This window comes from Triturus cristatus, chromosome 8, assembly GCF_964204655.1.
Source record: "Triturus cristatus chromosome 8, aTriCri1.1, whole genome shotgun sequence".
NCBI classification, from domain to species: Eukaryota; Metazoa; Chordata; class Amphibia; order Caudata; family Salamandridae; genus Triturus; species Triturus cristatus.
The window spans coordinates 303,570,529-303,642,617 of NC_140591.1; positions in this window are offsets into that span (position 1 = coordinate 303,570,529).

Genomic DNA, 72,089 nt, shown 5'->3' on the forward strand with positions numbered 1-72,089 from the left:
GCTGAGCCTCTGCTAAATGACTGTCTCAGGAGTCGGCAGGCGCGGCTTGTGGATCAACGCCCCAGCGCCCTAATGGACACACCGCCACTGCCTTAAAGGAGGTGGTATGCTATTGAGGTCCCCCTGAGTCCCCTTCCCTTTGTAAATGTTGAAAAAATATTTTGTATGTGTAGGGATCACTGCCTGCTCTTGAAAAATGTTAGTTTAACTTTTCATTCTTTTTTAAAACACATCCCGATTTCAATGAAGGAAAATGAGTTGCATTTGAAAAAAAATTCTGCTTTATTTAAAAGCAAACACAGATATTGTGGACTGTTGCCCTCAGCAGGCCACCATCCCTGTGATGGCTGCGATTTATAGTGGGTCGCAATTTGTGAACTACCGCGTTTATATTCATAAGGTAGGTTCAATTACGACCCACTAGGAGTTTTTTTGTGAATCAACCTATTAAGACATAGGTAGGTTCGCAAAATAAAACACTGGTCGCAATATATTGACCGCAAATTGCGACCACTATTTTCCAATCAGTTATACATACACCTGGCCCTATGTTACAAACACGGCTTAGCGCACTGAATACCAAGAATGTGTAGTCTTGAATTGACCTCAGGCCTTTTTAATTCACTACCAGACACTACTCTACCTTCATCTCACTCGTCCCTGTTTTCTTCCTTTGTGCCAGTTTTACCATCTTTCTCTATGTCCGTCTTTTCAGTTTGTGTATTTCCCATTTCTTGCTCACGGTCAAAATCTGAAAAGGAAAAATAAGTGTTAGTGGGCCACACCGTCTCAATTTAAGCGCTGTCTATAGGTACCCTTGCCTTTCTACTAATCTACTTCTGGCTCCTTCCTTCATTTCAGAATTTTCCATTTGATCATTAACCAGACCTTCCTCTTCACTCACAGTTTTCTCCCCATCTCTTCTACCAGCTTAACTACCACAAATCTATTAAGATTCTCTATTTTCGGGTATTCAGTCTTTATTGAATTGGAGAATATCTTAATTACATTAAACTGTTTTGAGAATTTGTTGCTCTTCTCTCATGATACCATTTCTTCCTTTCCATCACTTTCAAATGCTCTTTACTCCTGCTCTCCATATTTTCACTGACTTCCAAACCCTTATCATTCACCCAAAGAGGACACACAATAGAATTCGGTTTCCTCCATCTGAACAATTGGAACAGTACTGTGTTAGACCTGGCACCTTGGCGTGGGTCTCCCTTCCATTTTTTGCTGTTGCCTCATGTGTTTTTGCTGGCGTTAGATGCTCAGGGCACTGTGCCACTGCTGTCCAGTGCCACAGTGCAAGTGCTCCCTATTGTAAATTGATGTATGAATTTGTGATTCCATGATTGGTTGGTTTGGTTTACCTGTCAGACCCTAGTACAGTGCACCAGGAGTGCCCAGGGCTTGTAAATCCAAATGCTGCTGGTGGGCTTGCAGCACTGGTTGTGCCACCCACGGAAGCAGCCTGTAAAAGTGGGTCTAAGGTCTGCCATTGCAGAGCCTGCGTGCAGTCTGGTACTGTCATGCTGACTGGGCAAGTGCACCTACTTGCCAGTCCCTAAACCTTCCCTTTTCTTCATATCAGACACCCCTATGGAAGGCCAAAGGGCGGGGTGCATTGTAAGTATAAGTTAGGACATGCCCTGGTGTGTGTGGCATGTTCTAATGGTGAATTACAGCCATTTTCGTTTTTCACTATTGCAAGGCTAGCTGTTCTCCATAGGCCAGAATGGGCAGTTTGGTTATTACATCTTATAATCTTAACTGACTCAGGGAACATGGTAGAAATTCGAATTTAGTATGCCTGAACTCAGAATGATAAAATACATCTTTTAGTGAAGTTGGTTTTAACATTCTGTGTTTCAAAATACCACTTTTAGAAAGTAGGTATTTTCTTGTCTAACCATTCAAACCTGCCTCTGCTAGGCTGTGTATTGCAAATGTAAATCCAGTATTTGTAAAGCGCACAGCTACCCGTAGGTATTCCTTGTCTGGAATTTGAGAGACAGGGCTGGGGAATTCCAGGAGACAGGGTGAGGTAGCCCAGTGGTGAATAGAGAGATCTGCATCTAGATGGGAGGGAGGAGTTGCACCTGGGACCTGAATAGGGCTGTGCCTTTCCTCCGCAATGCTGGCTCCACCTCCTGTGCTGTGTCTGATGTCTCTGCCCTGCACTCGGAAAGGAAAGAAGGAGTCAGGTAAACAAAGGGCTCCAGGACTGACCAGAACCGGTTTGAACAAGGCAAAGGCCCCTCTGCCCTCAGGGGACAAAGGATTTTGGGGTATAAGTATTGGGACCCTGATCCCAAGAATTTAGATCACTTTGGTAAAACATGAAGAAACCTCTGCTGAGAAGAGGAACCAAGAAGAAGCTGAGGAGAGACTATCCCTGAAACTGGGGGATTGGCCTGCAGTGGTTGCCTTACTGCCAAAGGGAGGAAAAAGGAACTGTGTGTGTACTTTTGCTCAACTTGTGAAGGATCTCCAAGGGCTTGGAAAAGAGCTTGCCTCCTGCTGAAGTCTCAGAAACAGACTTCAACCACCAGCTCCCCAGAGTTCTTTAGAAGTGCCTGCTGCTGTTTTGGGACCTTGTGAGGGACTGCGTGTCGCAAGGAGCAGGAAGCGCGACAAAAGAAGGAGAAGTGTGCCACCGTCGAAGCTGTTGTCGTCGCATTGCTTAAAGTGGTGCCGCCGCTGCAGTCGTCGCATAGAGCGGAAGCGTCTCGCATCATCGAAGAAGTGTCTCGCAACGCCGAAGAAGCGTGTCGCCATCCAGCCATCGTAGCTGGCACATTGCACTGCATCAAGAGAAGAGTCTTGCATCGAGGAAGAAGCGTGTCACCATCGCAGCCGCTGCCGTCGCATCTGGGATGACGCCGCTGTAGCTGTCGCATTGCACTGCATCAAGAAAAGAACCTCCCATCCGTGGAGAAGCGTGCTGCCGTCGGAGCTGTTGTTGTTGCATCGCGTAAAGGGTGTCGCCGCTGCAGTTGTCGCATCGAGCGGAAGCGTCTCACAACGTCGGAGAAGAGTGTCGCCGCCAAAGCCGCTGTCATCGCATCGCGTAAAGTGGTGTCGCCGCTTCTGCTGACGCATCGAATTGAGTCTTCTCGCAACATCGGAGAAGCATGGCGCATCTGGAAGATCTTCACGTCTTTATTTCTTTGCACCAAAAATTTTCAACGCATCAACATCGTTGCAACACTTTCGTTGCCCTGCGTTTCGCATCTTAAAGGTACATTGACTTAAAGTGTTGCATTTAAGAACTAAAGAGAACTAAGCTAAATTCTACCATCTTAAAGTAACAGTATTGTGGATTTTTGTCATTTATGGTCTTGTGGTAAATCTATATAAAGAATACTTATTTTTGATATAAAACCTGTGTGGTGTCCATCTATAGTGTTATCACTTGATTACTGTATGTGTTCACAAATGCTTTACACACTGCCTCTGAGATAAGCCTGTCTGCTCGTGCCAAGCTACCAAGGGGGTGAGCAGGGGTTATTTTAGGAGTGTACCCCCTTACCCTGACTAGAAGCGAGGGTCCCTATTTGACACAAGTGCATGCCTGTGCCAACTTGAGACCCCCAAGTCTAACATTGGTGGTCAGCGGTGAGGATTCTGGACTTGCATTTGTGACTCATGTACAGTGATTGGTGAACACTACTAGTGAGTGCAGACCAAGACGCGACCACATACTTGTTAGTAGATTTCTTTTTTGGGACTTTCTATTTTTGAGAACTGCCAAGTTTAATCATGATGGAGAGAGCAGAATCTGTAGTCTCTGTTGATAATGAGTGAGAGTGTGAAGAAGAGAAACTGGAAAGCTACAAAGTACAACAGCTGAAGTTCTTCTGCAAAAAATGTAATGTTTCCACTACTGGATGTAGAAATAAGGCAGAATTCTACAAGGCGCTGAGGGCCTGGGTAGAAGCAAGGAATGCCACTGATGATGATAATGCAGAGGAGCAGCTGGAAGGGCCAGTGGGCCCAAGAGGAAGGAGAACCCCTTCCACTCCCGGTAGCAGTGTTTCTGTTAAGAGTCTATCTCCAGAGGAGTTGGCAGATAGAAAAGAGTGTAGGATGCACGAAATGGAGCTGACCAAGATCAAGTTAAGTGGGCAGTTAGACTTTGAAATGCAAACTAGAAAGTTACCCCTAGAAGAGAAAAAAATGCAGTTTGAACATGAAAAGGTTTTGAGGGAGTTGGAGTTGAAAGCCAAGAGCTTAGAGAATACTCCCTCTGGTGGCAGCACACCGTCAATGCCTGTGGAATCTAGAGTATATATCCCTAAAGATGTGGTGAAGGAATTTTTTTTTAAATGATGATATTGGGCAGTGGTTCAAGGCCTTTGAGCTAGCCATGTCTTCCCACCGGGTCCCTGAGAAGGATTGGGGAGCGTGGTTGTGGGGGCGGTTCCTTAGTGAGGGGCGGGACACACTGCTAGATTTGCCTTCTGATGTCCTCACATGAAAGATGCATTAATGTCTAGATATGGTTTAACTCCTGAAATGTACAGACAGAGGTTCAGGTGTTGCACAAAGATAGCGAACAGTACCTATGTTGAATATGTCACTTTTTTCTGTAGAGCATTGGATGGTTGGGTGAAGGGTAGCAAAGTTAATGATTTTCAGGGACTTCTTGATTTAATTGCATGGGAGCACTTGTCAAGTAACTGTTTTCCTGAGCTACGCCAGCACCTGATTGATAGTAGGCTGACTAATCCTAAGAAGCTTGCTGAGGAGGCGGACCGCTGGGTCAGTACCAGGGTCCACAAGGGTCACATGGGTGACTCAGCCAAGAGTGGGCAGGGTCCCCAGCAGAAGAGTGGGGGGGACAAGGGTAAACAGAGGGAGTTCCAAAGGAGGCCCCAAAGTAGTCCCCAAGGGAACCAAGGGAAAGGTTCTCAGCCTCCCCCCCAGAAACCGTCAGGGGCCCCGACAGGTCCACCTGTTCAAAGAGGGCAAAAAACAAATGCTTTACACACTGCCTCTGAGATAAGCCTGTCTGCTCATGCCAAGCTACTAAGGGGGTGAGCAGGGGTTATTTTAGGAGTGTACCCCCATACCCTGTCTAGAGGCGAGGGTCCCTATTTGACACAAGTTCATGCCTGTGCCAACTAGAGACCCCCAAGTCTAAAACTGGTGGTCAGCGGTGAGGATTCTGGACTTGCATTTGTGACCGCAGCTGACACGGCGGTTGCAGCGGAGGGTAGAAATTGTGGTTATCCCTGCCCGGGGGGTCTTGATCGGCTGCGACGCCCGAAATGCTACTAATGTGGAGACCTGGGTCATTTTGCCAATGATCCCAAGTGTCGCCTGTTTGGAAAACCAGCATCCCCTGATGCAGCCCCCCGGCAGATGGCTAGTGTAGCCCTGGGTGAGGAGATGGGTGCCCAAGGTGGGAGGGGTCCCGCAGAGATGTCCCTTGTCTCATTAGGAGATTGTGAGGTGGTCCCCAAGACCCAGCTGCCTGATAACACTAAAAAATACAGGCAGTGGAGGCTCATAGAGACACAGGAGCCAGTGTGACAGCTGTCAAGTGTCACCTGGTGTCTCAAGAGCAGGTTGTCCCTAATGCATTCTATCCAGTGGTTGCCGCTGACAACACAGAGAGTCACTGCAAAGTGGCCCAGGTTCCCTTTGAGTGGGGGGGGGGTCCTCTGGTACTCTTCATGTAGCTGTGAGGCCCGCCATGCCTGTTGACTGTTTGTTAGGGAATGACTTGGAGAGCTTACCTTGGGCTAAGGTGGAGCGAAGTGCTCATCTAGAGATGTTGGGTATGCCTGACTGGGCATGTGTGACCACCCGGTCAATGGCAGTGAGTAGAGGTGCTCAAGAGGTCCTGGAGCCTGAGAGGGAGACCCAAGAACCGGCCTTAGAGAGAAGAGGCAGGGGGCGCGGGAAACCGGCCCCCAAAGTTCCCATGGTCCAGGAGGAGGCAGACCTTGAGGGGGATGCCCTGGAGCTTACAGGGGAGCAAGTAACTGAACTGGGGGACCTGCCTGAGCTGACCCATTGCTGAAAATTCGAATTTAGTATGCCTGAACTCAGAATGATGAAATACATCTTTTAGTGAAGTTGGTTTTAACATTCTGTGTTTGAAAATACCACTTTTAGAAAGTAGGTATTGTCTTGTCTAACCATTCAAACCTGCCTCTGCTAGGCTGTGTATTCCTTGTCTGGAGTTTGAGTGACAGGGCTGGGGAATTCCAGGAGGCAGGGTGAGATAGCCCAGTGGTGAATAGAGAGATCTGCATCTAGATGGGAGGGAGGAGTCGCACCTGGGACCTGAATAGGGCTGTGCTGGCTCCACCTCCTGTGGTGCGTCTGATGTCTCTGCCCTGCACTCGGAAAGGAAAGAAGGAGTCAGGTAAACAAAGTGCTCCAGGACTGACCAGAACCAGGAATAAGGCAAAGGACCCTCTGCCCTCAGAGGACAAAGGATTTTGGGGTATAAGTATTGGGACCCTGATCCCAAGAATTTAGATCACTTTGGGAAAACAAGAAGAAACCTCTGCTGAGGAGAGGAACCACGAAGAAGCTGAGGAGAGACTATCCCTGAAACTGGGGGATTGGCCTGCAGTGGTTGCCTTACTGCCAAAGGGAGGAAAAAGGAACTGTGTGTGTACTTTTGAAGGATCTCCAAGGGCTTGGAAAAGAGATTGCCTCCTGCTGAAGTCTCAGGAACAACAGACTTCAACCACCAGCTCCCCAGAGTCCTTTAGAAGTGCCTGCTGCTGTTTTGGGGCCTTCTGAGGGACTGAGTGTCGCAAGGAGCTGGAAGCGTGAGTCAAGAAGGAGAAACGTGCCGCCGTTGGAGCTGTTGTCGTCGCATTGCGTAAGGTGGTGCCGCTGCTGCAGTCGTCGCCGAGCGGAAGCGTCTCGCATCATCGAAGAAGTGTCTCGCAACGCCGAAGAAGCGTGTCGCCATTGCAGCCATCGTAGCTGATGCATTGCACCGCATCAAGAGAAGAGTCTCGCATCGGGGAAGAAGCGTGTCACCGTCGCAGCCGCTGCCGTCGCATCTGGGATGACGCCACTGTAGCTGTCGCATTGCACCGCATCAAGAAAAGAACCTCGCATCCACAGAGAAGCGTGCCGCCGTCGGAGCTGTTGTCGTCGCATCACGTAAAGGGTGTCGCCGCTGCAGTTATCGCATCGAGCGGAAGCGTCTCGCAACGTCGGAGAAGAGTGTCGCCACCAAAGCCGCTGTTGTCGCATCGTGTAAAGTGGTGTCACCGCTGCAGATGACGCATCGAATCGAGTCTTCTCGCAACATCGGAGATGCGTGCCGCATCTGGAAGATCTTCACGTCTGTATTTCTTTGCACCAAAAATCTTCAACGCATCAACATCGTTGCAACACTTTTGTTGCCCTGCGTGTCGCATCTAAAAGGTACATTGACTTAAAGTGTCGCATTTAAAAACTAAAGAGAACTAAGCTAAATTCTACCATCTTAAAGTAACAGTATTGTGGATTTTTGTTGTTTATTGTCTTGTGGTAAATCTATATAAAGAATACTTATTTTTGATATAAAACCTGTGTGGTGTCCATCTGTAGTGTTGTCACTTGATTACTGTATGTTTTCACAAATGCTTTACACACTGCCTCTGAGATAAGCCTGTCTGCTCGTGCCAAGCTACCAAGGGGGTGAGCAGGGGTTATTTTAGGAGTGTACCCCCTTACCCTGACTAGAGGCGGCGGTCCCTATTTGTCACAAGTGCATGCCTGTGCCAACTAGAGACCCCCAAGTCTAACATACTGTCTCTGTCGTTGTGCGAGGTGTCATGCTGTACATTTCTACTTTATGAACTCCTTCCCTCAACCGTTGCCATTCACCCGTACACTCTATATGGAGACATTTAGAACTATTAAATCTCTTTACAATTCGTTAGCCTCAGGATGAAAAAGAGAACACTCTTTTTGCCTGATTTCCCTCATCCTCAAAACCCCCCAATCTCTTTAGACACAGATTGCACTCTAATATCCACTATGATTGTTTTGTGAAAGCCCACTGTGCCAAAAAATCCTTCAAAATAGTTAATGAAACTCTCTGTCTCAATGATAATTACAAACAGGGCCACTAGAATTATGCAATTGTTTAGCTGCAGCATTTTTTGCATAGTTATAGATTTGCTGTATTTTCCCCATAATCCATCATCTGTTGTGTAATCATCAGATTTTAACAAAAAACTCTCTCTCTTTACTGTATCTCTCTCTGTCCCTCTTTGCCTATTACTGCCTCTCCTTCTGTGTCTCTTTTGCTCTTTTTTGCGCTTCTATTCACTTTTGCTTCATTTCCCCCTTATGTGCCCTGATAACGTTTTCCCGCCCTTTCTACCACCTTTGTGCTTCTCCCGAGCACTTCTAGCATTGCCTACTGCCCTTTCCTCCCTTCTCCCCATCCTCAAGGTCTTCTTAATGACAACCGCAGCCCAGATGCATGCTGGGGTGCCTAAGGAACACCGTCTGCTCTGGTTCATGCCTCAACCACGCCTATTGCTAAGACCTTTGGCCTACCAGACACCCACCACAGCCTTAGGCACTTATCTGCTGAAACCCTCCATGCCCTCAACCCAGAATACTCATCCCACACTGCTTCAGGGCCTCTCCCATTTAGATTGAAGATGCCTTCTCTTTACCCACCTACTGCTTTTCTTACCCAGCTCCCAACGCCATCTCACATAATATGAGGAGCTCTACTCTCCCATCCCCCGGTCCTAGATCCAACTTCAGCTCCATATCCACACTCACAGGCTTCATCACCTGTCTGGCACTTGCATCCAATGCCTTTGTCCTGCTTAATGACCTCAACTTCCACCTAGAGGACCAGTCCGACCCCATCACCACCACCCTCCTGGAAGGCCTCAATATCTTGGGGCTCACCCAGTGGGGGAACAACCCCACCCACATGGCCAGACACCTTCTAGAACTTATCTTTACCAACTTCTTCAACATCACAGTAGACAAACTCACCTTCTCGACTGGATGGACCACTCCCTCACCTGCTTCAAAATGCACCTGCCCAACCAGCACAGAACCATCAACATACACACACCACCTGACCCTCCTGGAACATATTCTCCAAGGGCATTTGTGTCTTTGAGCCCCGATATCAATACCCACCACCGTGCCGAACTAACGGACGCCATTGTGAAACTCAACACATGGATCACTTCCTGCATGGACTCCCTAGCTCCTCTGAGAATATCCTCATCACCTTACTCTAAGCCACAGGCCGGCTGGTACGCAGTGGCCCTTTGATTCACAAAGTGTCACTGCAAGCAGCTAGAGCGACAGTGGCCCTACTCCCACGATAACACAGACAAAGAATCCTAGAAATCAGCCCTCTAGACCTACCAACATCGCCTTTAAAAGACCAAGGGCCTAGCCCTCACCGAGCAGATTCAAACTCCACGAAAGCCATCTCATGCAAAAATTCCAGTCCCCCCTCACCAGCTACATTATTACTCAGGAACCCTGCACTCAACTCTCCAACTACTTATAAAATAAAAATATCAACAACATCTTTGCCCTCATCTGAACCTCTTCCCCTTTGACGTCGTCCTCCCTCAACACAGCAACACCCCAGAAACCATCATAAATTGCTGGCTAGCCATCATCATCACCACCACGGAAACCATTAACACCATGTGCTTCATCCAGTCAAGTGCCCTCTCAGACCCGTGCCAGCACTGCATCTTCTCCAAAGGTCTCAACCATATGTGCACAAATCTCACACTGAAATATAGCCTATCTTCACCGCAACCTAACCAGACTCCTGGAAACCAGTGCATAATTTGAGCTGGTGGTTTCCGGTGTTTAGCACTGGCCCTTAATCGGTTTCCAGTGCTCGACACCGGCACCTAATTGTCAACACTGCACTTACAACAGTCTGCCACTTGGTGGTGATACTCATCTTATTTAGAGATGAGCAGATAACCTTTGTTTAGGAATACAATATACATTAAAAATTACTAATACCTGCCTCCCCAGCTATTCCTTTAGCTTTGGGGGCCTGGGATAATCTGAACTGTTACATTTGCAGGTGAGAGAGATGGTTAGTAGTTGTTTTGGCAGCGATGACAGGGGTGTTGGGTGGTGTAAGCTGCAGTGGCCTCCTAATCAGGGCCCGGCAATTATTATTTTACAAGCTAAGCACTGCTGGATACGCGCCACTGTCCTACCAGTCCTCTAAAAACCTTCAGCAGACTCCCTGACAATTGACAACTACAGACCCAGCTCCCTCTTCCCTTACCCAGCCAAAGTATTGGAGAAGCTAATCAACAGCTACCTACCAACCACCTTAACACAAACCACCGTCTAGATCTGGCTTCAAAGCCATTCACATTACCTAGACCCTCATCTCAGCCTCCAATGACATTAGCCTCATCATAAAAAAAGGTGACACAGCAGCACTCAACCTACTAGACCTCTCGGCAACATATGACAATATCTCCTACCCAACCCTACTGTCCAATGCTACTAATCTCTTCTGCGGTGTCCCCCAAGGCTCATCCCTGAGCCCAAATCTGTTCAACATCTACATGGCCCCTTCTCCATCACCATTCACTCCCATGGATTCAGCATCATCTCCTACATTGATGACACACAGCTCATCCTCTCCCTATCAGAAAAACTCTCATCACCCTAGCAAACTTCATCAGTTGCATGTGCTGGATAGTAGACTGGATGAGCAGAAGCTGCCTCAATTGCGACAGGGTCAGAAATGAAATACTACTATTTGGCAAAGACACATCTCTCTGGTCCCTGGCCTGGTGGCCCTCCAAGGTAGGACTAATTCCCTGCCCCTCTAATGCCACCAAGAACTTTGGCATAATGATCAACACCCAAATCTTTATGTCCAACCATGTAAACTTGGTTGCATCTATCTACTTCCACACCCTCAGACTGCTCAGAAAAGTCTTCAAACGGTTCCCTTTAGACACCAGCAGATCTGTCACTCAATTCCTTGTCACCAGCAGGCTCGACTATGACAGCACCTTCTACCTAAGCATCACAGCCCAACTCCCCAAAAGACTCCAGGTAGTACAGAACACAGCCACCAGGCTCAGTCAACCTACCCCACCACACTCATATTTCCAAACACCTCAAAGACCTTGACTGGTTTCCAATCAACAAGCACTCTCCATTCAAACTCCTCACACGCACCTGCAAAACTGTTCACAACCAAGGTCAGGCCTGCCTTAACAACTGCATCCTGTTTCATGCCCCATCCTTACACCTCCTCTCAACTAGCCAACTCCTCGCCCATGTCCCCTTCATACAGTGATCCAAAGCCGGAGGTCACTTAAGTAGGCCCTAAACCTTGGAACAAGCTCCCCTACCACATCAAATCCTTCACCCTAGAATTCCTAAAAACCTATCTCTTCCAATAAGCCTTGGCAGACAGGTCCAGATCTTCCTCCTTCTTAGGCGGCAGGATAGCCTCTACTGTGATATGCACACCATACAAATGTGCATACCATAACATAACAGAACATAACATAACATAACATAACATAACATAACATGACAACTAGCCTAGTTCCTCAGAAAGTTCATCCCTACCATCCAAAACCTGAATTCTTTACTACATTTCATTTGCCTTTCCATTATTTTCTTAAATTCCTTCCAACTTCCTGAAAAACCTCATCCTGCTCTGCTTTCACCTACCATTCAACTTCCCCTATTATAGTTTCAATACCTTCACACATCTTGAACTTTCAGTAACTTCACATACTTTGAACTCTTCAAAACCGCCCTACCTTCTCCTTCATTCTCGATAAACAGTATGCAACATATTTCTTTGCTCAAGGCACATACTTAATTAATACTTCATAATTGTATTCTTCTAATACGACTACCCATTTACATATAAAACTACATATAATACTGGCAGTGACTTTAATTCCTATCTTGGTAAACACCTCTCTTAGAGACTTATGATCGTCTTTCTCACAAATTCACTACCCTAAACAAATCTGCATTTGTACCTTTTTGACTGGCATCTATTAGAATCACAACCTTGTCTGGGGTAAAGGTTTGTAAATCTGATTGTTCTAACAAACTCTTCTTGTTGTCCATAAATTAATCTGTACAAGCTTTATTCCACTTATACTCTACTCCTTTTTGTTTAAAAAAAGCCCTCACCTCGAATGTCCTATCCGCAAAATGTATTCTAAAACTAAGCCATCCACAAAAATGTATTAACTCTTCTTTATTCTCCAGAATGGGTAAGTTCCAAATTGCTATTGCAAACCCTTCTTTTGGTATTATGCCTTCTCCAGCCAACTATACCATGGAAAATCAATTTCACTTCTACTGAACTTGCACATTTCTAACTTGAGTGTGAACCTAATCTCCTGCAAACTAGCAAGCACCACATGCAACATTTTATAATGCTCTTCTTCACTTGCTCCCTAATCAACACCGTATCTTGATAAATGTTTATATGCTCAGTACCTTCCAACACAGTTTCCATGGATCTCTGAAATACAAATGCAACCAAAATCTATCCAACTTGCATCCTAAAATACCTGAAAGTGCCAAAAAGAAGTAACAAAGGCTGTTCGATTTGCCATGCAACATTATCTGATGATATGAGAGGCTAATACAAGAGTTGTAAATCGTTCAGCCCCTTTAAGCAATGCCTTCATCTCTGAGATATTAGGTATAGCATATTTGTCCACAATAGCACTCTTCTTGAATTCTCTTAGGTTAATGCATAATTTGACCTCACCACTTGCTTTATGTCCCATGACTGCAAGTGACAGCCACTCAGTTGGTTTCACCTTTTTAATTATCCCTGCGCTTTTCAAATTATCAAGCTCATCAACCAAGGCTTGTCTTACCAAAATGGGAAATCCCCTGACCATACTCATTCATTTTTAAACATTCTTCTTCAACTTGATTCTGTGCAAGCACCCTAAATGATCAAGAAAAACATTAGAAAACTCATTCAGCCACTTAGAGCCTTATTATGAGTCTGGAGGTCCACGGACCGCCAGACTCACGGTGGTGGTCTCCCAACTGCCCTATTATGACTAGGGCGGTCAGGCCGTTTTGGGACCGCCGCAACCGCCGGTCCCTGGTGGTTGCGCAGTGGTCCTGAGGCCACAATATGTTTGGCAGGACTGCCCCGGTCCTGGCAAGCATATTACGAGTTTCCTCTCCAAAGCTGTTTTCATGGCGGTGAGCCCGCCATGAAAACCGCGGTGGAGTGGAAACAAAGGGGGCCCTACAGGGTCCCCTGCTGCCTCACGTAATGTGGATGCACACAGGGGGGCACAACAGGTGCCCCCCTGTGTGCATGTACCCCAGTACCTGCATGGCATGGATTGCAGGAGTCCATGCTGTGCAGGTACTGCCCACTCACACACACACACAACCACTCACATCCCCATTCACAGACCCATACCAGTACTCACACACCCACTCACTCTTCCATAGAGGCACTCACACACCCACTCACTCGTACACCCACTCACACAACCATTCACTCCTCCTTACATCCACTCATACAACTAGTCACTCACCCATACAGCCAGTCCCATAGCCATACTCTCACCCATACAACTACTCACACACCAACTCACTGACCCATACAGCCTCTCAACACAGTCACTCACTCACCCATACAAGCATTCACCCACTCACTCACACACCCACACAACCATTTAAATACCCATTCACACATCCATACAAGCACTCACACATCCGTTCACTCACCCATACAGCCATTCATACAGACACTCACTCTCCAATAAAGCCACTCACACACCAACTCACATAACCAAACACCCACTCAGACAGCCACTGACACCCATACAGCTACTTACACACCCAGTCACTCACTCATGCAGCCATTCAGACAACCACTCACTCACCCGTGTAGTCACTACACACCCACTTACCCACCCATAGAGTCACTCACACTGCCACTCACTCACCCATATAGCCACTGTCACACCCAATCACTCATCAATACAGCCACTCACACAGCACTCACACTCCTACTTATACACCCATTCAGCCACTCACACATCCATACACACAAGGATACATACAGTCACACAGCCACTCACATAATATATATATGTCAAAAGCAGTATCACTCAGTAGTAGTGCACCTAGTATAGTAATATAAGTTTTGTAGTAGGTTAGTATATATGTTTACATTCATAAACTCTTAGAAAATACGTACACTCACTGGATGATTTCATCAGTGATGTAATTTGACCATGTCATGAGTGAAGTAATATGTGAGGTCATAAGCAGTACATTAAGGGGTCATAAGTAATAGTTAGCTCTGGTAAATATAACTGCTGAATGTCACTGGTTTTGAACAAGTGAAATGTGAGCCTAACTATAACATCCTTGTAACCTTTGCTTTTTCAGTATATATATATATCTATATATATATATATATTCACTGAAAAAACCATAGGTTTCACACATGTTATAGTTAGCGGAAATTTTACTGATAAAAAACCAATGAAATTCCCCCGTTATAGTTAGTGCAGGCAACTATAACTCACGCGACCGCAATCCTCTGCTGATGCTAATACTGTATTTAGACACTTATTTGCCCATGTCTTCTTCCATTAAATTTTAGCTATACATATATTACAAATATTTTTTTTTCATAAAGACACATATGTCATCAGCAGAGGATTGCGGTCGCGTGAGTTATAGTTGCCTGCACTAACTATAACGGGGGAATTTCATTGGTTTTTTATCAGTAAAATTTCCGCTAACTATAACATGTGTGAAACCTATGGTTTTTTCAGTGAATTTGCAAGGTTTTTTAAATGCTAATTCCTAACTATAACGTGTGTGAAACCTATGGTTTTTTCAGTGAATTTGTACGGTTTTTTAAATGCTAAGTTACTTTACGCCATTCGTGGCGTGCGCGCCCACTTAACGCAGTTCGTTCCGTGCGCGCACGGTGTGCTTCGCGCACCGTGCACGCACAGTGAGCACGCGGTGTGCTTCGCGCACCGCGCGCCCACTTTACGCAGTTAGTGCCGTGCACGCACGGTGGGCACGCGGTGCGCTACGTGCACCGCGTGCCCATGTTACGCTAGATGGGCCATGTACGCACGATGCGCTTCGCGCACCGTGCGCACATGGAGGACATATGATGCACTTCGTTTTGAAAGGTAATATTTTAATTTTTCGTATATTTTATAAGCCATGCACAAATGGTGCCCTTCGGGCACCATTTGCACACGGGGTGGAGAGAGTGTGGATAATTTTAAAAAAATTTTTTTTTTTGTTAAATATTTTAGTTTATCTTATCTGTAATAAGCCATGCACAATTGGTGCCCTTCGGGCACCAATTGCACACGGAGTGGAGATAGTGTGGATAATTTTTTTTTTTTTATAATTTTTTACCGTACGCGTACGGTAAGCGTAATCGGCGAAATTACCGAAAAAATAAAAATTCCGTTTTTGGCCTTGGGGGATCTTTGGGGACTCCCTCAACATGGCTATGTGTGTGGGAGTTGTCTAAACAGCCCCTTTACATGTTTTTGGGCTTTATATTTTAAAAATCACTCTCAGTGCGAGAGAGAAAATGGCGGCCGCCGCTTCCTGGTTTCGGCCGATTCGAATGTTTACTAAGATCTAAGAGCCAATCAGAATCGCGCACGCGCACGCCACCGTACGCGTACGGTAAGCGTACCGTAAGCGCACCGTAAGCTGGCTCAGATATATATGTTGATTTAAAGGCTATTTTCTCAGAATCTACTGAACAGATTTACACCAAACCTACAAAAGGCACTTCCTTGACCTGAGGACTACCTCTCTGCCAAATTTCTAGTAATTCTGTTCAGCCGTTCGGGCTGTAGCCCTGTCTATAGGTCCTATGGAAAAATGCATGGGAAAAACGTGTTTTGGGACCCCCCTTTTATCTCAGCCCCCGCTTGACGAATCCCCCCGAGACTTTCAGGGTAGGAGCGGAGCGTAGCGCCCCACCTATTTTGAAAAATTCGCGAGGATTCGTCGACCGGCGCCAAAGTTATTCAAAATAGAATGTTGCGGATTTCCTATGGAAACATGGTCCTAACTATAACTACCTACTGGCGACCGCCAGTAGGTAATATATATATATATATATATATTACCTACTGGCGGTCGCCAGTAGGTAGTTATAGTTAGGACCACGTTTCCATAGGAAAACCTCAACATTCTATTTTGAATAACTTTGGCGCCGGTCGACGAATCCTCGCGAATTTCTCAAAATAGGTGGGGCGCTACGCTCCGCTCCTACCCTGAAAGTCTCGGGGGGATCCGTCAAGCGGGGGCTGAGATAAAAGGGGGGTCCCAAAACGCGTTTTTCCCATGCATTTTTCCATAGGACCTTTAGAACGAGCTACAGCCCGAACGGCTGAACAGAATTACTCAAAATTTGGCAGAGAGGTAGTCCCTAGGTCAAGGAAGTGCCTTTTGTAGGTTTGGTGTAAATCTGTTCAGTAGATTCTGAGAAAATAGCCTTTAAATCAATATATATATCTGAGCCCGCTTACGGTACGCTTACCGTACGCTTACGGTAAGCGTACGGTGGCGTGCGCGAGCGCGATTCTGATTGGCTCTTAGATCTTAGTAAACATTCGAATCGGCCGAAACCAGGAAGCGGCGGCCGCCATTTTCTGTGTTTCACTCTGAAAAAAAAAGAGTGAAAACAAGAAAAGGGGGCAATGAGGAGAGTTACAGACCCCCTTACATTTGTGAGGGGGTCAAAGAAGGACTGTAAAGTACAAAACAAACATTTATTGATTTTTAAAAAAAATCACGGGGTACGCGTACGGTAAGCTTACGGTAAGCGTACGGAAGAAACATGGCGTGCGCGAAGGAGATTCTGATTGGCCCATAGATCTTAGTAAACATTCGAATCGGCCGAAACCAGGAAGCGGCGGCCGCCATTTTGTGTGTTTCACTCAGAAAAAAAACAGAGAAAACAAGGAAAGGGGGCAATGAGGAGAGTTACAGACCCCCTAACATTTGTAAGGGGGTCAAAGAAGGACAGAAAAGTACAAAAAAAACATTTATTGATTTTAAAAAAAATCACGGGGTACGCGTACCGTAAGCTTACGGTAAGCGTACGGTAAAAAAAATAAAAAAAAATAAATGAAAAGCAGATTTAAGAGTTTGCTCATCATATGTCCTCCATGTGCGCACGGTGCGCGAAGCGCATCGTGCGTTCATGGCCCATCTAGCGTAATGTGGGCACGCGGTGCGCGAAGCGCACCGCGTGCTCACTGTGCGCGCACGGTGCGCGAAGCGCACCGTGCGCGCATGGAACGAACTGCGTTAAGTGGGCGCGCACGCCACAAATGGCGTAAAGTAACTTAGCATTTAAAAAACCGTACAAATTCACTGAAAAAACCATAGGTTTCACACATGTTATAGTTAGCTGGACATTTTACTGATAAAAAAACCAATGAAATTCCCCCGTTATAGTTACTGTAGGCAACTATAACTCACGCGACCGTAATCCTCTGCTGATGACATATGTGTCTTTATGAAAAAAAAATATTTGTAATATATGTATAGCTAAAATTTAATGGAAGAAGACATGGGCAAATAAGTGTCTAAATACAGTATTAGCATCAGCAGAGGATTGCGGTCGCGTGAGTTATAGTTGCCTACAGTAACTATAACGGGGGAATTTCATTGGTTTTTTATCAGTAAAATGTCCAGCTAACTATAACATGTGTGAAACCTATGGTTTTTTCAGTGAATATATATATATATATATAAAAAACATAGGTTTCACACATGTTATAGTTAGCTGGACATTTCACTCGTAAAAAACCAATGAAATTCCCCCGTTATAGTTAGTTCAGATAACTATAACTCGCGCGCCCGCAATCCACTGCTCATGACGTCACATATTACATCACTCATGACATGGTCAGTGGCATCACTCATGACATCACTGATGACATCATCCTTGTGATAGAGTGGCGGTCGCGCGAGTTATAGTTATCTGAACTAACTATAACGGGGGATTTTCATTGGTTTTTTACGAGTGAAATGTCCAGCTAACTATAACATGTGTGAAACCTATGGTTTTTTAAGTGAATTTGCAAGGTTTTTTAAATGCTAATTCCTAACTATAACGTGTGTGAAACCTATGGTTTTTTAAGTGAATTTGTAAGGTTTTTTAAATGCTAAGTTATGTATGTATTATTATATTTTTTATATATTTAGTTTACAATAAACTACCTATGTATATAGTTATAGATTGACTGTATCCTGTAATATGGAATGGCTCGTTTAAAATTTTTAAATATTTTTTTAAAGGTTTTTCACCGTGCGCGCACCCCGCGAATTTTTGAAAAAAAAACCAAAATGTTTTTTTCACCCTTCGGGCCCTTCAGGGACCCCCTGACAAAGGCTAGGGGGTCAGGAACTCTCTACCCTGCCCCCTTTTCACGTTCTCCGCCTTTCTTTTTCACTGTCACACACCAAACACACAAAATGGCGGCCAACACTTCCTGATTTCGACCGATTCGAATGTTGACTGACATGTAACCACCAATCAGAATTGCGCTCGCGCGCGTTAGGGTGCGCGCATGGTGCGTGCACGGTGCGCGCACGGTGCACGCTTATAGATATTTATGTACTTATAAATGCAATTTTCTCAGGAACTACTGAACAGATTGACACCATATATGCAAAAGGCACATGCCTGACCTGAGGACTACCTCTTTGCTGAATTTCAAATAATTCTGTTCAGCCGTTCGGGCTGTACCTTCGACTAAAGGTCCTATGGGAAAATGCATGGGGAAAACGCGTTTTGGGACCCCCCTTTTTTCTCAGCCCCCGCTTGACGAATTACCCCGAGACTTTCAGGGTAGGAGCTGAGCGGAGCGCCCCATTAGTTTTGAAAATTTCGCGAGGATTCGTCAACCGGCGCCAAAGTTATTCAAAGTAGAATTTTCAGATTTCCTATGGAAACACGGTCCTAACTATAACTATCTACTGGCAACCGCCAGTAGATAATATATTTATATATATATATACATATATATTTGGGAGGAGCTGGTCCTCAGGATGGAACACAAGGATGTAATGGACTCCAATGTTATAGCATGGTATCGATATATAGATGACCTGTTTGTGGTATGGAGCGGTACTAGGGAAGCTGCTATTGATTTTGTGGGCTTGATTAATACAAATGATTACAATCTCAATTTTACAGTCAACTTAAGTCAGACTAATGTCACGTTTTTGGTCACTGAAGTTTATATCCTCAATGAAGTTTATATCCTCAATGGGGCTATTGAAACCAAACTGTATAGAAAGGAAACAGCAGGCAATACTATCCTGCACGCTGCTAGTGCACACCCCCAACACCTCATCACAAGCATACCCTATGGTGAGATGCTTCGGATTCGAAGGGTCTGCAGTAACCAAATTGAATTGGAAGCGGCCCAAGAATCCAGTAAACTCAGATTCCTTGAACGTGGCTACTCCATTAAAACTATTGAGGGGGCCATAAGCAGATCCTTAAACAAATCTAGACAGGAGCTACTCAATAAATATGACACCACGATTGACAATCAGTCTACTAGTCAATCCAAATCTGAACCTCAAAATGCTTTTAGGATTATAACAGGGTACAGCAAACAACACTCTGACCTATATCGTATATTCAATCGAAATTGGCCCATTCTTTTAAGTGACCCTATTTTAGGTCCTACTTTACCCCGCAGAGCAACTGTAACTTTTAGTCGGGCATCCTCTTTAAAAGACCATATTGTCGACACTAATCCTGAGGTGATGGAAAAAACTAGCTGGCTCCAATCTAATGGGGGTTTTTTTAGATGTAAAACGTGCAAAGCTTGCACACATGGGGTCAACACTAAATTTTTCAATGATGGGTTCAGTGACAGAAAATATACAATTGAGAAGGTTTTAACATGTAAAACAGAATACGCTATATAATGTACGTGTGCACTTAGATATGTGGGGATCACAAAGCTGGAGGTACATAAACGTATCCTACAGCACCTGAGGGCCATTACGAACCAGGACAACACCTACCCTGTGGCGCGACATTTTAAAGATGTACACCGTAGCAATAACAAAGACTTAACTTTTTTTGTTATTGACTCAGTGCCACCGAGTAGACGTGGGGGGAATCGAGAATCCAAATTAAGACAGATGGAAACGAGATACATACTCCTGCTGAACTCCAAATCCCCAATTGGTCTTAACGTCACAGAAGATTTGCACACAATTTTACATTAAAACCTTTTTAGATGTTATATTTATATATTTATGTATTTATTTTTATATATTTACGTATTTATATATCTATATGAGCTGACAGAGGGCAACATACAGTAATAATGCAATTTTAGTCCGGCTATATGATTGGTATCTAATTGACCCATTAGTGGTCATTACTAAGAGGGTTATTTTTTAATGTGGGAAATTATTTTTTACCTTTTTTGTAACCTATTTATTGTTTTAATGTAATAAATAGTAACCAATCTTGACAATCGGGTAGAGTTAACTATACTGAATAACTATTTCCAACACACTCTACTCTCTTGTTAAATTACTGAAGCCCTAGCATATGAGTTTCATAAAGCACCCATAGCATTTGAGGATCTATTACCTTTAGTATTGGATGACCACCGAGTTGGATGTACCGGTTTTTTGAATAAACTCCCGGAGGATAGACTATTCCATCACTTCTTGTAACATCAGATACTGTTTAATTATATCTTACTCTACACCAAATAATGGAAAGTTGGGTCAAAGGTTCGAAAAAAGATACCCATAACTGGGATCAGCTATGGATATCCTTCCCCTCTTGCTTTATCATTGCACTGAGTTTTTAACCATATTGTCAATGTTTATAAATGTATTTTTATATATTTTTAGGTTGTCATGTATAACAATTTTTAATGCATTTTTTGATTGAGTGTTAAATTATTGAATACAATGTTAATTTATTGGCATTTGTTTGCACTCAATTTTCTACCTCAAACTTGCGCACAATTGCAGGGATCTGCAATTAGATGGGTATTAGGATTACGATACATGGAGGCTTTTTGGAGTACAATTGTGGATTTGTCCCGTTATTTCATTATACAATACTCCATTGAAGAAAGGCATTCTTGTGGGTATTTTACCAATCAGTTTATGCTAGTATATATAGCAAGATTGCAAAATAGACAACGTAAATGTTTGTTTAATGTACATTTGCACACTTAACACAAGTCTGTCTTCCCTTTCCATGTTTTAACCACATCACGTGTCCAGCAAGGATCTTCCTATTTAAGGAAATGATGAATTTTCACTTGTTGTCATGTGATCAAGGCTCAGGGAGAGCCGAAACGTTATGACGACATCGTTGCTGTTGAGTGAATAAAACTCTTTGCACTACAGAAGGTGGTCCGTGTTTGTGTTGTTGAGCGGAGGCTACGAGGAGGCAGCCAGGGATACAACTGAACTGATATATATATGTATGTATATATATATATATATATATATATATATCTATATATATATATATATATATCTATATATATATATATATATATATATATATATATATATATAATGCTGCTTTTCACCAAACAACTTTCCGTCTGATTTTCTGTTCCGGCAAGCAGACACGGACCCGGACACGGATTTAGGTCCTTTAAGATAACTGTTTAATGGCGGCAAGCAGACACGGACCCGGATTTAGGTGCTTTAAGATAGCTGTTTAATGTTGGCCATGATATGATATATATATACATAATTTAAAAAAATCAAATAATCAAAATTACACCTGGAGGGTTCAGATTCACTGCTCCCACTCCAACCTGGCCAACAGTAGTGTAAGTGTTGGGCTTTGGAGGGGTCGGTTTTTACTATTCGGTTTTACTATTCCCATACCAGCATAAATAGCAGCAGGGAAGGTGTTGGACTTTAGAGTGGTCAGATTTATTATCCCCAATCCAATTTAAGTACAGTAGGGAAAGTGTTGAACTTTTTAGCAATCAGATCTACTATTGCCACTCTTAACGTAAGCAACAGTAGAAAAAGTGTTGAACTTTGGATATGTCATATTTATTATTTCCTTCACAATAAGAGAGCGAAAGAAGAGGAATCATAGTTGCGTTCCCTCAAATTAAGTCACTAACGCAAAGGGCAGCTAGGGTAAACTTGCCAGAAAAGACAGTCAAGGGGGAAATCCGAATGAGGATACCCAAGCACACGCAGAAATAAAGTAAACAAAGGTTATAGTACACATGAGCATATAACACAGTAAGTAAATCTTCATCTCTTTCTTGTGAGTTTCTTCAGTTTAATTTTCTCATTTTCATAATGATTTCACAATCTTCACAGTGGTTCCCAAGCCAACACGTGTTTCGTCGCCTCTAGTAATATTGTACATGCGACTTGTTCACGGCTGAACACTGTCTAATAAACAAAGTATCAGGTATGACGATAATTCCAGGTCATACCATCAGGCGACGTGGGGGGCAAGTATTCTGCAAGGAATATGCTTTCAAAATTCAGCTGTGCTCCGTATTTAAAATTTTACACCCCGTCTCCGGGTAGAACAAAATATAACCGCAATGCGTAGCTGCCCCCAACCGCGTCTGGCTCCAAATTCGAGTTGAAATCCAAAGATTTTGGTGTAGACTCCTCACCTACTTAATAGAGGCATGCGTCATCATCGATACCTATCCACACCCTGGTAGGATTGTACAACTAGGGCAAATTCAACCAAAAAAGTGGGAGTTCTTATATAAATCGTAGCTGGATGTGGGGCAGGGATCCAGAGGGTAAGAGATAAAAATGTCTAAGGATAAACCCAGGGAGTTTTCCTTTAATAAGTGGGTATCCTAGACATAACAAAAAACTCAGTTTGGCTCTAATTATTGAGTTCCAATGTTTTTTAAAAAAGCTATTAAAGCCAACATATATCGTCCCGCCTTAAAAGCCCACATGGGTCTAATTATTGGGTTCTAATGTCTCAAAAATAAGCTATTAAAGCCAACATGTATCAGCCACCTCAAAAGCCCACATGTGTCTAAGGCCTTCACCACGGCTTGAAGTTTATCTTCCTATCTAAACAGTCATGCCAAGGTAAAATGAGGCATAAGGCTCTCACCTTGAATCAAGGAAACTTTCCTTCAAAAACATAATGGGAGCACCACAAGGTTACTAGGTGTAGAACTGTAACAGGCATAACAGTATAATTTAATCAATAGTACATTAAAGAAGCCATTTAGCTTCAGAATAAAGTTTTTGAAAAAGATTGGTATACATATATAGACATGCTACATTGTAAAGCTATAAAGTGAGGCACGTCAAACTACTGCAAAGAGTGTGGCTCGATACAAATTAGGATTTACCGGTTGACCGCAGTATGGAGCGTTGGTTTGTAAACTTTCTTGGTATGCACCAAGACAAGGGGAATCTCTGAATTTCTACCGCAGACGGCATTTTGGATTACAAGTACAACGATCAACAACGGACACGTCAGGATCCAAAGAAGTTACCCTCTTTGTGAGTAATCCTTATTATTCTCTCTAAGTCTACGTGTACGGGTGAGCAGATCCCCCCCTTGTGTTTTCTGGAGAGTATATTGATTTTTTATACTCAATCATTGCTCCTACCGCTACCGTCCCCTCCACCAGCGACGTCTACTTTAGACTTACGATTTATGGCGGGGCTCCTAAAATGACTGTGCTCACATTTAGGTTTGTCTTAAATTAGACAAGGCTAACTATTACGTTTGAAATTCTAAATAACACGGTTTGATTAACCAGCCACTATGGAAGAGGACATGGATGCACGTAGAAGGCTGAGAGCGAAGTCTATGTTCACAATAAGTAGTGACAAGTTACCTGCCCAGGAAATGGGAACTACGCCTACTTCCTTAAGTCAAAAATACCAAAAGTTGGAGAAACTAATGAAGAAAGAGATTTCAAAGTGGTGGGAGGCGTTAACACTGGAGAAATACCAAGAAGAGGGCAGAGTCCCAAGAGGTCTCCGCATTCTCATTGCCCCATCATATGAGGACCAAGACCCGGAGCTTGCCAATGAATGGGCGAGCAACTTAATGGAATGCTCCAACAGAATGCTATCGATACTAATTAAGTATGCCTGGAAAGAGCGAGCATCATTGTTGAAATCAATCTCTGATCTCAAGGAAGAAATAATGAAGGAAGATACTCCTGAAAAGTTCACTTCCAAACTTGAGGAGATCAATAAAAGGTTTGAAAAATATGAGGAAGAAATTATAGCCAAGAAACAACGGAAATTCCTCAGAGACAAGATCGATTATCAATCAGGCAGGATCTTCACTTTTGGTCGTAGATTTGACAATATCAAAAGCAAGGAGGTGGATGTTCCTGCAGAAGACAAAACTATAACCAGTGGAAGAGAGGAAAGTGACAAAAGTGATGTAAGTGAGAGTGACATTTCTGACGACGGAACAACAACTGAGAAAATTGTAACCAGACCAGTAAATTTTTGGGAGGAATTCCGTCTAATGAACCAAACTCAGAATCAGCAGAATTGGCAAAAAGATCGTGGTCGGGGAAGAGGAAGGGGGTACAGAGGACGAGGCAGAGGAAGAGGAAGAAGCGCAAGAGGACAATCAACAACTGGAACCAAATCAGACGTGGCGGATGGAGCAAGAACCACAATAACCCCCATGGGAATGGAAACAAGGGGTCAAAAAAACAAAAAATGATGAACTGCAAAAATGTGGTAAACCTTTCTAATCATTTGTTGAATTGTATTGAGTATGATGTACTACAGTATGGTCTGTCCTTCTGTCCCACTGCCCCATTTTCTTATTCTAAGGAAAGGGTTGACTTGTATCATTTTACAAGAAAATTACGTTTACACAAGTGGCACAAATTAAAAGTTAAGAACATTCCAGTGAAAGACACCATCAATGAAGTTAATACTTTAATTGCTTTAAAAGAACTAGAGAGCGAAGACATGATCAAATCCAGTCCCATTACAGCCCAATCATTGGGCTTTAAGACTGATTTGAATTGTGAGAATGATTTTGCCCCCAAATCCAACTTCAATCCCACCATGCCTCCGAGTGGCATTGACATTTTTGAAACTCTTATGATCACTGATTTGAAAGCACTGGCTAGAAAGGAAAATAAAAATCAATGGCACAATGACAATTTGAGCAAACAACAAAGAGCAGCTATTAAATCCCTACAAACAGATAAGGATATTGTGATCCGACAATCGGATAAGGGAGGGAACGTTGTTGTTCTCAACACATGTGATTATCTTAAGGAAGGGCTACGACAGCTAGAAGTCAAAGAATGTTACGAGGTTGTAGAAAAAGTTGTGATTGACGAATCAAATACGCGGTATCACAACATGTTAAAGACATGGCACACACAAGGGATCTTGGAATGGAATGAATATTCCTTTCTACTGAACCGTACACCCAAAGTGGCTATATTATATCTTTTGCCTAAATTGCATAAGGACATGTCTAATCCTCCAGGGAGACCTATTGTGTCATCCATAGGCTCCCTGTTGGAAAAAACATCCAAGTACATTGATTATTTTTTACGAGGATATGTAGAAAGGTTACCGTCCTACCTGAAAGACAGTCGGGATTTTCTGAAAAAGATTAAGGAGGTAACCTGGCAAGAGAACTACTTGCTGATTACACTGGATGTGTGTAGTCTCTACACGGCCATCAAACATTCAGATGGCATACTAGCATGTAAACATTTCCTCATGTCACGTTCCATCTCATTCCTGCAACACACTAACATGGTGTTGGAGATGATCAGGTACTGCTTGGAGAATAACTTTTTTGTCTTTAATGATGTTTTCTACAGACAAACCCAGGGCACTGCCATGGGCACCTGCTTTGCTCCTAGTTATGCTAACCTTTTTATGGGGTACTGGGAGCAGCAGGTGCCTGGACTGCACAACTTGTATCGTGGCCATGTGAAAACATGGCTACGATACATAGATGATCTTTTCATCATTTGGGAGGGCAGTGAGGACCTTGCACAAGAGTTCATTGTTGATCTCAATAACAATGAGGTCAATTTGAAATTTGAAGGGACTTTAAGTAGGTCCAGCATTGAGTTCTTAGATTTGCAGATTCAGGTAGTCAATGGTACTCTGACTTCTAAACTGTATCGTAAAAAGACATCTGGGAATACGCTACTGCACGCTGAAAGTGCACACCCTAAGGCTCTTATCAAGAGTATTCCTTTTGGTGAGCTCCTCCGGGCTCGGAGGAACTGTAGCTCCGATGCCGATTTTGAACATGAATGCAATGTAATGCAAGAAAGATTTTTGGAGCGGGGATACATATTACATGATATTACCCAAGCACGCTTGAAAGCTAAAGATTTCAAACAAGCTGATCTGCTGATCACCAAAGACAATCATGACGACAGTACCAACCAAGTTGTCAGATACATAACAACCTACAATTCAGGATCATTTGCAGTTAAAAGATGTCTTAAGAAACATTGGGACATCCTCAAAACTGAACCTACACTAGACGAAGTGGTCAAGGATGCACCCAATGTAACTTATAGAAAGGCTAATTCCCTGCATGATAAGTTATGTCATAATGAAGTCAGCAGTGTAAGAACAGTAACTAATGATATTCAAGGCTTTTTCACCTGCATGGTTTGCAAAGCTTGCAAGTTCAGTTCAAATGTGAAAAAAGTCCATTACCCTATCACAGATGTAGATAAACATTGAGAAACATCTAACATGTTTATCTGATTATTGTGTATATGTACTATATTGCCCGTGTGTCAAGAGATACGTAGGGAGCACTATGTTTGCTGCCAAGAAACGTGTGTTAGAACACATGAGAGCGATTCAGAATAAGGACAAACTCTCCCCCATAGTACGACATTATGAAGAATTCCACAAGAGCAACCGTAATTTGTTGAAATTCTTTGTAATAGATCGTATACCGGCAAACACCAGGGGGGGAGACAGAATTCGCAAGCTCAGACAACTTGAGTCTCATTATATTCTAGAACTCAACACCAAGATTCCATGGGGTTTGAATTCTGAAGAAGAGTTAGCCTGGTTTCTTGGTGAATAGCCTACCCTCTCATTTGGTTGTTTACAGCATGCACAGTATATGTACAATATATGGACTTTGACTTTTTACTCTTCTACATGGACATCCATGTTTTAACAGTCTGTTTCTATCAATTTACAATCGGCCTAATTGATAATTGTATTCTATTTTTCTGTTTATTTTTGTAGGTGGTGCTCACATATGAAGGTTTACCGCTTGTTCTGACTTTATATTATAACACTTTGCTTCAAAACTGATATGATGTTCATGCACAGATACCTTTTAACCCATTGGGGTTTTACAATGAATTAATAATACCAATTTGTCTATATACTGTAATTAGGGGTAAGCATATGATTGTATCCGTATTGCTTTGATTATGAATACGTACCCACTGGGGTTTTTGACTTGCCGTCTCATCGCGCATATCGTATCTATATGTTGATGTTCTTGCAAAGGAATCTATTACCCACTGGGGTTACACAGTATATGTATTGAGAGTATGTGCATTAATTTGAATTTTCTAACCACTATTACCCACTGGGGTTGTATTTCAGTTGGATGATTAATGATTTATTCACATTCAGATTTGCAATAATTCGTAAGTGTTTTCTGATATCCTACAATAGTTTTGAACTTGCACCTGGCATGTCGGTAATGTTTACTCCACCTTCTTGTTACACGATTACACTTAGCACAGTTACTGTTTGATATTTGCGACTATCTTGTGCACACTTAGAGACCTTAACTGACAGGTTGCAGAGAGTAGGGTATATTTTTTTCTCTCTCTAATGATGTGCTCTTTCTGTGGCTGCGCGCTTTGTCTATGGGTTACAGCAATAAAGTTTTGTGAAACACTTTTCACAGCGCGACCAGTAACATCTCTATAGTACAAATATTCAGTGCACACAACATTGCGGAGGTTTTATAACGACTATTCAGTCATTAACATATGAGAACTTCGTATATAACACACATTATGTGTTTTCAATTTTAGGTGTCGTTTATTTTTGTTGTTATGAGCAGGTCTCTATTTAATGCATTTGCACAAGATTAATCGCTTAGTAAAGTTATAGACTTAAGCATGAGTGTAACACTGCAGGTCTTCATATGTTAATGGCACTGCTTCAAAATGGCCGAAAACTTAGGCATCATGTATTGCAGTTTCCATGTCAGTCCTATTTCTGTTATTATTTTTTTCGTCACGTTTTATGTTTATAAATTGTATAGCACTAAACGTGGAACTACCCGTGACCAAGGCGGTTACGCCGAAACGCGTTGGGTAAAAGTGGCTTAATATTCTGATGAATAAATCACCGTGAAGCCTCAAGCCTGTGTTTGGACATTCATTTGGGAAAGGAGTGCATCTGATGCTTTGCTGCATTGTGGAACTGTATATATATATATATATATATATATATATATATATATATATATATATATATATATATATATATATATATAATGCTGCTTTTCACCAAACAACTTTCCGTCTGATTTTCTGTTCCGGCAAGCAGACACGGACCCGGACACGGATTTAGGTCCTTTAAGATAACTGTTTAATGGCGGCAAGCAGACACGGACCCGGATTTAGGTGCTTTAAGATAGCTGTTTAATGTTGGCCATGATATGATATATATATACATAATTTAAAAAAATCAAATAATCAAAATTACACCTGGAGGGTTCAGATTCACTGCTCCCACTCCAACCTGGCCAACAGTAGTGTAAGTGTTGGGCTTTGGAGGGGTCGGTTTTTACTATTCGGTTTTACTATTCCCATACCAGCATAAATAGCAGCAGGGAAGGTGTTGGACTTTAGAGTGGTCAGATTTATTATCCCCAATCCAATTTAAGTACAGTAGGGAAAGTGTTGAACTTTTTAGCAATCAGATCTACTATTGCCACTCTTAACGTAAGCAACAGTAGAAAAAGTGTTGAACTTTGGATATGTCATATTTATTATTTCCTTCACAATAAGAGAGCGAAAGAAGAGGAATCATAGTTGCGTTCCCTCAAATTAAGTCACTAACGCAAAGGGCAGCTAGGGTAAACTTGCCAGAAAAGACAGTCAAGGGGGAAATCCGAATGAGGATACCCAAGCACACGCAGAAATAAAGTAAACAAAGGTTATAGTACACATGAGCATATAACACAGTAAGTAAATCTTCATCTCTTTCTTGTGAGTTTCTTCAGTTTAATTTTCTCATTTTCATAATGATTTCACAATCTTCACAGTGGTTCCCAAGCCAACACGTGTTTCGTCGCCTCTAGTAATATTGTACATGCGACTTGTTCACGGCTGAACACTGTCTAATAAACAAAGTATCAGGTATGACGATAATTCCAGGTCATACCATCAGGCGACGTGGGGGGCAAGTATTCTGCAAGGAATATGCTTTCAAAATTCAGCTGTGCTCCGTATTTAAAATTTTACACCCCGTCTCCGGGTAGAACAAAATATAACCGCAATGCGTAGCTGCCCCCAACCGCGTCTGGCTCCAAATTCGAGTTGAAATCCAAAGATTTTGGTGTAGACTCCTCACCTACTTAATAGAGGCATGCGTCATCATCGATACCTATCCACACCCTGGTAGGATTGTACAACTAGGGCAAATTCAACCAAAAAAGTGGGAGTTCTTATATAAATCGTAGCTGGATGTGGGGCAGGGATCCAGAGGGTAGGAGATAAAAATGTCTAAGGATAAACCCAGGGAGTTTTCCTTTAATAAGTGGGTATCCTAGACATAACAAAAAACTCAGTTTGGCTCTAATTATTGAGTTCCAATGTTTTTTAAAAAAGCTATTAAAGCCAACATATATCGTCCCGCCTTAAAAGCCCACATGGGTCTAATTATTGGGTTCTAATGTCTCAAAAATAAGCTATTAAAGCCAACATGTATCAGCCACCTCAAAAGCCCACATGTGTCTAAGGCCTTCACCACGGCTTGAAGTTTATCTTCCTATCTAAACAGTCATGCCAAGGTAAAATGAGGCATAAGGCTCTCACCTTGAATCAAGGAAACTTTCCTTCAAAAACATAATGGGAGCACCACAAGGTTACTAGGTGTAGAACTGTAACAGGCATAACAGTATAATTTAATCAATAGTACATTAAAGAAGCCATTTAGCTTCAGAATAAAGTTTTTGAAAAAGATTGGTATACATATATAGACATGCTACATTGTAAAGCTATAAAGTGAGGCACGTCAAACTACTGCAAAATGACACGTGTGCATGCACAGAAAGCCGTAAAGGAAAACATGCAGATAAAACACAACATACTCTCATACTTCTTACCCTATATTCGAGTGGTTCAATGGTCATGCGCATCTGATGGGAGGCACCCTCATTAAGTCACACACTTAATTGGCAGAGGTATAGTAACATTAGTCATCTGGCGCTAGAATAGTCGCTGGTTTATGTCAAACGTGGGACTAGTGTGAAATCGGTATAGTTCCCTCTAGTAGTCAGGTATCATGGGTGACGTGATTGACTTGGGTTTACAACAAAAATTAAAATTGTACACAACACTAGTGGCTTGATGGGTTATATAATGTGTTGAGGGACCAAAGATGTCTCAATTAGTTGTTGCCTTGACAATATCCTAAATGCCCAATGCGTTCATGGAATCACTGAGCCAGCCAACACCCTGTGTACCCTCATGGGAGGAAACTATTCCATGTAAAAGCCTTGCTGTGGAATTACCAGTAGGGCAATAATTGGTGCGGGGGGCCAGGGTGCCTTGATGTGTGGCTAATAGCCTATAGCACTCGTAACAAAAATTGCCTCACAGTTGAGATTAGTGCCGTGCGTGGGTGGGGTGCCATAACTCGTTAGCAATAGGAGTCTGAGTCCGGTGGCCTCGTTTGTGACTTACTTCGTCGAGGCTGGGTGCCTTTGGATTAAACCTGATCAAAAACCTGGTCAGATGTACTCTCCCCACTCCAATATAAGCAAAATCAGGGAAAGTGTTGGACTTTGGAAGAGTCAGATTTATTATTCCAACTCCAACCTAAACAACAGTAGGGGAAGTGTTGAACTTTGGAGGGGTCACATTTACTATTCCCACTCCAACGTAAAAAAAGTAGGTAAACTGTTAAACTTTAGAAAGCTCGGTTTTCATTTTCCCTATCCTAGGATGGTACAAAATAAATTGCATAAATATAAAATAAGTAAACATAAAATATATTTCCTCAAACATATAAAAATGGTCAACATTATGGAATTTATATAAATAAAAACAAACTAAAAACGCCAAATCAACATATAAAATTAGATTTAAAATTATATAAAACAATTCTAACAATGAAAACATTTATAAAAAAAATAGATTTAAAACAGTACAAAATAACAATACACAGTATTTTAAAAACACTATGAAATATTATACAAAAAATTACGCATAAATTATTCATCAATATCCAATAATTAAACACATTCACATAATGAACACAATCAATTAGCTAATTAACAAATACAGACATTACTATATTTTTAAATTATCAAATTTTATATACTGTCTCATGATATTTTTGACATCACAATATTTTTGGCAAGATATTTGCATCTCATGATATTTTGGCAAGGATACTTTGTTGAAATACCCCAGTGTAGCCTGAGTTCAGTGTTGCAGTTGACGAATATTAAAAGCTTCTGCTTTGCACACATCCGGCGTTCAACGATAAACACGTCCAATAATACAGCTCCTTCATTGCAGTGAGAAAGCTCAAATAGCAGTGTTTACCCAACTAAATACTCAAGTACTGTAATGTACCATTGTACTCAACAGAAACAAGTGCAATAAGGCAGGTCTCGCAAGTGGCGCTACATCCCCATACCAGAAATTGATAAAAGTAACTACGCATATACACCTCTACCTTTGTAATTGGATTGATAGTCACTGCTTGTGTAGGTCAGCAGCTGTGCTGATTTCCCCATTTTCCCAGTTGTAACTGTTTAATTTGACAAAAGAAGAGATAGTTTTAACCTATATTTTTTTGGGCATCGGGAAATCAATCTATCTTTTTATTCACGTTCTACTCCAAAACCCAGAAGGCTCAATTGCACAAACACGACAGTAGTAAGTTCAGAAGTTTTCATCCAACAAATGCCTTAACTACATCTGATTCTATTCCTCCTTTAGCTGTGTCACCTCCTTTTAAATTATGAATACGCTACCTGCCTCATTCTCTTTGCATCATTTTATGTCCAACATGGAATCCTCATGGTAACAATACCACAGTAACCCTGTCATTAAGGAGCAGGATATTTGTGTGAAAGATGCATAGAATGAGTAGTGGTGGGTACCTTAGAATTGATAGGTCTCTATGAAGAGGACTGGTATGAGGAAGATGGAATCAGTGTCATGAGATTACTAGTAAGCAATCAAAGAGCTATCTCCTGATCCACTTTCTCATCCCAATCCTTATGAAATGAAGATATACCAATGTAGGCATGTCGGAAAACTGAAATCCCTAACCATGCATCCTTTAATTAAGAGAAAAAAACCTTACTAAACCTCATCAGATAGAATGGAAGGCAACCCACTCAATCCAAAGGCCGTCCCTTCCACCGGGACCAACCTCTAGCCGCAAGTGGGCAGCAAACATGGAAGGACATGACCCGGTAGTAGCAACATAAATGTTCTGAAAAGATACACCAATAACCTGTGCCCCGGAGACGGCCATGCCTTTAGTGGACCAACACACCATACGCACAGGAGTGTGGATATTAAAGAGACTGTAGGCCATGGAGATGACACATCTCAGCCAACAAATGAGAGTGAAAACTGATGTTTGCTGCCAAGTTTTGACTGGGGAACAGGATCGGGCTACTCCTCATGCATTCTCTGCATTTTCTGGACTGGACAACATGGGAGCTTACCATGGACTCCTTTTTTGAAGCCTAGCTGCGCAGCCGGTCCATTACACAAGCCAAGTGCTGTTTACAGATAAAGCTGCTTGGTGACTTGAGTGTTTTTTCCTAAGGGGCACCACATATAGATACTGATCACAAGATGATATAAAGACCGATTTTGTCTAACTGTAGAATGTGGAGTGCCCCGGGTTGTTAACAGTGGATACATTTTGGAACTCTAGGATTTTTCTGGATGGATCTAGTGTGACAGCGCTTTGAAGCAATTTATACTACACTTCTTGTGTGTCTACCTATCTGCCTTGAAAAAGTCAGGATTGACGAAACACGTGTTGGCTGGGTTCTTTCTGGAGGCTGTGTTTTTCCAAAACCAACTTCAAATGAAAATAGGACTATGTTCTTTGTGGAAACGTATTAATTTCTGAGCTTATCCATGCCATTGTGGCGAAAGGGCAAACATTGTTTTTCATTTATGGATTAGGATGATTTGGGATTCTGGACTATACTGATGTTTTAATAATTAAATTTATAAGAATGGTATAATAATAATAATAATCTTCTTTATTCGGTTTTTACAGATTGTAAAACCATAAAAGAAACATTTTAAAAATACAAGTATACAGTGAAACAAAAGTCATAATAAGAAGTAAAATTTACACAAATGCGAAGTCGGGTATATTACAAACAAGGACTCTTATGATTTCATTACAACATCTGGGAGTGGATCCAGCGTAAATTTTACAAATTTTTCCTATGCTTTATAATACATTTTAAAAAGTTAAGGACAAGATAACAAACCAGTTCAGATTCTAGCAATTGGAGACGTAGCATGGCAGGGCGACATTGTCTAAGTCCCCATCGCCTTAGTAAGGGTAGTAGCCAAACCTTCCTATGTGGATGATGGAATTTACAAAACAATATTGTATGTAAATTAGACTGTATTGATTCCTCATCACAAGGACAGGTAGGGAGAATTAAATCCCACCTATTTCTCTCAGGAAAAGATACTAGTCTATAGAAAAGATCTAATCTGAATCTTGTCAATAACATTCTATCATAGGTACTGATCTGTAATGTTAGATAGGGCTGGATAAAATAAGTGAACTGAATCATGTTGGCATGAAGGACCGAGGATTTTGTCGACTCAGATGTCAACCTCAGGGACTCTAAATGGGTCAGAGCCAATTGTTTAAACGCTCGCTTAGATACTTCGATAATATCTTTAGGTTCAAGGTAATATTTCTCCAATCCGAGATCCTTGAAGACATTTCTAATATACCGAAGCCATTTTATTTTTAGAGATTGATCAAGGATCATTGAGTCTGCCACAATTTCCTGGGTTAAAGCATTTTTGTCAGAGGACCAAATACGCCGCCAAAGCAATAGTGGTTGAATCCTTAATAGATCCTCTAAGTAAGGGATTCCAAGTTCCAAGTGGGAGGCGTAAATTGAAGTACTATACGGTGTTGCTAAAAGGAATCTGAGGAAAGTGTCTTCGGCCACCTGAAGGGCACTAACATCTACATATCCCCAGACTCCCACCCCATACAGTGCAATCGCCTGACACTTGGCTATGTAGATTTTTAATAACTCCACTGGGGGCCTTCTCCCTAGTCTCTGAGAAAAACTCATCAAGGACATTATAGCTCTTTTGAAAAGATGGCATCTAGCCTCAACTGCTGGCCTCCAATTAAGTCTTTTGTCAATCATGATACCCAGGTGGCAGTACTGAGCGGTTGCCACAAGTTTTTGGTCTTTGAGGTAGATGTTCTTTAGTCGTTTTTTCCCGCTGCCTGCTACCATGACGAACGTTTTTTTTACATTTACTTGTAAGTCCAGCCCACCCATAAAGTCGACATATCTATTCAAGGACTTCTGCAATTCTCGCGAGGTACGCGCCAAGATGACAGCATCATCTGCATAGAGCAGAGCGGGAATCAAGCGCTGTTTTACTCGTGGAAGATCCTGAGCCCCCCTCAACATCTCCTCCTCTAAACCGTTTGTATACAGAGAGAAGAGGAAGGGGGCCAGGACACACCCCTGCCTGACTCCACGCTCTACTCCAAAAGGTGCTGTCAGCTCCCTCCTCGTACCAAAACGCACCCTTGCTGATGCATTTGAATATAGCTCTCTTAAGAAGTCTAAAAGAGGGGGGTCCACTCCCATATGGGCCAAAATCGTCCAGAGTTTTGCGTGTGAAACGCAATCGAAAGCAGCGGACAGGTCTACGTAGACCATGTATACCGTGTCCTTTTTTGCTTGAAGATATTTGCCCACTATCAAACTAAGATTGAGGGCCTGCTCTACCGTTCCAAACCCCTCCCGAAATCCAAATTGGAGATCTGAAATAATGTCTCCCTCCTCAGCCCACAGCCGGAGTCGTTCGAGCACGACTCTACCAACGACCTTGCCCAGGGAATCTAGTAGAGAGATAGGACGGTAACATTTGACGTCCTGGCGATCACCCTTTTTAAAAATTGGGACCATGATCGATTTGGTCCAGGATTTTATCAGACCCACCTTCGCAGCTGCGGTGCATACTCTAGTAAGGATAGGGGACCAGAGATCCAGATTGAATTTAAAAAGGTCCACTGGAACCCCATCTGGGCCTGGGGCTTTCCCACTTTTACTTACTTCCAAGGCCGCTACAACTTCGGTAATGTCAAAGTACAGGGAGATTGGGTATACAACTGTTGGGAGTGAGGATTCTATCCCTACTGATGTTACTGTATTTTTGAAGATCTTGGAAAAGTGGGACACCCAAATATCTTCTTCTATAGCCACTTCTATCTTTGGACCATGTTTATCTAATAAGTAGGGGGATTTAACAGTTCGCCAAAAAGCGACACTGTTTTTGGAGACGGCACTGGTATGTAGATCGTCCCATAATTTCTGTTTTAATTCTTTGATTCTTTGCTTACGTGCCCTTCCATATTGGTGTCTCAGAGATTGGATCTGCTCCAGGTCTCTATCTGTTTTCTTCAGAGCCTCCTTTAACTTAGTTAGGGCCATAGTACAGCTATGATTAAACCGCCCTTTAGTAGTCGAATTTGAGGTATTTGGAATTACTGTGAGAAGTCCCTTAATTTTCTCTAATATTTGTGAGAAATTATTTAGGACTTCTTCATCTGGTTCTCTTAAATCCAAACACTTGGTTATGTTTGGGTATGCCTCTTTTACCAATTTTCAAGTAATTTCTTCCGGATTTATCATCCCCCATTTTAGTGTATATCCATTTTGCCTTCCTAGCTCTAGGTTGTTCTGTGTGAGGGTTTTCGCTATAGCAACAGTTGGAGGTTGAAAATTAGTTACATAAAGCTCCATCCTGAGAGCAGAATGATCGCTTAGAGTGTTTGTCAGGACCTCAAAAGACCTAACTCGGGGCAACAGTCCCGTTGACAAGAGGATGTAATCTACTGTCGTTTTGTAGCCCCTACCCACATATCTTGGTTGCAGGAAGTTTGAACCTAGACTTGGCTCATTAGCGATTACAAGTTCCAGGTCTAGTAGGACATTATTCATTGCAGTCCCCCCCTTGCTATGAACAAAATGCATAAGGGGAACATCATGTTCATCCACTATCCCACATCGATTTTTTCCAACATGTGGGCATGGATGTAAATTCAGATCTCCTCCCCATAGGAGATGGACTACCCCTTTTCCTGTCCTTAGATTATGGGTTAACTTCTCCTTGATGTTAGAGAGAAGGGTAAAAAATTGGTCCTCTTCTAAGTTATTATAAAGGTTAAGCAAGAGGATAGACTCTTTTTTTTTAAACGCAAGGGAGAATAATTGGAAATTTGGGTCGGAAGCAACTACAGATACTTTTAGGAGATTAACTGTATTTGCGATGTATGTAGTCAGTTCCCCCTTAGGTCTGCCTACACCATTACCCAGAGCGGAGGTAAAAAATGTTTTGTAACCCGGGAGGTGGAGCTCCGTCATGGACCATGTCTCCTGTAGGCATATAATTTTACCCGGCTCCAAGAAATTTGCGGCCGTCCCATCCTCATTTTGGAACGAAGACCCGCTACGTTCCAAAAGAGGATAGGTAAGGGCTGCAGTTCTGTATTGGTCACAGCTTCATTTACTAAGCGAATCGTTTTTTCCTTGGGCGTTGGATGATGTATCTTAGAATTAGTGGTTTCTGTCGTCACTAGTGGTCAATCGACCAATTCAAGGACGCTGAACCTATTCGCCGTCGGAATACTGGACCAGGCGTCCCTTTGGGGCGGCTCTCTATGTGCCGTCCTCTGGGTACGGGTGCCCCATTCATCCCGTCCTCCTCCCCAATGTCGTGGCCTCGGTGAATACCAGGGACCATTGTAATCGCAATAGCGAGGACCCGCTACTTGCCATTGATTGGGATATTTCCCATGACGTGAGGCTGCTACTTCCCAGGGGCGATCGAAGTTGTTCGGAATCCCTTTACAAAGCCTAGAAGGATAAAAAAAGGAGAGTCTCCTAGTTCCTATTTCTCCATTAACATTCGAGAACTCCCAAGAGCAAATATAATTTACCACACTGGGGTCTTCGAATGTAATCAGAATGCAGTCTCCTGGTATTGTTTTCCTACTGTTTCCCACCCAGGGAGTCCTGCGTACCATCAGAGTCCTACAGGTCCAAGTTGCTGGAATAGGGCGATTAGTGTTTAACCAGTATTGGACCTTGTTTTTCAATGACCATGTAGGTTCTGCATTATGATCCTCTATCTCGGGGACACCTGTCATAACAACTACGAAAGGACTTGCTTCTGGCGGCAGATCGACAGCCAAACTAATTTCAGAAGGTTTCCTTGTATCGCCTCTATTAGTTTCGGGCACCACAGTTTTTGGGACAGATTTTTTTGAGGACAGAGTTTTGGTTTTAGGCACCAATTTTTTAGGTGCCGAAATTTTCGGGACTGGGGTTTTTACTGTCAGGGCATTACCCTGAGGTGAGGTTATAGTAACGTTAATGGAAGGTTCCACTGTTCTGTTGGTGTTTCGTGCTTTAGAAGGTGGTAGTTTAGATGTTACTTTTAAAGATAAGACTTCAGATACTTTGTTTTGTCTACATGATGTCTTTTGAGGTGGCGTCTTAATTCCTCCCCTTTTTTGTTCCCCGTGCGCTTGCTTAGATTTCGTAATATTGACAAGGTTCGATAGCTGGTGCTCTATCTGTGTCAGTCTTACTTCGAGTGGAGAGAGGGAAGATTTTAGGAGAACTGCGATGTTATTTATCAGTTGTGAATTTTCATTATCCCTTATTGTTTTACTAGATGGTGAATACATAGGGACTTCCTCACTAATATGATCTAAAATATCATGTGAGGACTGATTTATCATCGCAGAATCGACTAACTGTTCTGCACTAGGAGGTACGATCTCTTCCCCACTGCACTGGTCGCTAATCTCACGGGGGGTAAGATTTTTTGAGTTGTTCTTTCGTTTCCTTATAGCGCCCTCCCTCCTCCCTTTTGTTTGCCTTAATTCATCCGGTGTTAGTTGGGGAATCATCTCTGGTGTCCTTTCTAAGTCTAGACTTAACTGGAAATCAGAAAGTTGGGAGGCCGACAGGTCGACATTGTTTGGTAGGCTACGCCTACCCTCACAGAGCGACCGACACCCAGTAATGCTGGACGTTTCCGGGGTTTTTGCGTCCCTTAAGTTACCAATAGATGATCTTTTAGCCAACGCTAAGTCCAAAGACAGCCTGCCTTCTATTAAACTGATACTTTGATCAATAAATGTGTTTGCCTTGACAATAAAATCGTCCATAGGGCCTAAAAGCTTGCCCCCACCCCCCTTTACTTTAGTTTTGTTTCCTCTAGTTAGAACCATATTTCCTAGAGGCCAGTACAGATAGGTAGCGACTTATGTACACAGATTATCAAAGATACTCAGTCTTTGGAAACATACGTACGCAGTGGTAATAAAATAACAGTACATGTAGTTATAAATAAACAGTACACAGGGAATGAAAAAATTTAGGGGAATGGCCCGGTCCGGTCTCTTCTGTCCTCGAACGGCCTCAAACGGCTTAGCCCCGGGCGCTCCCGCGCGCTCCCGCGCAGCGGGGGAGTCACGTCTTGAAATAGGGAAATACGTGGGCAGGGGGGGCGTGGCGTCCAGGGAGAGCAGCCCAGGTGTAGCCAGTTGGGCTCGCAGGGACTCCTGGACAATGGAGTACCCTGCTGCTCGCAGCCCTGGCCAAATGCACTCACCCCAAGTCAGAGGCGACCCCTTCTAGCAGCTCCTACGAGGTTCCAACACGCTGCGGGAATGGTATAATGTACTTTGTCTTGTGAACAATTATCCATTACTGTTTTGCATGTGGTGACTTTTTTTTGAAGAGCGCTTTTTTAGTTCCTCTACTCATAAATTGAGGCCATGTTTAGTTGGTCCATAGTTAAACAATGAGTTGCAGTGCTGAAAAGCTGTTGTATGAGCTAAGTAGATGACCACTTAATGGTGAACATCTATGGAATGCGCCCAAACATCATCTGGAGTAACAGGATCAGGAGAGAAAACATGAAGCACAATATTCAGAGAGCATTGGAAAGAAGAACGCACCTTGGGAATAAAGTCCACACCATGCTAGATTCTAGAAATACCCTGAGGAAAGGTGCATGGATAACTAGAGAACCCAACTCACCACTGTATGGGCTGAGGAAATGGCTGCTAGGGACCAAACTGTCAAAATAGCAACGTGGGTGGATTGGAATCCAAGGGTTCAACAGGAGCCACTAGTAAGGCCTCTAGAACTAGTAGAAGATCCCAAACAGCAGAAGGAGTCTTGATATAAGGGCTGGACAATGCTAATCTTTTCAAAAGATGGGCATCTGAAGGATCAAGGTTCCCTGTACCATATGAGGGTTCATGAAAAGCTTGAATGGCTGCCCATAGACACAGAGTCGAAGAAGAAAGTCCCAACTGAAATCTCTCCTGAATAACTGAAGGCTAAGGAAAGAATCACAGTCCCAAGAATGGACCACAGGGCATTAAAGGAGACCAATGATGGACATAGTACCACAGGGTGCAGAAAGGTAAGATGCCTGGCCTGTAATGACCAATTCTTGTGATAAGCCTAATCATTGATGACCCAGCCTCCAACTTCCAGGCCAACAGCGCAAGTCTACAGGAGGCCTCTGGAAGAACTGGAAAGCTGAATGGATGATAAGCCAGACATCCAGAAGCAGGTAGCAACCCTTAGTTCTGAAGTTAGCGAGAGGAGTCAAAGCCACTTATCATGTCTCCCTGAAGTCATAACCAGTACTGTTCAGAACTGATGTCAATCTGCAAAAGAAACCTCAGTTGACTGCACAACTTGACAGCACAGGTCTTCTGGAAAAAACACAGCATCCAAGTCTGTTATGATTCAAGCCCCAAAGAACTGATAGTTCAGAGAGGAAAGCAACTGAGATTTTTTCAAATTGATGAGGAACCCAAATGGGCTGAGCACTTCTCACACTCTGAATGTCACAGCCGGCACCAGGAGGGCAGAACCTGTATGGATCATCCAGTGATCCAAATAGGGATGGACAGAGAAGAACTTTCTGTGGAGAATTCTCGCTTTGGTGAAGACCTGGGTACCGACATTAGGCCAAAGGATAGAACCTGGAATTCATAATGAAGATTCCCTACTGTGAAACTGGTATACTAGAAGTTTCTGGGATGAATGGGTACATGTAGCGAAGCATCTTCCAGGTATAGTGATTTCATGAACGCCTCCAGGAGTACCAGTGAAATGATGTACTGAAGTGTTTCCATCTTGAAACGCATGTTGGAGATTGAAAAACTGGCCCCATTGGAGGTTGATGATATTCTGGAAGCCTCCGGTTTTCTTCTCAACCAGAAAACCAAGAGGAAAGATCTCAATGACATCTCTCCAGAAAGGCAACTTAATGTATCGTGTTCCTGGACAGGAGATACTTTAGACTGTTCTTGAGTGTTTTCCTCCTGATTTTGTTCTGACACCAGTGAGTAACCGGAAAATTGGAAACAGGAGGGAAAGCCAAGAACTCTAACCTGTATCCTTGTGGACCCACTGATGCAAAACAGAATCTGACCAAGCCCCCAAAAAGGCTTGAACGACACCACCCACTTGGAGCAGGTTTTCAGACCAACAGGACTGCTGCGAAGGCTTGAAACAGGATGCTGTATGCTGCTTCCGTCGACTCTTCTTGAATGACTGGTGCTTACAACTGAAGAATGACTTGCTGGACCAGTTACAATGGGAGAAGCATTACATTGCTAGAATCATGAGCCCTTTGATGATAGAGCCACTGGCTGAATGGAATTCACCTTACCTGGAAAAAGGAAGAGTGCACTTCCACACCTTAAACTCTTGATTTACCATGTCATCTACAAACACAACCAAAACGCTTGGAACACTGGAAAGGAAGTTTCATGATGGCAGCCTTTTGAACCCCTTTAACCGTCCAGTCTTCAGCCCTAACTTGATGGTCAGCCACAGAAATGTCAGCAGCCAGAACAGAAGACTAACAATTGTCAAAAGCAATGCTCGATAAAATCCAGTCTGGACTCCATTTTAGTGAAATATTGGAACCCCCTGCACACCAGCAAGGAAAGAAGTTGGAAGTCCTTGAACAAAGATTGCGAAGTGCAAGTAGCATAGATGACTGCTTGAAAAGTGAGGTTGAGACTAGTGTAACTGCAGCCGAGTACAACATTCACACACCGATCAACTGGCTATGTAGGAGAGGCATCTTTTACGGTCACAGTGGACCAACTCACAAGGCTTGGGTGAAATCAGTTTATGCACCTTCAAGGGGTAAAGGCGTGACATAAACTTAGAGATTGCAACTTTGTTGAGATTGCGTCACAATAAATCAAGTGTTTAACTGCTGGATGCATGGGAAGTTTAGCCTCAAGAGCCTTGCCTAACTGCTGGAAAAAACTCCACTGCTCGTGGGTTTGGGTTCAGCAGCTTGTTGACCTAGATTGACTTACATGTGCCCCCCTTCGTGCACCCCATGGCCCTGGGGCAACATGGGCCCCTCTTTGTTTCTTCTCCGCCATAGTTTTCATGGCGGGCTCACCGCCATGTAAAGAGTGGCGAGGAGGAAACTCGTAATATGCTTGCCGGTGCTGCAGCGGCACCGGCAAGCATATTGCAGCCTCAAGACCGCGGCAACACCACCAAGGATCTCCGATCCTTGGTGGTTGCAGCGGTCCCATGGCGATCCGACCACCCAACTTGTAAAAGAGCAGTCGGACCGCTGGTGTGGTGGGGCCCGCACTTTCATCATGGCTACGGCGGCCCTCGGACTGTCGTAGTCATAATTCGGCCAATAGGATCTTTATTGTCATTTTTTATATTTGTTGCAATATCTTTTTTTATGTATGATTTTGAATTTTGTTATGAGTTGCTGCATAAAAGGGGAGTTGGGTGCAAAGTGTTATACATATATATATATATATATATATATATATGCATGTTTTTGATTGGTGAATCATTTTTAATTGGTGAAAAAGTTGTAATTTTATTTTTACAGGAAGGACATTTTGGAGTTTATTGCTTAAGTCAATTTTATAAATATTTGATTGTTTACAAATATGGTAAATATTTATTATAAAATATGCTTATTATTTAACATTTTTAATGATTGTTTATTATGATTTTTAGATGTTGTTATTATTATACTTTTTTGTTGTGTTTGGTTTCTAGGGAAGAGTGGAGTTTAGTTTTGTGGTTCAGTATTGTATATTTAGTTCTTATGTTGTGGTTAACTTGATTTTTATTGTAGCGTGCGCGCACACAAACACACACACACACACATATCATAAAATATCTGAAAATAGTTCCAGGTCTCAACGACATGCAGCATTCACTCGTCGCTGATAGCCACAAAGTGGAACCACTCCTGTGTATATCGCATCATCCAATAATAGGCGGCACTCGGAAAGTTGCGAAAACTTTCTTGTTTACTTAATAGTGCAGCAACAGGTGGACATCCAACAACCAATGCATTTCAACTGAAATCTTGATTATGTTCGGCTATCACCTGTGAATCACAACTTAAAAAGTATTTCATTTTTTTCCCCAAATATTTATTTGAGTTGTATTTGATAATTAATCAAATATTTTATTAATTTTGTATGGTATGTATTTCAATATTTTACATTTAGTTCTTATGTTTTGGGTAACTTGATTATAATGTGTAGTGCATTCAGACACACATATATAGATATATATTTAGATATACGTGTTTAAACATGAAGTATTTTTAATTTTCCTGTTTGTTTGTATATTTTGTATTGTTACTTACACATTTTATTTTGTGAAAGTATTTTGATTGAGATTTTTTATCAAGGTAATTTTGTTGTTGTGGTTTTTGTTTCAATATTTAATATTGATTATAATATATATTTTAAAATTAATGTATATATATTTTGTTTATTCGTTGAACATATTTTTATATACTTTCTTTTAATATATTTTTGTTTAGTTTATTTATAATTTAAAAAAAATTACGATTGGGAATGGTAAATCTGAACCCTGCAAAACCCAACACTTTTACATACTGTTTTAGGTTGGAGTGTGAATGGCAAATCTGACTCCCTTCAAAGTCCAAGGCTTTCTTTACTGTTGCTTAGGTATGAGCGAGGATATTAAATCTGAGCCCTTCAAAGCCAAATGCTTTGCCTACTGCTGCTTATGCTGGAGGGGAAAGAATAAATCTCTCTCCTCCAAAGTGCAATGCATTCCCTACTGTTGCTGACGCTGGATTGGGAACAGTAAATCTCACCCCTCAAAAGTCAAACGCTTTCCCCACTTGTACATACTTTGGAGTGGGAACAAAAAATCTCATGGGAATGGTAAATTTGAATCCTTCAAAGTCCAGCTCTTTCCATACTTTTGCACGGGTTCCCCAACAAGAAGCTTTACAGGGAACACCCTGTTCTGGCTACCCTTTATTCTGTGAGAAAACTCACTGAAATTGCATTAACTTGCAACTTTGTCTAGTTTATGAATAATTTCGTTTTACAAAAGAAAAGTGTGGAGATAGGAGCAGGATTTGCTCCAGGCTTGGCTAACCTTTCTATGTACAGCTATGAATCAAAACACCTTTTCAATGAGTCTAATCCTGCCATTTGTAGGATTTCCATGTAGTTATGATACATAAACACTATTTTCTTGATTTGGACTAGATCCGAAGTGTCTCTGGCCATATGTTTTGACTGGCTCATTCATAGAACAACTGCCATACAGTTTACAATGAGTTTTGAGGTGCATTCCATTGCTTTCTTGGATATAACGAAGAAAACGAATGCTCTCCAGCACTCTCTTTCAGGAAATTATAAAACAAAATTTGCTTCTGCACCTGAGGAGTTTGCTTGTTAACCTCCCTTTCAGCCAGTTCCTCATGCTTCAAAGAGGATTGAGGAGAGGATGTAGCCTTATGGCTAGAGCGGTCGACCTCGAAGCTGGGGAACCGGGTTCCAGAGTCTCCTTCTGTAACGAAACTGGTGCTCGTGTAAAGCGCTCTGATACCTGATGTCTTGGGTCTAGTTCGCGCTATTTAAAACTCTAAAAAAAAAAAAAAAAGAATGTGTGCCAGGAAGGTTGATTTCTTTATGGAATCTGACTCATTGACACAGAGCTTGAGGTTATCCCTTCAAACTCTTCAAACAGTCCAGAAAAAAGCCTGGTTTGTCAATAGGGATCACCTTCTGGTCCCCAAAGTATGAAATGACCCAAGTCACTGAATTGTTTTTGTGAGAATGTTTAACTCTATCAGCAATGCCATCAAGCCAATAGTTATAAACACTGGGACATTGTCAAAGCCACCTTGGACACCCCAGCTAAATCAATCTGTTCTTTTCAAGGGGGACAAAACATATGAGACATCCTTGTGATGGATGCGTTCAATGGACCATACATTCTCACCAGGGACTCCCATGTGCCATGGGGCATTACAAAAGTGGTAGTTGTATCGCTTGTAAATACTGTGTTGAAACCAAAATCATTGAGCATGGAAATGTGAGACATCCCCTGAGGAACCTGACGAACTGTAATTAAGTGGGGTGATTTATGCCATGTGGTGTCCTTGCCACATGCTTTATATAGGTCCGATCCCTCAGAAAGGCAAGAACAGAATCCTCCAACGCAGAAGCAGAATTAAATGAGGAACCAGCAGGTTCCTTAGGTGGAACATCACAAGAACTCGGGACATACCTTTGAAGACCCAAGTTGGCAAATTATTGAAGCACTGATGCCACACCCATGAGCGGAGTATTCTGGAGTAACATTGGCACCACAGCAGGGCAAATGGTCGGAACGAGTCAAAACGATGGAGCTTGGACTTAATGGAATGGAAGAACGGGGTCAATTGATTACCTTACTAACAGCTAGGAGAAATGTTTCTTTGAATAACTTTGTATATTCATTTTGTTTGCATTGTCCACAGTAGATTGCCAGTCATCCCCTTTAGGGTGAGCAACCGTGGCCATCAATGTTTGCGGTTTTTCTTCTATTGTGGGTGCCATTTGTCCCCCATAATATAGACAATTTCGTTTTTGGGACCACCATGACATTGTTTACATCTCTGTGGCATGTCCGAAAGCTGTCCCATTTATCACACCTCGAATGGTTCATTTTTACATTTTTATGAATTACACTCCATGAAAGCAGTCCACAAGGGCAACCAATTTAAAATCTCGGGATATTGTTGCTTTTTGCAACTACGTTATATTAAATTGTTCATTTTCATTTCCACAGAGCTGGGGAAGCTATATACCCGCTGATTCAGGTTCTGATGAATTATTTTACTATTCGTTTGCACGATTTCACTGCCTTTTGATCAACAAATTAACGTGTAATGGTAACCAGTCTCTTGGACAGATTTGGGATAGTCTCATGCCTTTTTACAATTCTATTACATTCTTTACTGATCACACTATATGATGACATCATATGAGAGGGTGACATCAACAGCTCTTTTCACCCATTGGCACGAGCTCTTTCGGGTGGGTGTTTGTTCCTCTCATTGTTTACCTGCATGGAGGGTCTGCACCAGTCCCACGATTCCGTAAAAACACACCAATAAGAACTGTCATCCGACCCTTTTCCATGGTCTTTTTACGGGTGAGTGTTCACTTTGACTAAGCTCATGGTTTCTTTATAGGAGCTTTTTTCTGCACCCCATCATTTTATATCGAAGTACTTCCGGGAGGGGGATCATGGTATGGATCTGTTCTCACATAACAACCGCCTCCCTTTATCCTGAAAACACATCGATTTGCAAGAACTTTTGCCATGATCTTTAGAAGAGAGTCCACCAAATATCACCTTGTATACAGTATTTCAGGGAGCAATCTTAGCCCTAACATGTCTCTAATGATAGTAGTAAGAATGAAATATCGACGCATAGATCGAACAAAGACTGAATCATTATCTTTATTGTATGTTGCTGCCTGTACACTGTCCTGAGGAAGACCCCTTACTAATTATTTTGCTGGTCGACATTTCAGCAGACCACCACTAGGTCACTCATTGATTGTGGACATTACATCCTTGACAGTTAGGGCCAGTGTATACAGTATATACATTCATTCCTGCACTTTTTCACTCTTTGCACCACTCACCTGTACTGCACCTTCACTTGGAGCACTTATTGCTGAACATAGATTTCGATTATATATTGTGTCCATAATACAATATATGTTCCATTTATCATCGTAATGAGTGGTTCATTTACTGAAACAATAGATTTTCTGTTAGCACCCCAAAGGCTCCCTAAAAGTAGCATTGTATTCTAATGAATGTAAAGGAACATTTTGCACGCTTACGCCTATACTTACCCTCGTTCCTAGAAATTCTGGGTTTGCCCCCAGGTCTGAACCCCAGACAAGGCATGGGGGTGGGTACAATACATACTCCCCTCTGCCAGCCAACTATCTCCACTCCTTCCTTCATCCTCCTCATCCACTCTCCACCTCTACCTGACACCAGCTCCCTGCATGCTTTTACCACAGCCCCCTCAACACCTTTGCCACCCCCTCAGAGCCTGTGATAAATGTGTGCATGAAACCCCATGAAAAAAGAATACCAATTGGAACCCCATCTGGTAAATCGGGGTTCACACATAAATTCCTAATTCCGTGGGTTGTTACCGCATGGTACTAGCAGTAACTGGTGTGGAGTTTGCACACCGCCTGTGCCCTGTAACTTGTAATCGGGCCATGGTGGGCTACTTAATGTGCCTGGGGATTGATAGATCCCATCCCACCACATGTACAAATACACAGCAGGGGCACTTCACCACATTTTTTTTTTAAAAAAAGACACAGACTGGAAGGTTCAGTCAGAATGTAACACTGTATTCTCATTTATATAGCACTTTCCTAACCTTTTAGCGGCCCAAACCACAAATATTGGCAGAAACTTTGCTATCTTTTATTTTCTTAATGCTTTGAATCCATTTATAATATCAAGCAATATTTAAAGAGAATTTGAAAGAAAAAATGATAAGCTGTCATCAGGCTTTATCAATGATTCTAATTAATGCCCCAGCTTTCCAAAGCCTGTTCTCTTTCCTTGTTCCAGGTATGTTTTGCCTTAAGCAAAGCGTATTGTGGATGATGTAGCCTCCTTTGTACTGTGAAGTTCATATGCCTTTTTAGTTCCACAGAGGCTATTTGGGGGTTCATTGGATGTGTTCTCTGGCCTTGTAACTGCTTGAATCTGCAAGTGTCTCCTGACAGATTTCACAAGAAAAAGCCTGAACAAGTCTATCAGAAGAAAACGCTAAGACATAAATGCAAAACATGCAGTAGTCAGTGTGGAAAACATTGATTTCACATTTTAGACTTCAGACTCAGAACTCAGGACAACTTAATTCTGATACTGTCTGCAGCAATTATCACCCAAATTCTACATAACTTGGAACCATGGCCTTGGTCTCCAACTCTACCTTTATGCTTCTAGTGTGATGATTTCTATACAGTCAGATGTGTAGCTTACAGTAGATTAGTCTCAATTTGTGGCCAAAAAGCCCACCTAGTTTGCCCATTTTTGTATCTACTGTTACCCGTCGCCTCTAATAAAGCTCCATCAATGTCTGCTCTGACAATTCCATTACTTATACACAAAGGAGTAGGGAGTGAGGTGTGGGGTGTGAATGTGGGTTTGGGTGTGTGTATGCATGTGTGGAGAGCGATGAGACCTATTTTGTCTATTTTCCTGAAGTCATAATTTCTGTCTTTGCTCTTGCACTGTAACCAGTGGCGGCTCGCACAGGTGAACACGGTGAGGCAAGGCTGAGGCAGACAGGATGGGGGATATTGGAATTTGACATACGACGGGATAGTGAAGAGTAAATAAATAAAACCACTTACCTTGCTCTCGCCGCATCTCAGACATTGGTTCGACCATTATGTTTAACATGCACAATTTATCACTCTCTTTTCTTGTTTTGTTAGGTCTCGACTACGCAGCGAGCATGCGCTGCATAGGAGGACCTTTAGCCGTCGTTCAGCTCTTTTTCGAAGCACATACTTGTGCTTGTGGCAGCATACACCTTGCGGGAGCGCGAGGTCGCGTCACAAGCACAAGTATGTGCTTCGTAAAAGAGCAGACTGCTGTCCCAAGCGCGCGCGCGCCTCTCTCCTTGGTTGCTTATTAGAGGAGAGGCGGCAGGACAGACGGACTTCACGAGCACTTGTTTGTTTTTGTTGGCAGGTCTCCGTACAGCACATTAGTTCATGTATCTGCTTTCAGTGTAATTTCTGGCCTGCAATCGCTATTTCCTTCTTCATTTCACACAACCGAGTGAGGTCTGTGCTGGGGTGTGTTCTCCCCTTATAAGCGGTGCAGCTGGAGGCGATAAACCGACTACTATGAACCCGGAAATACTTGTTTTCACTACGTTGCAAGGTAGTACACAGTCTAAGATGTGAGATGTTGGCATGTATTTATATATAGCGCTTACTACCCCTGAAAAGGCGTTGTGGTTGCTCTTACTCCTTTCTCGTGCACCCTTTGATCTTGGGCTGCTCAATTTATCATGGCATGCTTCTGGCAAATCAAGCTGCACTGCTGTCCCTCAGAGGCTCAGTGAGCCAAGCATCGACTGCTGACACGTGCTGATCGGCAGGTAATGTGTTCAAAATCTTACAAAGCTCACTCTCCCTTCCTCCTTCCATCCTTGCAAGTCCGATAAAATGAGGACAATTCAATTTGGTAAACTTCTCGCTCACCTGTTAATTACAGCGCTTGGAAACAGCCATTACAGTGTTCTGGCCAGACTGTAGTCCACATATAAATTACCACATCATCCATGTCAAGTGATACATTTAATAGAAAAATTTGAACTTTCATACACTGTATGCCATGTAGTACATTGAGGAACAGCAGCAAATCGTGTGGCCAGACCAATGGAATCTGATGACTCCACATCAGAAGGAACAACGTGTCCCTTGCAGGCTACTGTGCTCTGGCTCCAAGAATGCACCTGGGCAGGCATGGCGGATTTGGACTCTTGTTTGCACGGGGAGATCTCGTCATCTTGAAAGGGAAATCCCAGGCCGCGCCTCAGAAATGCAGCTGAACTCCACTGCCGATATCTTTTCTCCACTTAGGACCCGTAACAAGGCGGGATGTTCTCTGCCCAGCACTTACTCCCCTCAGCAATACCGCAGGCAGCAATATTTCCAAGAGGGAGGGGGGCAGAATACTCCTGGGAATTGGGGGAATAAAAAGTGGTAATCGGTGTTTTCGCACAGATTTCCACATGCTTTGGCCTGGTATTGCTCCATGAGATTTTGGTAGCTTTCAGTCTCTGCACGAAATACTCCGAAGTGGCAGAGCTGCATAAATTCTTCTAACCTCAGCTCCCAGCAGACTCAGGAATATCACTGGACACGTTTTGAAGCCCTTGGAATTCTCCACATATCAATTATTGAAACCTATTGCTGATAAGCTGGAGCTTTGCAAACTTCATGAAAAGTGTTTTTAGGTCTCGGCTAGCATAGGCTGTCCAGACATGCGCAGTCTCACTGGTGAGATTTTATGTTTTTGGGTAGCTTTCACTAGCGGGGTTTAAGCCCCGCCCATTCTTTGCCATTAGAGCTGTCCCAGTTGGACTGGCTCGTCTGACTTCCTGCTGGCGTAAAAGGTTTCTTATCTTCTTTATGGGGCCAAACACATGGCCTCATTAAGACAAGAAACCTTTTAGTAGGCGAGGCCGTCCAAGTGGGACGGCAGAAAAAGGCTACAAAAACGTCATGGCGAGCGCTTGTTATTTTCTTACTGTCACGCGCTATGTCACTGTAATCCGTGATTTATCTGCAGGGAGTCCTTCTATGCCACACACAAGCACCTTCATGGCATTTTGTGCCACAGCAGTCGTTCCTAAACATCTCTAGCTTCCTTGCGTGGAGACAGTACAAGCAATTTACAGGCGTGTAAGATCCGCAGAGCCGTGTTTTTTATCTTGCAGTTTTATATAGCTCGGATTCAATCTGGAGGTATCAGGGCGCTTTACAGGAGCACCAGCTGTTCCAGACGGGCACATCCATGTTTTGTTAGGCGCGGGGAGATGAAGTGATTTGCCCAGAATCACAAGAGGTTGAGCCGCAGAGACTCAAACCTGGTTACCCAGCTTCGAGGTCATATGCTCTAATCGTTAGGCCACATCTTAATGAGTCCAGCCTGCAGGGACAGAGGCCCCTGTACTTACACTCCAGAGTGTGTCACTCCTGGCCGTGTCACTCTTACGTTTTTCAGTCCTGTGTGTCTCTCCTGAGGTTATCACTCCTGTGTGTATCACTACTGGGTGTGTCATTACTGAGGGTCTCACTCCTGAGTGTGTCACTGGGGCGTGGGGGAGAGCAAACAACCCCGTACTGGTCACCGTGTTCTATTTGTATGCCGATGCTTGTTTGAACCCGAGATGCGCTTGGTGGGCGCTATACCCCGACCTTGTCTTGTGACAGCTTGTGTCTCACTCTTCGCCAACCAGCAGGAAGTGCGTGAATCTTCTGGGAGAGAGAGGCACTAATGGAGGGGAGAGAGTGCATCCCCCGCGAGCACGAGAGCACCTCTGAGGCACGTGATAGTGAGTGCATGTGTGAGGGCGTGTAAGATCCACAGAGTTGTGTTTTTTGTCTTGCAGTTTTACATATCTCGAACTCGACCCGGAGGTATCATGGCGCTTTACACGAGCACCAGCTGTTCCAGATGGCCACATCCATGTTTTGTTAGGTGTGGGGAGATGAAGTGATTTGCCCAGAATCACAAGAGGTTAAGCCGCAGAGACTCGAACCTGGTAACCCAGCTTCTGGTCATTTGCTCTAACAGTTAGGCCACATCTTAATGAGTCCAGCCGGCAGAGACAGGGTCCCCTGTACTTACACTCTAGATTGTGTTACTCCTGGGTGTGTCACTATTAGTTTGTCAGTCCTGTGTGTCTCTCCTGAGGTTATCACTCCTGAATGTATCACTACTGGGTGTCATTACTGAGGGTGTCACTCCTGAGTGTGTCACTGGGGCGTGGGGGAGAGCAAACAACCCCTTACTGGTCACCATGTTCTATTTGTATGCCGATGCTTGTTTAAACCCGAGAGGCACACTTCACACGTACTGTGTAGGTAATGTACAAACTACACACAATCCGTCATGCTCAGTCTTTTGAATGAAAGGCAGCTACTGTTGAATAAATAAACACTGATCGTGTCTCCCAGCTGTTAACATGCAGACCCCACAGAGGGCAGTGCTTCGACGCGCACCCTCCGAGCTTTGTAACACTCACTTGCAGCCTCCGACTCTGTACACCTCCAGAGCCACACACCTATTCCTATGTGTACCTCTCCTCTGTCCCCGGCCACATGCTTTCTCAGCGTACTGAAACTCCTCTGGATGTCTATCTCCTCTTTACTCCTCTTGGCGCTATGTTTTATGCTACAGGAGCAGGCGCAGTGCTGTGAGGTGAACAAGGGAGGACGCCTCATTTCCTCACAGCTGTGTTCGGTAGCAATCTGAGTATGTCAGGCATGTGAGGAGGGGCACCGACCACCAAAAATTACAATAATTCTGTTTTAAATGCAAGCCTGCAGCTTTTCCACAACTACAACGTGTCAACAACATCGGTAGTCATAGGCGCACTGTTGACACATTCTGTAGTGTGCACACCACGCACACACTTGACACGTACTGTAGTGTACACACCACACAGACACTCGACACGTACTGTAATGTACAAACTATGCACAATCCGTCACGATCAGTCTTTTGAATGAAAGGCAGCTACCGTTTAGTAAATAAACACTGATCGTGTCTCCGAAGTCCGCGCTCGGCATTACTCACAGTGAGGATTCTAGAATCTTCCTTTCAGAAACTGTTGCTAAGCTCGAAACTGCATTACAGGTTTGCAAGATTTGGCTCCCTCTAACACACGGCTCTTACCTTCATTAGGTACGCCTTCTGTGTTGTGTACCGTTCCCATTGTACCCTTCCCATTTTGTAGCACACAGTGTAGACAAGGGTATTCATAGATAAGTGTAGACACTTTCTAAACAAAAGGGGTCATATCTGGTTCGGCGAAGTGGCAAACCCTCTGCAAGGGTTAACTGGTCAGCTTTCAGTTGACGATTGCTGCATTCAGGTGTTAAACTGGTACTAATGAGAAGCGGCTTTGCTCATACACTATTAGTAGTTGTTAAACTGTCAAAAAACTGAAAAATTACTGCTACATATTGTGCCACATTATGTTACATATTCGACTTTCCTTGCTGCATAATTATGTCAACCCTATTCTTCACTGCCACTTAATTCTAGTGGCCGTGCTGTAGTGCTTTATAGTGTTTAACTAGCTGATGTAAGAAATACCTCATGGGCAGATATTTCTATTGTTCTGGTGTCAATCTGGCACTGACCACATGTGGCAACAACACCTTGTCACAGCTTGGAGTGCTGGTCCATTGGCAGAACCCCCAATCTGAAGCGAGAATAAACAGTATACATGGGTGGCGGGTCATTATATCCAAATACGTTTTTCTGCCCCTATAGATTTTGTTTCCAACTATCGCTATCATGTACTGCTAGTAACTGCGGCCTCCGTGGTGGTTCTTTCTGGCTTATCTGTACGTCATAGAAATTCGCACCATTCAGAAATAAATAAATAAATCTAAAAGGAAAGTTGAAAGAAATGAAGGGCGACAGCAGCTCAAGTATTTAGGATTAACAAGTCAGGATTCACGGTGTTACAGTTCGCATGAAGCGCACAACAGGAAGCAGCTACGGATGGGTCTCATTATAATACTTGGTGTCATGTGACACAGAGCGCCACCCTCTGACACAAATGTCACCTGATAAGTAATGTAAACCCTTCTCGCCACCATAATAACAAAAAGATGCAACCAGGTATGGACTGGCCCAAAAGCAGCAGCAAATGCTGCTCAGTGTGCACATTAACCCTGCCAATAACAAGGATTACTGCCTTCACTATTGAAAAACATAGCCAATAGGTCTCGCCTTTGGGCACTTATAAATATTTAGTTATGCAGCACAATATCCTTGGTTCTACAACATCAACCGTTGCATGGCTAAACACTTATAAGGTCCCGAAGGCGAGACCTATTGGCTATGCCAATGCTTGTTTTCTGATGTTGCCTAAGACGCGCCTGCGCTGTCTGTTGCGAGGACCATTGTTTGCTTTCAGAGGGCTTAGAGCTTCCCCAGTTGCTTACCATTGGTTGGCTTCTTTGTCAGTCTCACTTTCTTGCTTCTTATTTGTCACTTGTTAGGACTTCCCTTCCTCTTCGTCTGTTTGGCCCTCCCCTGGAGCATAGATGCATTACTGTATTCTTACACTTTAACAATTTTCTCATTTATATCATATAGTATAACATTCTCCTTTTACGGTTGGCAGCTTAACCTGATTAAACAAGTACCAATCATGTACATTTGTTGATCTCCTTCCCTCAAACCCACCCTAATCTCCTAACTTCTTTTACTCTCTTTCAACATTTCTTCCACCCATCCTCCATATATAATTCATTGAGACCCACCCCTCCTTCCTTGTTCTCTCTCTTACTTATTCCCTCATTCCTCTCTCGCTTATTGGCCTCCTTAATCCCTCTTACTACTTTCTTTCCTTCCTACCTTGCTTACCTTCCTTCGTTCCTAACCCTCCTTCCTTTTCCCACTCTTCATTACTCCAACCATCTCTTCCCCCTTCCTCGATTCCTCCTTCCCTCAAACTCTTCCTTCCTATGTACTTCCACTGTCCCATCTGCCTATCTTCCTCTCTACCGCTCTGTCTTTCTTCATTACCTCCTTTCCTCTTTCTTGCCCTTCTTAAACCCTCTCTTCAGTCCTTAATCCTATACCCTCACCTTATTCCCTATACCCTAATTTCAACTTCACTTATTCCAGTCACTTATATCTTGCCTTTCCGCCTTTCACTAAGTCCTTTAATTGTTCTTCTTGCTTTCTCTCCTATCCTTTTTTCCTCTTTCTCTCCCTCACTCCGTCCCTCTCTCCCTTCCTCAAATCCTCGCCATCTTTCCTCCCTTCTCTTAATTCCTTCCCCCTTTCTTCCCATCCTTCCCTTATCTCTCTATCACATTGCTCCTTCACTCGTCACACTCACACAGTTCCATGCCACACAATTCAACTCCACACATTTCAATTCCTCACCACATAATTCACCAACAAACCCCATAATTCAACTCAACACAATAACACCACATACATCCAATCCAACCCACATAATTCCACATCATGCTACAAAATTCAACAGCACACCACATAATTAAACTCCACTACATACCACTCCACACCACAAAATACCATTGCACATAATTACACTCCATCACACCCAGTCTCTCTCCACATAATTCCAATGTGCTCAATACCATGTAATTACTATCCACATATTTCAAATATGTACCATGTCACATTAATTCTCCTACACAAATCCACTCCACACCACACAATTCCACGACACACAACTCCTTAACTAACAATTACAATCCAACTCACATAATTCCACTACACACCACATACATACACTCCATAACACATAGGTAAAATACATTATCATTTACAACGCCAATAGCTCTAACTCAAGCAAATGCGAAAGCTATTGCATTCCTTTTTGGTTCATACAGGTAAAACAAGCATTGGCATAGCCAATAGATCTCGCCTTTGGGACCTTATAAGTGTTTAGTTATCCAGCACAATATCCTTGGTGCAGCAACATCAAGTGTTGCATGGCTAAACACTTATAAGTTACCAAAGGCGAGACCTATTGGCTATGCCTTTCTAACCTCCCTAGACAGCCTAATGGAACCCGTAGCAGGGGAAAAGGACTTCACCATTCTAGGTGATTTTAATTACCATTTGGAAAATCTTGACGATAAAGACACATCTACCCTACTCAATGAGCTAGAGGCGATTTCCCTTCGACAACTGATCACCGGTCCTACACACAGAGCCGGTCACACGTTAGACGGGCTCTTCACTAGTAACACCAACTTATCCATTATTAAAACATTACCCCTGACCTGGACTGATCACTGGGCAGTGTTATTTAACATCCAGGCAAAAAAACTCTCCCCTTCATCTATTCCTAGCAGGCCTAAACAGTTTAGAGCCTGGAGCCAAATAAATCAGCAGCTCCTTAACGCTCAACTGTCAGCATCCAACTATGAGCCCACAGCCAATCCTACACTAGCCTCCTCTAAATACTCCAACTGGCTAAACAATGCATTTAAAGTACTGGTACCCCTCAAAATCTGTCAAAAAACAGAACCTCTCCTTCAGCACCTTGGTTCTCCGAAATCCTTAGACTAGAAAGGCAACGCTGCAGGAACCTCGAGAGACACTGGCGCAGAGATTATAACATCTCTGATAAAACACGCTATAAAGAGGCAATTCACCAATACAAACAGCTCCTAATCACCGAGAAAAGTAAATACTACACCAATCAAATAGAAGGAGCCCAAGACTCCAATAAGAGTCTCTTTGAAGTAGTTCTTAAACTATCAGGATCTACAGTAAATCCCCTGCCCGCTCCTACCCAAGACCTATGCAATGCCTTGACCAGTGCATTTCAAGATAAAGTCAGCAAAATATACGACAATTTCACCACACAAGCAAAAGACGACCACCTAATCTTTCCTGGAAATAACAACAACTCCCCTTCTTTTTCGCACTTTCATCAAGTCTCAACTAAATTAATAAAAGATCACATCCAAACAATAAAATCGGGCTCCCCAACAGACCCCTGCCCACCCTCGGTATTAAAACTCATTCCTGACCTTCTAGCACCTAACCTTACAGACATCTGTAACGCCATGTTTAACACAGGTATCTATCCCACAGCCTGGAAAAGGGCAACCATCAAACCTCTGCTGAAGAAGCAGCATCTAGACCCACTAGACACCAAAAACTACCGACCTATTACAAACCTCCCTTTCCCAGCTAAAATTTTTGAAAAAGTAATGAATACGCAACTGGCCGACTACATTGAAGAAAACAATCTTTTGGATGAGACACAATTTGGCTTTAGAAGGGGCCATGGGACGGAAACTGCCCTTATTAAGGCAGCAGATGAAATCAGAGCCACTCGGGATCATGGTGGATCAGCAATTCTGATATTGCTGGATTTATCAGCGGCCTTTGACACGGTCGACCATGCCACTCTGATCGACTGTGTCTCAAACTTAGGTGTTAAATCTAAAGCAAAGGAACTTTTGGCCTCCTTCCTATCCAATCGCTCTCAGCTGGTGAGTCTCGGCGAATTTAACTCTCCTCCATTTACCCTCCCTTGCGGAGTGCCACAAGGATCATCCTTGAGTCCGGCACTATTTAATATCTATGTGTCGGACCTGGCCAAGGTAATTAAAACCCATGGGATCAGGCTGACAACCTACGCCGATGACACACAGCTGGTGCTTACAATTAACAACGACGGAGAAGCAATTGCAGCCAATTTCCAAACTGGCATGCTTGCCATCAGTTCCTGGATGGCTGAGAACTGCCTAAAGCTTAACTCCGACAAAACGGAGGTAGTGATATTTGGCAAACTACATCCAGCTTGGTCCCCTACCTGGTGGCCGACCATTTTGGGACCTCCACCTATTCCTGTACCCAAGGCTAGAAACTTAGGGGTTATATTTGATGACAAGCTATCCTTCTTAGCTCATACAAACACCATTGTCTCATCATCTTTTTATATTCTCAGAATGATTAAAAAACTACTTCCGTTCCTTCCCCCAAATGCAGAAAAAACACTGGTTAGCATGCTAGTATTTTCAAAAATTGACTATTGTAATGGCCTGTTTATGAATGCCCAAAAAAAGATCATCAAGAGATTGCAGATGGTGCAGAACGCCGCCGCCAGACTGATAACAGGCACCCCTAAGTATATCTCAATCTCCCCGGTGGTTCGGAATCTGCACTGGCTACCAATATCAAGCCGCATCAAGTTTAAGGCCCTCTGTATTGCCTTTAAGGCCATTCACAACACAGGACCAGACTTTTTGAAAAAAGCCTTTCGTGCCTATGTGCCTCATCGAACCCTACGCTCTTCAACTGCCAACTTGCTAAAGGTCCCCCGCACATATAAGGCATCCTGGGGTGACAAGATTTTCACCATTGCCACTACCAAGTTATGGAATTCCCTTCCCCAACACCTAAAAACATGCCCAATACTATCTACTTTCAGGAAACTCATAAAAACGTGGCTTTTCAATCAATGAGCATTTCAATAACACCTGCTCCACGCAGTCCGTAGCGCCGAGACACCCACGGGTATTTGCGCGCTCTATAAATTGCTTAAATAAATAAATAAATATGCCAGTGCTTGTTTTTAAGGACAGCTCTGCCTCATTGTTAGCCGTGTAAGGCCTGCCTCCATTGGTTGAACTGTTATAACCCAACCCTGAAGTTCGGGTCTAGTTATGTCCCTGGATTTTTGGATCAATAGAAATATTTTTCCAGTACTAAATGAAATGAGGCGTCTGTGCACAACTTCAGGGGGTTCCTATAGTTATTCTTATGTATTTCACGTCATCCTGTAATTGTTGATTAATAACTTCTGGCAGTCATCTATATTTTTGAGAAAGTATCACACTCAATCAAACGCTCTTAGGTTGTAAATTTTGTGATTTTTTGTAATGGTTAAACGTGATTCAACAAATTAAAAATATATATTTATTACATCTGGATGGAAATTGTGAGCACTAAAGTCAAAGCGTTGGGAAGGCTGTGTCTGTATTCTTTCCAGGAGGACAAGGAATGCTGTGTGAGTCACTGACGCCCCCTGCTACACTGGCCAAACCAGAGAAAATTCCACCAGGACCCGTTATTCAGGGGGGATTTTCTTCATGTTTATTATTTCTACCCCCCTGAGGGTTACTTTCTGAACGGCAGATAGTTTTTGGGGTTAGCTGCTATTCGGAGGATTAAGGTATGAAGGGTTAGTAAACTCAGGCGATAGACGTGGTGATGGTGAATATTGAAATATGGCCACTTACAAAAAGGAGCAAAAGGACTTTGTGAAATTTAAAAAGTATCGTGTTTTGGGCTTTGGGGGGGGGGGGGGGGGAGGGTTCCTTCTCGTAGACACAGATGGCTATTGGCGTTTTAAAAACACTACAGGCCGGGAAGTGGAACCTGTCCCTGTGCGAATCGTGCGTTAGCGCGCGCGCTACACCATCACTAAACACTACTTCAAACACTCCGATGACAGAACACAACGACCCAACTGTCATTTCTCCAGTCAATAAGAAATGGCAGGGCCGTGGGGGAAAGGGCGTCCAGAAATCGAAAGTGCTGCAAAGCTAATCTACCGGCGGAAATGCACTATGCAAATTCAGAGGTTCCCTGCGCCTACAGACATACGGGGTCGCCCTGGGACCGAAAATAGTCCTGGCCACAAAAACAAGCATTTGCAATGCAATAGGACTCGCAGGGGGGTGGAGCACAGACAACGGGAGTGGGGGGGGGGGGGAGAATTGGGACGAGAAGGCAGGTACCATGTAGTGCTCACAGTCTAAGTACTGTGTAATACTTGAAGTAAAGGGGCCAGTTGCCATGGGAGGGTACAAATGACATGGTCAAAATAAGGAGGAACTAACAAGCCTTTATAATCAATCAGAGGGCAGCCTTTACGAAAGACAATGTCACGAGCCAATTAAAAACATGGGCAGAGAGTAGGCGGAGCTTCCAGGGAGCTCCCACTCCATACTCGATTACTGCATGCATTACAAAGTGAGCTGTGCGCTGCCGCTGTAGGCTCGACCTAATAAAAGCATTTGTGAATCAGATAGTTAAAAAGAGGGCGCACACATCTGCAAGCTTTGAACTTGCGCAGACTTGCTGCATATGTGTTGTACAAGGTAAGGACAGTGGTCAAAGTGTGTGTGGGGGGTTGAGGGGCACGACTTGCCCAAACTTTTTTGATTTAAGACAAACAGTTCCACTACTTTTTGTGAAAAGATAACCATACGGGGACAGGTTAATTCCAACAATTTAAATGCTTCAGCTGAAGTGTAAGGCAGGAAGTCTCCTGTGCTATGAAAACGAAGGACGGGCAGACAGCTAAATAAGCCTTCTTGCCAAGGTGCCTGCTTGCCTGAAAGGAATGTAAGCGACTTAAATGTTCACAGTGCTCTCTCTTTCTCACCGACAGGGACCTTGTAGCACTAAATATACACAAGCTATTATTCTCCACTCAACCAACCAAAATTGAATAACCAGGGTTCAATTCTGTAGCGCTGTGGTGCAGTGCATTAACTAATGGAGGTTTCTTAATGTACGATAGTGCATTTTCCGCTGATTAACATAACTTGCATTACATTTTCAACCAAAAAAGTTTCAGAATATTTGGGGCCCCATTATGATGGCGGGCAGATCACTGCCTGGCGGTGGCGATCTGCCCGCCATCACAACCACATTTGCCCCTCACCATATTACCATGGCTAGGGGTACCGCGTCAGACGGAAAGTCCGTCCGCCACTTTTCTGCCAGGCGTCAATCCGCAGGATTGCCGGCCGGGCGGAACCGGGGCACAATATCCAGGCACCGCCATCCATATTATGATGCCTGGCGGTCCAGGCCTTCCCATGGCGGCGATGGAAAGGCAGGCGGGAATTGCTGTGTGGGCCTGTTGCGGGCCCCCATGTGGGGGTGGGGGGGCTGCACTTGGGGGGTACCTAAGGTACCCCCCTACATTGCCACGCACAAGGTGGCAGGCACCGCTCGGTGCCTGCCACGTTGTGCATGACAATGTGCTACATGCCATTTTGTCATTGTGGCGGGAACTGTTTACAGCGGCACCCTCCGCAATGTTAGGTATACAGGATGCGACCGCCAGGGTGGCAATGGCATCCTAATTGGCGGTGCGGGACTGCCGCACCCCTGGCGGCTTGTCCCAGCACCGCTAGGGTGGCGGGCGAACTGAAGTCCTCCCGCCATCCTAATGGGGCGCTTATTTTTTTTTATACAAAAAAATCGGGAGCGACCCCACTGCCCAAGAGACAGGGTACCTCAAGTATGTGAGAAAAAGAATTCTCTTGGGTATAGTTAAACATTTTGTCCTCAGATATATAAAATCATATAATGCATATATCAGTCACTCTTATACCCAATTGGGATTACACACATCCTAGTATTCAACTGGCCTCAGGCTAAAGTGTGGATCACCAAATAACAACCGCATATGACTAAAAGATAAAGAAACTGAATCAATTAATTGATTCAGTTTCTTTATCTTTTAGTCATATGCGGTTGTTATTTGGTGATCCACACTTTAGCCTGAGGCCAGTTGAATACTAGGATGTGTGTAATCCCAATTGGGTATAAGAGTGACTGATATATGCATTATATGCTTATTTTTTTTTAGCCACGCCTTTGACCACGCTCCCATGCTTATTCACCCTGCCACCAGTGCGTGTAGCATCACAGTTCCCATACTTTTTAATGCACTTCGACCACTGGGTAAGGGACACAATGCATTTGTTCATGCTGCAGACAATGTATGTGACAATATCTGGGAAATCCAAAAATGAGAATCGACCCACCAGACCATAAAACAGTCAGAAAAAGACTGCATTTGGAAATCCACTACGTCTCGCTTATGGGCGAGCTATTGGTGTTGCCAATCGACTAGAGGTGGCCGCTGGAAGGGCAGGTTGAAGTCAACAGGATAGTGACAGTAATAAAAAAAAAGAGCTATGAAGCAGCCAACACTGGCTGCGTCATAGCGCTTTTTTCCTATGGCAGTTGGGGTTGTTGGAATAAGCAACATGGACAACGAGGGGGTGGGAGGGGAAAGCAACATGGACGGGCGGGGGTTGGCAGGAGTAGAAGAATTAACACAGACAGGGTGGGAGGAGAAGCAGCGACACAGACGAGAGCCGGAGGAAAAGAAGCAACAGGGACAGGGTTTAGAGGGGAAGAAGCAAAACGGACGGTGGAGTGGGAGGAGAAGACGCCCCTTTGAAGAAGGAACAGGGACAGGGAAACAGGAGGGGAAGAAGCAAGAAAATAAAAAAAAATAGTACCTCAATCACAGCAGGGGGAGGACCCTAATCCACATGAAGCAATCAGCATTTGGTCCATGTTCCAGCCGAAAGAAGAGGAAGCGAAGCTGGCTCACATTGCCCAATTAGAAGTCAGCAAATGAAAGTGACAATGAAGTGCACGAGTTGTAAGCAATAGACGAGCTCTAAGGCCCTTGAACAACACAATATCTCTCGAAAGTGAGAGCAAATGCGATGCACTGATGCAGGCCAGACTTAAAACCTGCCCACACACTGACCAGTCAGCCCAGCCCTTCTGCACTGCAAGATTGCCCTATGCGCTAACTCGAACCTGGCATCATAACATAACACACCATAATATAACATACACCTAATGACTGCATGTTGTGCGTGATGGCCATGTGCTATGGCAACACTTGAAAATGCTGACCTTTTCCAACCCATACTATCAATGTTAACTGTGAAACTCCAAGTCCCCGAATACAAGGTGTCCTTGCATAAAAGCCAGAATTAGCTGAAGATATCACACATGAATGAAGTCAGGTGTCACAGCTGTGCTCTGCCATGGGAGGCTGGAAGCAGTTGATCTTACAACGAATCCTATCTGAAATAGTAAACTCCACAATGGACACTTCAGACAGTTAATGCGGACTCTATAGTTTTCTGTTGGGTGTCTAATTTTATTTACTCATCTTTTATGGCTAAAAACACACACGAGGGCTACAGTGAAGCCCACAACCACCGCAACAAAACATTATTTTCAATACTATGTCATATTAAACATATATATATATATATATATATATATATATATATATATATATATATATATTCAGTGAAAAAACCATAGGTTTCACACATGTTATAGTTAGCTGGACATTTTACTCGTAAAAAACCAATGAAATTGCCCCGTTATAGTTAGTTCAGCTAACTATAACTCACGCGCCCGCAATGCACTGCTGATGACGTCACATATTACATCACTCATGACATGGTCAGTGACATCACTCATGACATCACTGATGACATCTCAAATGACATCACTGATGACCTCACTGATGACATCATCCAGTGAATGTGTGTTTTTCTGAAAATTAAATATGTTTTATATATGTATATCTCAAGGTCGATGGAAGAATAAATGGGTATATAAGTGTCTAAATGGATGATTTGTTTTTAAAAAATTGATTGTGTAACTGACTGATTAAGTGTATCTCTCACTTTGTGTATAAGTGGCTGCATGGGTTGGTGAGTAGCTACATGGGTGTCTATATAGGTTAGTAGTTGTTTTTTTGAGTATCAGTCTGAGTGTCTGTATGGTTCGGTGGGGGGTATTACGTAGTGCATAGGTGCATGAATGAGTGACTCACTGTTTGTATGTGTTGAAGACAGCATGTGTGCAGGACTGTATGGGTGGATGAGTGTGTGTATGGGTGTGTTAGTGAGTGAATGACTGTCCCAATAGTGTCTTCAGGAGTAACTACATATGTTTTAAACTAGTATATGTGACTATTGGTGTATATATGTGAGTATATGTGAGAGGGACAGATTGAAAGAGTTCCTGTATGAATAAGTATGTGTTTCTATAAGTGATTGTTTAAAAGACTAAGTATGTGTAAGTTTCCGTAGAAGTAAGTGTGGTGGTGTGTGTATAACTGTATATGCAGGTGAATGTATGTTTGATTCTTTATTAGCATGAGTGACTATGTGTGTGAGTAACTCTATGGATGAGTGGCATTATGTAACAGGATGTATAGGTGTATGAGTACATATGATGAGTGAGTACATGTATGAGTGACTGTATAGGACTGTTGGTGAATGAGTGGATGTGTATGTGGATCTTAGAATTACTGAAGAGGTTGTTGTAACTGTTATTGGTATGTCCATTGTTTTGAAAATTTTAGTCTCTATTTTTGAATGTGTGTATCAAAGCTTATATTAAGGTGAGAGGAGGTCTGCCACTCTTTCACAAGGATGATGTCATCAGTGATGTCATCAGTGATGTCATTTGAGATGTCATCAGTGATGTCATGAGTGATGTCACTGACCATGTCATGAGTGATGTAATATGTGACGTCATCAGCAGTGCATTGCGGGCGCGTGAGTTATAGTTAGCTGAACTAACTATAACGGGGCAATTTCATTGGTTTTTTACGAGTAAAATGTCCAGCTAACTATAACATGTGTGAAACCTATGGTTTTTTCACTGAATTTCTAAGGTTTTTTAAATGCTAATTCCTAACTATAACGTGTGTGAAACCTATGGTTTTTTCAGTGAATTTCTAAGGTTTTTTAAATGCTAATTCCTAACTATAACGTGTGTGAAACCCATGGTTTTTTCAGTGAATTTGCAAGGTTTTTTAAATGCTAATTCCTTACTATAACGTGTGTGAAACCCATGGTTTTTTCAGTGAATTTGCAAGGTTTTTTAAATGCTAATTTTTTTTTTATTCTTCATTTTTTTCAAACATATTTTAATTTAATTTTCTTTCATTTTATAAAGACTATGCTTAAATTTTTAAAATCCTTAAATATTTTTTTTAATATATTTTTTAAAATAAACATGTAAAATTTATTTCCAGATTTTTTTTTTTTTTTTTAGTACGCGTACCGTAAGCTCACGGTAAGCGTACGGTTTACGCAACGTCCGTAATCTATCTACGCTGCTTGCGTATAGTTACGCAATTTGCGTAGCCGCGCGTACTGCGCGTGGGACGCGTGCGCGCTTACGCCACACGCGCACGTTACGCGGAAGTGCCGGGGAGTGACTGTTATGCGCATGCGCGGAAGCGCGTGTCTTTTTTACGCGCACGCGTACTTTTTGCCGTAAGCGTACCGCAAGCGTACCGTAAGCGTACGGTAGGTCATGTGATCATGAAACACAACTTTTGATTGGTTGAAACTACTTTCAGTTCTAGAACTCTCCTACACCACACCCATTCCCCTCATTTCTGCTTGTGATCCCTTGGGAGAAGGAGCTGGTTTGTCTTTGGGATACGATGGCAGAACAGCAGAGCTCTTCTGAGAGTGAGCCTAGCACCAGCAGCACTGTCTTGAGGCAGAGATCGAGGAAACAAAAGCCTTCTTATGTTTGGGATTATTTTACTTTTCCAGAAGGCCAGCAAAAGGTGAATGCACCCTTAGTTACTTGCTGTCTGTGTAAGCGTGTACTTTCTAGAGGTAATCCTAACAGGAAGTATTCCTTTGGGAATCACACCATGAAGAGGCACCTCCAGGATGTACACGGAAGGACACATGGTCATCTTTTTGGAGGTAACTCTTCAGAAAGACGAGCCAGTACATCCACAGCAGCTCAGCCTGGACCATCATCTGCAGGGCTGACTCCTTCTTCTGCAGGTCAGGTGAGCCCTTCATCTGTGGGGGGAGAATCTCCTTTTGCTGGCCCTCTGGAAATGAACCTTCGATTTCGGAAGGTTGATATTCATTGCACATTTTGTAAAGGTCTAATTTGTCATAGGGAGACCAGTGTTTCCCTAGTGAACAACAAAATAGATCAGCACATTTGTAGCTTTGAATGATTTTCCCATGCTTCCTTTCCTCTGTCCCTGCATGAACACAACGGTTCTTTTAAGAGCCAACCTTATCTTTCATCTTTTTTTTACATATGTTTTTTAAAACCTTTTTTTTTTTTTTTTACCGTACGCGTACGGTGCGCGTACCTTTTTTTTATTTTTTAAAAAAAACACTAAAAATCAATTATCACATTACAAGGTCCTTGAGAGACTACAATTATTATTATTGACTTACCATACTCACTCCAAAAAATATTTATTCATTTGTTTTTTTAAAAAATAGTTTTAAAAATGGTTGTAGTTTTCGAAAATTTTCTATATCGATCTGAAAAAAAAGAAAAAAGTATTAATATTTTTTTAACAATTTATAATACAGTATACATATTTACATTTTTTTCAAAAAAATATTTTTGCCTTATTTTTGCTGTTTTCAGAATATATTGCATTTCACTATAAATTGTGAAAGCAATTGCATTCATCATTTTACAGCGGGCAAAAAAAAATAACAATCTCAAAGATTGTATTAAAAAAGCCCAGAATCTCTTCTCACTTAAACTTATCATTACAGAAATGCATATTATTCTAAAAAAATATCATCTAAAAACAATACTTATTTCTTTAAAATACCGTCTGATATGTTTGTTTCAGAAGTATAATCACAATATTATATCTCAAATAACTCCAAAATACATCTGATTTCATTTCCTTTAGGCCAAATAGTATTTTTTTTTTTTTTTTTTGGAATAAATTTCCAAGGGAAATCCATTAAAATTCTAAAGTTTAATCTGTCCAGATCTCACCGATTCTCTGTAACATTTTGGTTCACGAAAATTTTTTGAATAATTTATTTAGTCCACAATAGAATTGCTTACTTTTCCACATGGCCAAATAGTAATTTTTTAAATCATTTTTGAAAAAATTTCCAATGGCAGTCCAATAGCATTCCAAAATTTAAAATGTGCAGAAGTTACCGATTATCTATAAATTATTGGTTTTTCAAAATTGCATTAAAAATTAAAAAAGTCCACATTACAATTGGTTATCTTTCCTTTAGGCCAAATGATAATTTTAAAAATATTTTTTCTACAAAATTGCAATGGTAATCCAGTAAAATGGTAAAATTATTTTGTCCAGATCTTGCCAAGTCTCTCTAAAATTTAGGTTTCAGGAAGATTAGATAGGAATTTGCTAAATCAAAAGGCAAACGTTGTTTGAAAATCAATTGGGAATCATTACACAGTGTCCAGCCTTTTTCACATTTTAGATAAACTGTGTAATGTCCAGAAGTAACAGTAGGTCCATCATGGAAAATTATTGCAACAGTTACAAAAGTTTTTCCTGAAATTGATAATTGCTGTCCTGTAAACTTCTTTATTAAAGTATCCAATTTTGAACCATCAGCTCTACATCGTTGCATCATTAAAATTACATACTGTCCGTATTCCCTTAAAATTAATGTTGAAAACATGTCAGAATTACACTCACCACATTTCATGCTATGATTAGCATCTTTAACTAATTTTGCAAAAGTGACTGTTTTACTCTCTGGCAATGTCAAATAAATAAACCTTTCATTATCAACAATAGAGCCACATATATTATAACAATTATCACAACTATGTTCCCATTTATAAGAGAGACCAAAAAAAATGTCAATGGGAACTCCTTCTTCTTCCACTACCTGAAGAAAATACATCAAAAATTCGTGTGCATCTTGCTGTTCATTTTGTGAAAACTGTGTTCGTCCTGAACATACATCTAAAAGTTTTCTAATGTCAGTAGCACTTTCTATTTGAGTTTTATCTTTACTCAGCTTTTGAAAAAGGAGACTCAGCTCTGAACAGAATCTTTTTCCCTGATTTACTATTATCTGCTCTTGCAAACTTTCCAGATAAAATGCAACATTCAGCACTACATTTGCGTAGCAGTTGACACCAGAGCTATTTTCAAAATGACATCCTACAACCTGTTCTTCATTTTCCTTTTTCTTTTTGCTTGCAATTACATCACTCCTCTTTTTTTTCCTCTTCTCTATATCTTCATTACAGATATTCTCATTTCTCCTTTTACGAGAAACTACACGTTTCTCCAACACAGGATACTGACCTAAATGAGGAGCATAGCTTCTTCTTAATCTATTATACTCCTTTACACAGTTTGTATCAGCACTAACTTTTGAGTCATCAAAGTCTATCATGAATAAACCTGATAATGTTTTGACTCGTGACAAAGCTACATATGCCATACCTTCTTTGAACACAGTTGAACCAATGTTCACAAATGCACAATCTACAGTCAATCCTTGAGACTTGTGGATAGTTACAGCATATGCTAGTGAAAACGGAAACTGCTTCCTACGTACATATAAGTCTTTCACAAGCATAAAACGAACTGTACAACGACAAATATCTTTAACTTCATCTATCTGATCAAATTTTATTTGTAAACATTCAATTCCTTCTTTTTTCTGATAATTAATAAAACCCACAACTCTTCCCATCGCTCCATTCACTAAGCCTTTCTCAACATCCAAATTTCTCCTTAAAAACACTCTACAGTTCATGCAAACATATAGATTTTTTTCTAATCCTGCTGTTTTGGAGATGTTCTTCTCTAGTGAGTCCAATTTATTTTTCAGTTTGCCTGTTACTGTGACAGTAATTCTTCCATCCTCAATTTTGTCCACTGCTTCCAATTTCCTGATGTCTTCCTTTTCCAATTTCAAAAGCTCCTCATTAAATATTGAGCATTCACGTAGAGTTGGCATTAAGCAGATGACACTTTTGTTTTCTGCAATATTCTTGTATATTTTCTCTGCAACTATTTCTTCCTTTGGAAATAAATTATGTAGCAGCCGACTCTGTAATGCTTTTTTCCCAACTTCTGTGAGTAGTCCAATCCTGATATCTTTCAGAATACTTCCATATTCTTCATCGTTTGCTTGCCTCATATTAGTTGTAAGTTCCTTGTACTCAAAGAAGGACCAAATATTTGTATTTCCAATGCTTCCCAATGACTTCTTCGTGTCTTCATGTGTCACAGTATTAAACACTGGTTGTCCTTTAACTGGAGTAAGTTGCAAAAGATCCCCAAAAACTATGACGTGTTTTCCACCAAATAACACGTCATAGTCTGTCTTCAAAATTTGCTGCATTCTTAAATGCACAAAGGCAAGCATTAAGTTTGATACCATGCTCACCTCATCAATAATGAGAACTTGCATCTTCTTCAATACTCTTGAAACTTCCAAGGATGCTTCTCCAGTTAGCTTGTTGAATTGTATTTTGTTCTCATGCTCCACTGGTAACATTAGCAAACGATGTAAGGTGATTCCTTTTATGTTATATGCTGCTAACCCAGTTGGAGCAGTAACCACACAAGACAAAGTAGAATCCGTTTTTTGCTTTAGGTAGCTTCTGATGACTTTAATTAGGAAACTTTTTCCAGTGCCAGCTTGTCCGCTTACATACATCCTGATTGGATGAAATGATGTGCATGAGCACTCTTTTTTGATATGTAGAAATCCGTGATCAATTTTGTTTTTGATCTCTTCATAAATTTGTTGCTGCTCTTGATTCAGTTGTCTTTCCAAATTTTCTAAGTCTATAAATTCTTCTTGACCTTGATTCATAGCCGTTTCCACTTCATTCATGGCTATTGATGCTTCATTTTCAACGATTGGTTGTCCTAGGGGATCTTGACTGTATGTTCCTGAACTTTGGCTGTCCTGAGAACTGTCTCTAGCTATTTCTGCTGCAATTGTAGTTTCCTGTTCAATTTCTTCATTTAACATTTGCAGATAAGTTGAGAATGTACTGCATTGTATGCTGTCTTTGCAAGCATTAAAAGAATCTTCATAGCTCTGGAATTCTCCCAGTAGTTCATCCTCTGTACGCCATGGTTTAAACAACTGTAAAAGAGCCAAGTAGTAAAATTCTTTCTTGTCGGTAGTGTCGCAACTCAGCTTCCGGTGATTTATCAAACTTCCTTTGGTTTGCTTCACCAAACATCCTTCTTCACCAACAACTTTATATTTTCCACTGTTGATGTCTTCTGCAGCTTTCCGTGAATAAATGTAGTTCTGTAACACTTCATACAGACACATGTTCTCCAGATGATGACTTCTCTTGGGATAATATGTGTCCAACATGTTTGTTTTCAATATATCTGTACTTTCTGGGTCATTCTCAGCCAAATATTCAATTTCTCCAACAGATTTCAGTACCCGATTTCTCATTGCTGCAAGGCCTAAACTTGCCCAAATTATTCTTCTTGACTTCGAGTAGAGACTTGCAGAAGATAACCTATCTGAACATTCGTAGGATCCAATTTCTCGATGCGATAACATCTTCAAACTGAAACTGTACAGCTTCTTACTGACAGTCTTCTCGTGAGAAATCTCTTCCCACATTTCCTTCAATTCTGTTTTTTCTGATTTCGTAATGTAAGACGTTACATATCGAGCAACAGCAATGGAATTGTCAGCAACATACTGTATATCCATGTTAGCGTTCCACATGGATAAAATGACTGGGTTGTAGTCATTTATATTTTTTGATTCTTCTTTTCTTTTAAGGTTGTAGGTATTCTTAGGTGATTTTCTTGTGATACTATGTCTCACAGCTGACATAAAACTGTTGACTCTTCCATTTGAAAGAACAGGTCTAGGAAATCCAAATCGACATTTAGTGTAGTATTTTTCTTTGCTCTTGTATTTCCGTCGACAGTATTTTCCACACCGATGACTTTGGAAACGTAGAACTTGCTCCTTTAACTTGTTCTCTTCTGTGCTTTTAGGTATAGCACATGTTGCATATTCTTCAATGTAAGATAACACTGCTTCATCAGTATCTGTTCCAAACTTTGGGGCATCCTTGATCCACAGCAGCATATGAATATGAGGAGCACCTCTTGCCTGGTACTCTTTTCTCCAAAAGAAATCCACTACTTCTCCAAGGGGTGGATTTTTTTTATTGCAGATGAAGGACATCATAGCCTCAAATCTATGATTGAAATATCTGCAAACATTAACCGGATCCAATGAGCACAGTTCTCCTGCTGTCTTGTATTCGATGTTTTTAATGTTTGAATTGGCCTCTCGTAGAAAATCCAGTAAATCATCCCAAGCGTACTCGGCACAGCTTAGGGTAAGGAACCATGTTGGTGTTCCTAAATTGCGTAACATGCATTTTAGTTCACCATGGCGTCGGTACCAATATTCATTTGTCCCACGCTGACAAGCCATCAGATTGATCAGTTGTGTTTCCAAATGATCATCTCGGTGCTGCACTTTCTCCATAAAATCCTTAGCAGACACATTTTGTAAATGTACTCCACTTTTTAAAATGTGATTTACTGCATAAGACAGTGCAGACAAGTCGCTTTCAAATAAAAGATGGAACAAATAAGGAATACTTTGTCGAAATCTGGGATCTTCAGCATATAGTCTTGTAGTTCGATACTCTGAAGCTGGAATCTGTTCTGGACGTTCATCGTATCGTCCTCCTTTTCCTTTAGGAAACAGCTGGGGAAAACATCGAGCTTCCAAGCTCTCCTCCCATACACTCACGGGATTTCCTTTTGCTTTCTTCATCTGAAAGAGATCAAAATTGTCTCCCATAACTTCTTTCGAATGGAGAGGATGTATGCTAAAATGTTCATAAATTTCTTCTTCCTTTGACTTGTCCACTTTTTCAATTTGTCCAGTTGGTGTTTCTGTGTCTCCTTGTAAATCTTCTTCTTCTTCTTCTTCTTCTATATAAATTGATTCATACCATTTGTTATTTTTTTTCAAATACAAATTTGCTCTTTGTACTTTCCGCACATCTACCAGCTCCTGCCAAATCTTCTTATTCTTTGTAGGTACACCATTAACCAGAATAATTAATGGTTCAGTTTCCAAAGTATCCGCATCAATAGTTTCCATATTTTTTTTCAAATCCAAGGGCAAATACACCACTCTACCTTTTAAACCTCTCAGTAAATCTGAAGGAGGTAATTTACCAGTTTTGGGCTCCATACGTACTATGGTCTGGAACGGATGAACACATTGAATGAGTATAGACTCATATGTATTTAATTCAGAAAGTTCAGCAGGAATAGCATCCAATTCTAAATTATTATGTACAGCTCTGGTCGGCATTCTATTTTCCTCTAACTTGTTATAACAGTATTTACAAATACGCTGATCTTCACCCAATTCAAAACAATTTTCTAGAAATATATATGTGGCAAAATCCTTCCACTTATAATTATCTTCATTTTCACTCTTTCTGTAGAGATCAACATTCCTAGTTTGTTTTCTATAATGAGTTCTGCGGCAACAAATACAAGTAAAATTTGGTCTTTCATTAGAGACTATTGCAAATTTTGTTATGTGATCATTAAATGTGTTACTTACAGAGGGTTCTACATTGTCTTCCACTTCTGCCTCATTTACTGTGTCCTTCTCTGCACTGTTTTGTTCAGGACCAAAGTAACAAAACTGAATTTCATCAACAACCTTCTCTACATCTGATACCGTTCCTCGGAACAGAGCCCTATTCAATTCATTTAACTTTATTGCTGGACTTTTGGCAAAATACAACCGTCTCACAAACTTTCTCATTCCAGTATGATGAACAGCCAGCATCCTAAAATGATGGAAAACACTATTGCACACTTTTCTAGATAGACAAGCAAGAGAATGACCCTGCAAACCAGTATTCTCTCTCACTCTGCATGGATCCAGACTTTGAAGCACCTTAATCTTTTGTTTTACACTTTTTTTACTATATTCTCTTAGAAACTCTCGAAATCTGTCAATAGATTCCTGACGCACAGTGCAAATACTACTACAATTCCAAGTGTACACTGGGGCTTTAGGACGTCTCCCCATTGCCTCATCTGCCATCACTTGTACCTCATCTCTTGGAACCATTATCTCCTTCTCCATTATGCAACCATTTTTTACTTCGTATGAACGACCTCTGGTGTCAACTGCATGCAGCAAACTATTACTTTGAAAATAGCTCTCTTCATTAAAAAAAGGTTCACTACTTGAACTATGCATCCACTTTCCTAAAAACACTTTACAAAAGTTTGTTCTGTTCACTA